Genomic DNA, 72,089 nt, shown 5'->3' on the forward strand with positions numbered 1-72,089 from the left:
GTGCTCCGTGATTAAGGACCATGTAGCACAGTTAAAAAGTTGCACGATAAGGATATAGCCGATCAGGCTAGGAATGGCTTGAAGGATTATTAAATTCATAAGCAACGAAAATTACTTAGAGTTATTGAATCGAAGTGTGGAATCGATTCACTTATCGGTGTTCTTGAGTGAAATAGCTCAGAACCCAGGGGAATTCTGAAATCGGTGAGAAGCAATACTAGATGAAGACTCATAGGAAGCAACAATTTTTTTTGATATTCTCGAGGTACTGGAGGGTATTACTCGAAGGAAGATTGACGTAGAGGTTGCGAAGATGTATTGATCTGGAGAAGACAAGTGTTTTCACTTGCTTGAGAAATGGAATTGAAGGAGAAAATATGGTCGGAACCACGATTGCAAAGGATCAATTCATAGATACGAGATGATATTATATCAACGAAATAGTTAATATTACAAGAAGCTTCTACGGTAGGATCTACATCGTGTCCATGGGCATGAAAACTAAGTTCAAGGTTGACTCCCACTTCTTCAATGTATAACCTTCCATTCACTTCTCATTTTCGAAGAAGTTGTAGTGTTGAAATTTTATCTGGCAAAATAGCAGAAGAGTATGACTCGTGCAAACTTTCAAGTTCACACATATCAAGGAAGGCATAGGTTCAACCCATCGGGGTATTGTAGGGACATATAACACAACCTTCAGGAGTAATAAACACAGGCTCGAAAGTAGAGCATGGTTGAAAAAGCAGAGGATACAATTACCAAAGGCATTATATATCCGTGGAAAGGCTCACAAGGATATTGAATATGAAAGACATTGTCGGATAAAATCCAACAAAGGAACCCATGGTCCACAAGGGATCTGATGTGAGCATCGGTACTCAACCAGAGGAAGAAGAATGCAAGGAGATCTAATTATAGAAACAAATGACTAATTCAAAGTTCAAATGCAAAAGAATTATGATTTCCAAATCAGGGGATCAGGAGCAACGCTCTGATCAAGGATGGATAAGTTCAATAGACATAGGGGCAAAATCGACGACAATTTGATTGGCGAGAACCATCTCACGTTTCAAATGACGTTTGAGCCGGAAGGATGAATTCTAGGCTCTGATTGAGGATTGCGAGCATTCGCAACAGATTGAATCAACGGACTCAAAATGATAATGACAAGAGATGCCAATAAGATTACGAGACTTAAGATTAATCATAATGTAGGTAAGCAAGAATTTCAAGAGCAAAAGGCTCCTGAGGATTTTCGGAAGATCGAATGGTATTTTGAACACTTTTGTGAAATACTTGAATCAACTGGGGATGAGCGGATACTCGGTAAGTGCGAGAATTATCCGTAAGGGTATTCAGGTGACAAAGAACAGCAAGGCAGTAAGCTCAAAGGATTCTCGGAACAACAGAGAGAATTTCGGGGTATCTTGTAATAACAAGGTCAACTGGGAAACATTGTATGAATGGCGAGTATACGTGGTTATCCATAGGAGTTCATCGATGAAAGGGAATTGTAAAAGCGATGAACACAAGTTCTCGGGTTATCAGCGGAGAGTATCTTCAGGGTCTTCACGTGCAGCAGACGATCATCAGTAATAAGGGGCTCTTCGGGTGAAAGTGATAACGAGATCCTAATGTTATATTTAGTAAAATCGTTTAACCCGAATAGAAGAGATGTCAGAGTCCCAGAGTATAGGTTGAGGAATAAAAGATCCTACTACCACCCAATGGCGACGTGGGCCCGTAAGCCAGACAGCCATGTTAGTAAAACAATTTTCACTGACTAGACTCAACTTCGGCCAAGGAGTTGGAAAGGGGGATTCCTACAGGCAGTCGGCTCAGATACCAACTTGTGACACCCCCGATTTGACCGGGCACTAATCATGCACGCAAACGTGTACGATCAAGATCAGGGACTCATGGGAAGATATCACAACACAACTCTAAAACATAAATAAGTCATACAAGCATCATAATACAAGCCAGAGGGCTCGAATACAATTGCTCGATCATAGACGAGTCAGCGGAAGCAACAATATCTGAGTACAGACATAAGTTCAACAAGTTTGCCTTAAGAAGGCTAGCACAAAAGTAGCAACGATCGAAAAGGCAAGGCCTCCTGCCTGGGACCTCCTAACTACTCCTCGAAGCCGAACTCCATGTAGAATCATCCTCGGGATCTCTAGCTCCTGGACTCCAGCATCTGGTTGCGACAACCAGGTATAGAAAGGGGAAAAGAGGGAGAAAAGCAACCGTGAGTACTCATCCAAAGTACTCGCAAGCAAGGAGCTACACTACATATGCATGGGTATATGTGTAAAGGGCCATATCAGTGGACTGAACTGCAGAATGCCAGAATAAGAGGGGGATAGCTAATCCTGTCGAAGACTACGCTTCTGGCCACCTCCATCTTGCAGCATGTAGAAGAGAGTAGATGGTAAGTTCACCAAGTAGCATCGCATAGCATAATCCTACCCGGCGATCCCCTCCTCGTCGCCCTGTTAGAGAGCGATCACCGGGTTATATCTGGCACTTGGAAGGGTGTGTTTTATTAAGTATCCAGTTCTAGTTGTCATAAGGTCAAGGTACAACTCCGGGTCGTCCTTTTACCGAGGGACACGGCTATTCGAATAGATAAACTTCCCTGCAGGGGTGCACCACATAACCCAACACGCTCGATCCCATTTGGCCGGACACACTTTCCTGGGTCATGCCCGGCCTCGGAAGATCAACACGTCGCAGCCCCACCTAGGCTCAACAGAGAGGTCAGCACGCCGGTCTAAATCCTATGGCGCAGGGGTCTGGGCCCATCGCCCATTGCACACCTGCACGTTGCGAGGGCGGCCGGAAGCAGACCTAGCCTAGCAGGCGTTCCAGTCCAATCCGGCGCGCGCCGCTCCGTCGCTGACGTCAAAAGAGCTTCGGCTGATACCACGACGTCGAGTGCCCATAACTGTTCCCGCGTAGTTGGTTAGTGCGTATAGACCAAATGGCCAGACTCAGATCAAATACCAAGATCTCGTTAAGCGTGTTAAGTATCCGCGAACGCCGACCAGGGCCAGGCCCACCTCTCTCCTAGGTGGTCTCAACCTGCCCTGTCGCTCCGCCATAAAGTAACAGTCGGGGGCCGTCAGGAACCCAGGCCCACCTCTACCGGGATGGAGCCACCTGTCCTTTCAGCCCCCTCATCAGAATCACTTGCGGGTACTCAACGAGCCGACCCGACTTTAGTCACCACATGTGTCATGTATATAAAGTATATAGTATATACCCGTGATCACCTCCCGAAGTGATCACGGCCCAGTAGTATAGCATGGCAGACGGACAAGAGTGTAGGGCCACTGATGGAACACTAGCATCCTATACTAAGCAGTAGGATAGCAGGTAAGGGTAACAACTGTAGCAACAATGACAGGCTATGCATCAGATAGGATTAACCGAAAGCAGTAACATGCTACACTACTCTAATGCAAGCAGTATAGAGAGAATAGGCGATATCTGGTGATCAAGGGGGGGGGCTTGCCTGGTTGCTCTGGCAAGAAGGAGGGGGTCGTCAACTCTGTAGTCGAACTGGGCAGCAGCAGCGTCGGTCTCGTAGTCTACCGGAGAGAAGAGGGGGAAGAACAGTAAATGCAATGCAAACATAAGCATGACGATGCATGACATGACAATGAGCGGTGGTAGGTGTGCCCTAACGCGGTAGTAGGTGATACCGGCGAAAGGGGGAAACATCCGGGAAAGTATCCTCGTGTTTCACGTTTTCGGACAGATGAGCCGAAGGTGAAATGTTGCAGGTTCGCTATGCTAGGGGCATGTGACAAATGAACGGACCGCGTATTCGGATTCGTTGGATTTTTCTAAGCAATTTTCATATAGAAAACATTTTCATCCGAGCTACGTTTTATTTTATATGATTTTTCTAAGTTTTAAACATTTTCTGAAATTATTTGATTTAATAGAATTATACAGCAAAAAGAGAAATGACGTCAGCATGATGCGAGGACGACATCAGCAGCTAGCTGGTCGGCTGACCAGGTCAAACTTGACATGTGGGTCCTGTGGGACCCGCATGTCAGCCTCCGCTAGTATAACAGTGGATTAAACTAATCTAGCAGGGTTAATTAGGGGTGTGGGCCCCGGGTGTCAGTGAGTGATTAGTTAATCTAATTACTTTTATTTATAAAACATTTGTTAGACTAATTAACAGAGGGGGGCCCGCATGTCAGTGGCTGGGGGCCGCCCAGTCAGCACGTTGACCGCGGTCAACAAGTCAAGGGGGCCCTGGGTCCACCAGTCAGTGGCCCAGGCGGTGCCACGCGGGTGCCACGTCGGTGACGTCGCCGGAATCACGCCGGCGACCATTCCAGCGGCGGAAGTTCGCCGGAGTTGCTCGGATTTCCAGCACAGTGCACCATTCCGCGCGTTTTCGGTGGCGTTCGATCAAGTAGATCGTCCCGCGTCGATCTAGAGTGATCCCAGGAGCGGGGGTGGCCGGAGTGGAGCTCAACGACGACCGCGGGCGGCGCCGGAATACGGGCATCTCCGAAAACCACGCTACGGGCTGCGTTCTAGCTAACAAACGACGCTAGCGGGCTCTACGGACCTCCGGCAACTCGACGGAGGCCACGGCTTGGCTCGGAGATGGACGGGGTGAGCGCAACGAGCTCGCGGACGAGGCCGCATGCGGCAATGGCGACGGCGGCACCGCGAGCCATCTACGGTGCATGAGGAGGAACCAGAGGAAGGAGGAGGGGGCGGAGGCTTACGGCGCGGCACATGGAGGCCCTCGAGTGAACGGGGGCGCAGAGGGGAGGCGGGATGAATCTCGGCGGGCGGCGGCGACCGAGGTTGGGGAAAATCTTGACCCGGCCGCTGCAGGGCACTCCAGCTCGTCCTGAAGCGCGGGGTCGACGAGGACGACATAGAGGGAGCTCGGGGACTCGGCGGCTCGACGAACGGTGGTCGGGGCCACGCCTACGGCGAGGCTTCGGCGGCGATCTCGCTCGGGCGAGGGGGGAGCAGAGAGAGAGAGAGCGGCCGAGATGGAGAGGGGAGTGGGTGGAGGTAGGTGGGGAGGAGGCCGAGGCGTCGAGGGGAGGGGTCGGCCTTATCCTCTCTGGGTAGTCGCCGTCGAGGCGGTCCGGCGGGACTCGCCTCTGTTGCGATCCCGGTCGGGGGAACAGGGGGGAAGGCGACCCGGGGAGGGGCTGGGCCGGACCAGCTGGAGTGGGCCGAGGCTCGGGCCAGGCACTGTGCACTTGGCCCAGTGCACAGTGGCCTGTGCTTTTACACTTTTGTTTTGTTTTCTATTTTTATTTTTTTATTTTATTTTCTGTTTTATTTATTTTAGTTAGCAAAACAGTTTTACAAAAATACAACCCCTACTCCTAAATTAGCATAATAACATAGGCCACCTACTCCAAAAAGTTTGGTGATTATATAAACTAGATTAACATCTGTTTAGTATTTAAAAGCATTTAAATAATTGTTTTGCTGCTGTTTTTACTTACTATAGTGCAATTAAATACTTTACAAAAGTGTGGTTTCTTCACCAATATTTAATATAGACTATTTGGCTCACTCCGAACATTTTAGTTTTAATATTTGTAATCTTTTATTATTTGCTTTTATTTAAATTTTGAATTTGTTTCGGTTCTGAACTATCGAGAGTTTATCAACAGTAAACTGGGTGACGTGGCATCGTTTACGTGGGATTACTGTAGCTTAATTATCCGGGCGTCACAGCGTGGTAGCTCACAGAGGCTCTTGGTGCGGACGCCTCGGCCTGCCGTGCTGCCTCCACTGCTGTGTTGTGAGCTCGGGCCTCACTCTCAAGAACAAAATATCTTCCCTTGCTGTGATAGTCAAAAAGAGCAGGCACATGCAAATATGTGTGCACAACAGATGTTTGGTTAAACAAAAGACTATAAGTGAAGTTATCAACCTTTCCCTTAGAATCTTATGATCTTTTAGGGTGCTAAAATCTAAATACTGCGTGGGTAGGACAGGATCAAAGGGAAATTGTGAAACACCCAGCCCTCGTGCTAAACGTGTGGCATAAATTCCACCATAGAACCAGCCACTGTTAGCGTTGTGCCGAAGTCTGCGTGCAACAATTGCTCCAAGGTTATAATTCCTTTCACCGGTGAGAGCAATACCTATGAGGCTCTAGTCTGGAGCACAAAGCCTGCTACAGTCTTTCTTGCCTACTATGCGTTTCCCGTTAAATAATGCAAAGTACTGAATCACAGCAAAATGAATGCTCTTTATTTTACCTTGTGTCACTCCCCTCCTTTCACCGTAACATAGACTAGTCAAGAATGTTTCGAACTCAGCCTTTGGTGGTTCGTCAAGCGAACCCCAAAATGGAAGCTTGCAGTGGTAAGCAAAATTCTCTAGTGAGATGGTAAATGGACTATCATAAAGCATAAACGACACCCTAGACTCACGGGGAAAGAATTTAAACTCTTTGACAAATGATTCAGTGAGAAGTTGGCGTTGTTCGCACTTATCTGAAAGGCAGGGTCCGAGACCAGTATTGTGAACATATTGCTCAAATTCCTCCTTAATGCCCACACGCACCATATACTCATCGCAAGGCCATAAGCATGTTTTAGTGACAGCATCTCGCGTGGAACTTTCACTTGGTTCAACATAAGACCGGCGAGCAGAACTGTCACTAGAAGATGCCCCCGAGGATCGCCTCCTCGTAGAACTCCTTCCAAAAAGGTTCATCATGTTCGCGTTCAATTTTTCTGAAAATAAAAAAAATTGGGATGACAAAATTTGTCAACAAAACTTTATAAAATTGATAGCAACTACTCATAGGGATACATAGAGGCCATAGCAAGCATTCAAACTACTTAGAACACTAAGAATTCAACATGCAAGCTCATCTACAGCAGCACCAAGAGTAGCTAATTATTCAATATATAAATCACTAAAACAAAAACTAATTGGACAAACGGTGGAGTCACATACCAAGCAACAATCCCCCGAAACAGTTTCGGAAACGGAACTTCGAGCAAAGAGATTGAAGTCCGCGGGTTTGAGAGCAAGAACACGGGAAAGAGAGCAATGGAGATTTTTTCCGGAGGTAGGTGATGATGTGGGATGAAGAGGTAAGTGAGGGGGCCCACGTGGGGACCACAACCCACCAGGGCGCGCCTGGGGGGTCCTGGCGCACCCAGGTGGGTTGTGCCCACCTGGTGCACCTCCCTCTAGTATTATTTGCACAAGAAATTCAGAAATATTCAGAAAAAATCGTATTAAATTTTCTGGGCATTCTGAGAAGTTTTATTTTTGGGTCATTTTTTTATTGCATGGGAAATTCAGAAAACAGACAAAACATGGCATTTTATTTTATTTAACTAATAAAAAACATAAAACTAAAAGTAGGGACAGAAGGTAGTGCTTACTAAATTCATCAACTTCATACCGTTCAAAAATGATCCATTAATAAGGTTGATCAGGTCTTATTAACAACCACTTTCGATTAGCATGAAACCGAAGAACTTTCGTAAATCACTAAGCTACCTCAATGGGGATATGCATTTCCCCAACAATAAGCATTTAATATTTCTTTTTGACAGTAGGTAGAGGTATTTGAAAAACTTCCAATAGTGATTGTCGGAGATTTTTCAATAACATTAATACCATTCACTTGGAATTGTTTCTTCGGAAAGTGAACCGTATGCTCATTGCCATTAATATGAAAAGTGAGCTTGCTTTTATTGCAATCAATAACAGCCCCTGCAGTATTCAAGAAGGGTCTACCAAGGATAATCGACATGTTGTCGTCCTCGGGCATCTCAAGTATAACAAAGTCAGTCAAAATAGTAACATTAGCTACAACAATAGGCACATCCTCACAGATACTGATAGGTATGGCAGTTGATTCATCAGCCATTTGCAAAGATATTTCAGTAGGTGTGAGTTTGTTCAAGTCAAGTCTTTTATATAAAGAGAAAGGCATAACACTAACACCAGCTCCTAAACCACACAAAGCAGTTTTCACATAATTCTTTTTGATAGATCAAGGTATAGCTGGTATTCCCGGATCTCCAAGTTTTTTAGGTACTCCATCTTTGAAAGTGTAATTAGCAAACATAGTGGAGATTTCATCTTTCGGTATTTTTCTCTTATTTGTGATGATTTCTTTCATATACTTTGCATAAGGAGGCATTTTAAGGATATCAGTCAAGCGAGTACGCAAAAAGACTGGCCTCAGCATTTCAGCAAAGTGTTCAAATTTTTCATCATCTTTATTTTTAGTTGACTTGGGTGGAAAAGGCATAGGTTTTTGAACCCACGGTTCTCTTTCTTTACAGTGTTTTCTAGCAATGAAGTCTCTTTTGTCATATCTTTTATTCTTAGGTTGTGGGTTATCAAGATCAATAGGTGGTTCTATCTCAACATCATTGTCTGGTTCTTTATTATTATTTGTTTGAGTGTCTTCATGGACCTCATCATTATCTTTTCCATTATCACTAGGTGAGTGTTCATTACCAGATTGAGTTTCAGCATCTAAGATAGAAGTTTCATTATCATTATCAGGAGGTTTCTCTATTTCAGGTTCACTAGAAGTATGCAAAGTCCTATCATTTTTCTTTTTCTTTTTCTTTTTAGAAGAACTAGGTGCACTAGTGTTAGCTCTTTGTGAATCTTGTTCAATTCTTTTTGGGTGTCCCTCAGGATAAAGTGGTTCCCGAGTCATTTTACCTCCTCTAGTTGCAACTCTAACAACAAAGTCATGCATATTATGATTCATTTCATCAAGCAATTATCTTTGTGATTTAGCAACTTGTTCTAATTGAGTTTGAACCATAGAAGCATGTTTTCCAACACCTCTAACAGCATTTGATATTCTAAATAACAAGTCACTCAAGCGAGCAATCATATTAGAATCATATTTCAATTGTTTCATAACATTGGCATTGAAGTGATCTTGTTTTCTTATGTAGTTTTCAAACTCATAAAGGCATTGACTAGGATGCATATTGTGAGGATTATCATTATCATTGAACTTCATAAGAGAATTTTACCTCTACCACCTTAGGCAGTGGTGGTGTATTAAGCCCATGTATTTCTTCAATAGGAGGTAAATTTTGAACATCCTCACCTTTAATACTTTTTTTCCTTCATAGATTTCTTTGCCTCTTGCATATCTTCAGGATTGAGATATAATATACCCCTCTTCTTCGGAGTGGGTTTAACCGATGGTTCAGGAATAGTCCAATCATTATAATTTTTCAATATGTGATTCAATAATTTTTCTGCTTGTCCAATGTTCCCTGAAAACACAACCAGCACAACTATCTAGGAAGTCCCTAGAAGCATCGGTTAGTCCATTATAGAAGATATCAAGTATTTCATTTTTCTTAAGAGGATGATTAGGCAAAGCATTAAGTAATTGGCAAAGCCTCCCCAAGCTTGTGGGATACTCTCTTCTTTAATTTGAACAAAGTTAAATATTTCTTGTAAGGTAGCTTGTTTCTTATGAGCAGGAAAATATTTTTCAGAGAAGTAATAAATCATATCCTGGGGACTACACACACAACCAGGGGCAAGAGTATTGTACCAAGCTTTATCATCACCCTTTAATGAGAAAGGAAATAATTTGAGAATAAAGTAATAGCGAGTTTTCACATCACGAGTAAAAAGGGTGGCTATATCATTCAACTTAGTAAGATGTGCCACAACAGTTTTAGTTTCATAACCATGGAAAGGATCAGATTCATCCAAAGTAATTAACTCTGGGTCGACAGAGAATTCATAGTCCTTATCATCAATAAATATAGGTGAAGAGCAAACTTAGGATCACATTTCATTCTAGCATTCAGATATTTTTCTTTATACTTGCTTAATAATTTCTCTAGATCATCTCTATCTCTGCAAGGAAGAATATCTCTAGTTGTTTCTTGACTCATAACATAACCTTTCGGTACCTTAGGCAATTCATATCTTGGAGGGCTAGTTCTAGCAGGTGTTTCGGGAGATTCAGTTTCAAGCTCATCATCAGATTCAACAACATCATGTTGTATTACTCTAGCAATTTGTTTATCAAGAAATTCACCAAGTGGAAAATCATCATTACCAAGCAAGGTACTAGCATCATCATAAGCATTATCCATAGCAGAAGTAGCATCATCAATAACTTGCGACATATCAGAATTAATAGCATGTGGTGGTGTTGCAAGTTTACTTATAACAGAAGGTGAATCTAAAGCAGAACTGGATGGCAGTTCCTTACTTCCCATCGTCTTTGAGGGAAATATCTTAGTCTTAGCATCCTTCAGATTCTTCATAGTGATAATATGATAATAATCCCAAGTGACTCAACAAATATAGCTATGCTCCCCGGCAACGGCGCCAGAAAAAGGTCTTGATAACCCACAAGTATAGGGGATCCCAACAGTTTTCGAGGGTAGAGTATTCAACCCAAATTTATAAATTCGACACAAGGGGAGCCAAAGAATATTTGAAGGTATTAGCAGCTGAGTTGTCAATTCAACCACACCTGGAGATTAATTATCTGCAGCAAAGTGATCAGTAGCAAAGTAGTATGATAGTTTTGATAGTAGTGGCAGCAGCAATAGTAACGGTAACAGTGATAGCAGTAATTTTGTAGCAAGTGTGATAGTGATGATAGTAGTAGTAACTTAGCAGAAACAATATAAGATAAATTCGTAGGCATTGGATGAGTGACTTGTTGGATGATATTCATCATGTGACAGTTATAACCTAGGGCGATACGGCACTAACTCCAGTTCATCGATATAATGTAGGCATGTATTCCGTAAATAGTCATACGTGCTTTATTAAAAGCACTTGCATAAAATACTTTGTCCTACCCTCCCATGGCAGCGGGGTCCATATTGGAAACTAAGGGATATTAAGGCCTCCTTTTAATAGAGAACCGGAACAAAGCATTAACACATAGTGAATACATGAACTCCTCAAACTACGGTCATCACCGGGAGTGGGCCCGGTTGTTGTCACTCTGGGGTTGCCGGATCATAACATGTAGCCGGTGACTATAACTTGCAAGATTGGATCAAGAAAATGGATATAATGGTGATAACATAAACGGTTCAGATCTGAGTTCATGGCACCCGGCCCCAAAGTGACAAGCATTAAGCATAGCAAAGTCATAGCAACATCAATCTAGGAACATAGTGGATACTAGGGATCAAGCCCTAACGAAACTAACTCGATTACATGATGAATCTCCAACTCCTCACCAACCAGTGAGCCTACGAAGGAATTACTCACTCCCGGTGGGGAGCATCATGGAATTAGCGATGGAGAACGGTTGGTGATGATGAAGAACAAAGATCCCCCTCACCGGAGCCCCAAACGGACTCCAGATCTGCCCTCCCAAGGAAGAACAGGGCTTGGCGGCGGCTCCGTCTCGTGGATCATGATAATTCTCCCTCCCTGATTTTTTTAGAAAAATAGGATTTTATAGCGTCGGAATCAGGGTCTAGGGGCCACCAGGTGGGGACAACCCACCTGGGCGCGCCAGGAGAGGGGGCGTGCCCTGGTGGGTTGTGCCCACCTAGGTGCCCCTCTCCGGCAGGTCTTGGCTCCAGAAATTCGTATTATTGATATAAAAAATCCTCGCAAAGTTTCGTTCCATTCCGAGAACTTTTATTTCTGCACAAAAACAACTCCATGGTAGTTCTGCTAAAAACAGCGTCAGTCGGGGGCTAGTTTCATTCAAATCATGCAAATTAGAGTCCAAAACAAGAGGAAAAGCATTAGGAAAAGTAGATACGTTGGAGACGTATCAATCATGTAGTTGACATCGTATTTGTGGCAAAGCCACTATTCATGATTCTTTCATACATGTCACTCTTGATTCATTGCACATCGCGGTACATCGCCGGAGGATTCATATGGAGTGATATCTTGTTCTAGTATCGAGTTGTAATTCTTGAGTTGTAAGTAAATAAAAGTGTGATGATGAGCATTATTAGAGCATTGTCCCATGTGAGGAAAGGATGATGGAGACTATGATTCCCCCACAAGTCGGGATGAGACTCCGGACGAAAAAAAACAAAAAAAGAGCCCAAAAAAAGGAGAGAGCCCAAAAAATGAGAGAAAAGGAGAGAAGGGGCAATGCTACTATCCTTTTACCACACTTGTGCTTCGAAGTAGCACCATGATCTTCATGATATAGAGTCTCCTATGTTGTCACTTTCATATACTAGCGGGATTTTTTCATTATAGAACTTGGCTTGTATATTCCAATGATGGGCTTCCTCAAATTGCCCTAGGTCTTTGTGAGCAAGCGAGTTGGTTTCACACCCACTTAGTTTCTTTTTTGAGCTTTCATAAACTTATAGCTCTGGTGCATCCGTTGCATGGCAATCCCTACTCACTCACATTGATATCTATTGATGGGCATCTCCATAGCCCGTTGATACGCCTAGTTGATGTGAGACTATCTCCTTCTTTTTGTCTTCTCAACAACCACCATATTCTATTCCACCTATAGTGTTATGTCCATGGCTCACGCTCATGTATTACGTGAAAGTTGAAAAGGTTTGAGAACATCAAAAGTATGAAAAAATTGCTTGGCTTGTCATCGGGGTTGTGCATGATTTGAATATTTTGTGTGATGAAGATGGAGCATAGCCAGACTATATGATTTTGTAGGGATAACTTTCTTTGTCCATGTTATTTTGAGAAGACATAATTCTCTTGTTAGTATGCTTGAAGTATTATTGTTTTTATGTCAGTATTAAACTTTTGTTTTGAATCTTATGGATCTGAACATTCATGCCACAATAAAAAAAATTACACGAATGAATATGTTAGGTAGCATTCCACATAAAAAATTCTGTTTTTATCATTTACCTACTCGAGGACGAGCAGGAATTAAGCTTGGGGATGCTTGATACGTCTCAAACGTATCTATATTTTTTTATTGTTCCGTGCTATTATATTATCTATCTTGGATATTTTATATGCATTTGTATGCTATTATATATGATTTTTGGGACTAACCTAATAACCTAGAGCACAGTGCCAGTTTCTGTTTTTTCCTTGTTTTTGAGTGTCGCAGAAAAGGAATATCAAACGGAGTCCAAATGAGCTGAAAATTTACGGTGATTTTTTATGGACCAGAAGAAGCCCCCGAAGCAAAAGTGTTGGGCCAGAAGAGCCACGAGGCCACCACAAGGGTGGAGGGAGAGCCCTACCCCCATGGGAGCGCCCTCCGTCCTTGTGGGCTCCTCGTGGACCCCCCTGACGTGAAACCGACGTAAAAATTCCTATAAATACAGAAACCCCCAAAAAGAAACCTAGATCGGGAGTTCCGCCGCCGCAAGCCTCTGTATCCACCAAAAACCAATTGGGACCCTATTCCGGCACCCTGCCGGAGGGGGAAATCATCACCGGTGGCCATCTTCATCATCTCGGCGCTCTCCATGACGAGGAGGGGAGTAGTTCACCCTCGGGGCTGACGGTATGTACCGGTAGCTATGTGTTTGATCTCTCTCTCTCTCTCTCGTGTTCTTGATTTGGCATGATCTTGATGTACCGCGAGCTTTGCTATTATAGTTGGATCTGATGATATTTCTCCCCCTCTACCTTCTTGTAATGGATTGAGTTTTCCCTTTGAAATTATCTTATCGGATCTAGTCTCTAAGGATTTGAGAACACTTGATGTATGTCTTGCATGTGCTTATCTGTGGTGACAATGGGGTATTCACGTGATCCACTTGATGTATGTTTTGGTGATCCACTTGCGGGTTCTGTGACCTTGTGAACTTATACATAGGGGTTGGCACACATTTTTGTCTTGACTCTCCGATAGAAACTTTGGGGCACTCTTTGAAGTTCTTTGTGTTGATTTGAATAGATGAATCTGAGATTGTGTGATGCATACTGTATAATCAAACTCGCTAATACTTGTGGTGACATTGGAGTATCTAGGTGACATTAGGGTTTTGGTTGATGTGTATCTTAAGGTGTTATTTTAGTACGAACTCTAGGGCTGTTTGTGACACTTATAGGAATAGCCCAATAGATCGATCTGAAGGAATAACTTTGAGGTGGTTTCGTACCCTACAATAATCTCTTCGTTTGTTCTCCGCTATTAGTGACTTTGGAGTGACTCTTTGTTGCATGTTGAGGGATTGTTATATGATCTAATTATGTTATCATTGTTGAGAGAACTTGCACTAGTGAAAGTATGAGCCCTAGGCCTTGTTTTCAAGCATTGCAGTACTGTTTTTGCTCACTTTTGTTACTTGCTACCTTGATGTTTTTACATTTTTAGATTACAAAAACCTATATCTACTATACATATTACACGTATCACCATATCTTCGCCGAACTAGTGCACCTTCATGAACGTTGCAGCCCGAAAACGGGTCAACACATGGAATATGCTGGCAAAGTAACACATAGAGAGTAATGAGCAGAATAATGCTAACACTACATGCATATTTGGCTGGTGGAAAACTCTATGGTTACCATTTTGCGAAAAGCCAATTTTTCCCTACAACAAAGGAAGAAATTTTATTTAACTATTATGGTGGTTGTTAAACATTGAGAAGGTACCTCCAACTCAATCCCAATTAAGAACGTGATTAACCCAATCGAATTAAATTAAGTAGCATGATGAGATTCACATGATAATCCAAGAACTAGATACTCAAGATGTCCATAACCGTGGACACGGCTAACCCTGATTAGTTTGTAGACTCTGCAGAGGTTTGCGCACTTTTCCCCACAAGACTCGATCTCCTCCGTTTGATTTCTCGCACTACATGGTGTTTGAGAAACGGATGACCGAGACACAGTCTTTCAGAAACAATAACTCTTTACTCCGGGTGGACAGTTACACCTACTTTCCCCTACATCTGCTAGCCCACCTCTTCAAGAGATCATGTAACCTACTCAACTATGCTAGATCCATAATAGCTTGTGGCTGCACACGGAAGTTTCTAGCATGAATAATCTCATGATCCCTTTGAGCCCGGGTGGCGGTCCATAGGATAATCACACGGGTACTCCGGGATATCCAGAAATACAGGCAACACTGGTTTCTCCAGGTGCCTCAATCCACCCAGATGTGAATTAAAGTAGCCACCTTAAGTTGAACCATTAATTAACATCCTCACATCTGTCATGGAAATTCACTCAAACCCAATCCACGTCTACTAGCATAGCATAGCAATATAAGCAACGTAGAAGTAACCCCCAAAGGTTTGATAATAAACAGGGCAATAGGTACTACCTCATCTACTTCCCAAAACCCACATATTAAACAGTTCCTAACCATGCAATAGTTTGAGGGTTGATCTAACGTAGTAAAAATGGGTGGTAAAGAGGTATGATCAAAGTGATACTTGCCTTGCTGATGATCCGTGAAACCTAGAGACTCGTAGTAGCACGCTTTGCACTCCGGGTACTCTATCGCAAACAAACAATAACATACATAAGAAATCAAGCAAGGGTGCATGGGTAAAATTCAAATAAGAGATCTAACCAGAAAGTTCAACTTAAGAACTCCGGTTTGCAAAAAGAATCAAATCGAATGAAGCAACGAAACTCAAACTGCGAAAGAAACAAGCTCCGTTTACTAATCTGGACTTAAGTCAAATTTTACAGTAGCAAAATCTTGTTCAAGTTGGTTAAACAGAAAGAGGGTTTCGAGACGAAACTCTAGGCGCTTAAGTCGCCTGATTCCGATAAACGAGCGAAAAGTTATACAAAAACGAAAAACAGATCGGAAATCGTGATCGAAAATATTCGCGAAAATTCCGAGAAAAATAAAAACTGACGAACAGGCTAACGAACGAACGTTCGTTGTCTGCGGCTAAACGACGAAAACCGTTCGTTAAAACGAACGTACGGACGAACGTCCGCTAAATAACTAAACCAAAAAAAACATAAAACCGAACCGATCTAAAAAAAGGATCTAGGTTTGAAAAAAAACCGAACGATTTTATAAAAAACCGGCGGCGGCTACCTCGAGTCCGGCAAGATCTCCCGCGAGGCGGCGAGGTGGCGGCGGGGTCCGGCAGGGTCGGCTAGGTCCGGCGGGGCGGACGGCGGCTCCGGCGGGCGGCGGCGGCGGCTAGGGTTATGGTTGGCGGCGGGGCGGCTCGGGTGGGCTGGGGGCGCCGGGGTCGCGGCTTATAAAGGCCGGCCCGAGGAGTTCCGCTCGGGTATGGCCCGGAGTCGGTTGACTTTTTTTTAAACAATTCGGACATGCATAAAAAGAAAGAAAAGGAATACTAAACGGACTCCAAAAATCCCGAAATAAATTTTCCCCGTCCTCTAAAAATAAGCCGGACAGGATGAACATTTATTTGGGCCTAAAATGCAATTTTGAAAAACATATATTTTTCCTAGGCAAATAAAATAGAAATAAAATCCGAATAAAATCAAATATTTGTTTTTAATATTTTTCCTCCAATATTTCATTATTTTTGGAGAAGTAATATTATCCCCTCTCATATATTTTAAATATGAAACATTTTCGGAGAGAAAAATAATTAAAACAAATGATCCTCGTTTCGATATTTGATAAAATTCAAATACGAAAATCGTGAAATCCCCAACTATCTCCATGGGTCCTTGAGTTGCTTAGAATTTCGAGGATCGCAAATCGAAATGCAATAAAATATGATATGCATGATGATCTAATGTATAACATTCCAATTGAAAATTTGGGATGTTAGAAAGCTACCCCCCTTAAGATGAATCTCGCCGTCGAGATTCGGGTTGGCTAGAAAATAGGTGACGGTGGTCCTTTCGTAGGTCTTCCTCTCGCTCCCAAGTGGCTTCATCTTCAGTATGGTGGCTCCATTGAACTTTGCAAAACTTGATAACCTTGCTGCGGGTGACTCGGCTGGCAAACTCGAGAATCTTAACTGGTTTCTCCTCATAGGTCAAATCACTATCCAGCTGAATCGCTTCCAGTGGAACTGTATCTCTCAGTGGAATATCAGCCATCTCCGCGTGGCACTTCTTCAGCTGGGATACGTGGAACACATCGTGAACTCCCGACAATCCTTCGGGCAATTCCAACTTGTAAGCAACTTCTCCCATACGCTCCAATACTTTGTATGGTCCTACAAAACGTGGCGCTAACTTTCCCTTAACTCCAAAATGCTTAACTCCTCGAAGCGGGGACACCTGAAGATAAACTCGGTCTCCGACTTCGTAAACTGTCTCCTTGCGTTTAGAATCTGCATAGCTCTTCTGCCTGGACTGGGCTACCTTGAGCCTATCACGAATCAACTTCACCTTCTGTTCAGACTCTTTAATCAAATCTGGTCCAAACAACTGGCGGTCTCCAACTTCATCCCACAACAACGGTGTCCTGCACCTCCTTCTGTACAGAGCTTCGAAAGGGGACATCTTCAAACTAGATTGATAACTGTTGTTGTAAGAGAACTGTGCATAAGGCAAATTATCGTCCCAGCTAGATCCGTAGTCTAGCGCACAAGCTCTCAACATGTCCTCTAGAATCTGATTTACTCTTTCAGTCTGTCCATCTGTTTGCGGGTGAAAAGCTATACTGAACTCTAGTCTGGTTCCCAAAGTTTCATGCAACTGATTCCAAAACTTTGAAGTAAACTGGGTTCCTCTATCTGATACAATGGTCCTCAGAACTCCATGCAGACATACGATCCTGGTCATGTATATCTTTGCCAACTTAGCACTGGTGTAAGTGGTCTTCACGGGGATGAAATGAGCTACTTCCGTCAAACGATCGACTACAATCCATATCGAGTCATAGCCTGAACGAGTCCTGGGCAATCTCATGATAAAATCCATGCCTGGCTTATCCCACTTCCATTCGGGTATCGGCAATGGTTGTAGCAATCCTGCTGGCTTCTGATGCTCTGCCTTCACTCTTTGACATACATCACAAACTGCTACATACTCCGCAATATCCTTCTTCATTCCGGTCCACCAGAAACTGTCCTTTAAATCCAGGTACATCTTGGTATTTCTTGGGTGAATCGAATATGGTGAATAATGGGCCTCTTGCAGAATCAACTTCCTGATCTCCTGATCATTGGGCACATATACGCGGTCCTCAAACCATAAGGTATCGTGCTCATCCTCATGAAATCCCTTCGCTTTTCCTTTGCTCATCCTTTCCTTTATCTCGGCAATCTCCTTGTCTGTCTTCTGAGCTTCTCTGATCTTATCCATCAAAGTAGACTGAATTTCCAAGGCTGCTACATAACCTCTTGGAACTATCTCCAAACGCAGCTCGCAAAGGTCTTCTGCTAACTCCTTGGGTAACTCTCCGGTCATGAGTGTGTTGACATGGCTCTTGCGGCTCAACGCATCAGCTACTACGTCAGCCTTCCCTGGGTGATAATGCAATCTCATATCATAATCCTTAATGAGCTCTAGCCATCTCCTCTGTCTGAGATTCAGCTCCTTCTACGTGAAAATGTACTTCAAACTCTTGTGATCCGTGTACACCTCACAATGGTTTCCGATGAGAAAATGTCTCCATGTCTTCAACGCATGCACTACGGCAGCTAACTCCAAATCATGTGTAGCATAATTCAACTCATGGGGTTTAAGCTGTCGTGAGGCATATGAAACAACTCTTCGCTCCTGCATAAGCACTGCTCCAAGTCCTCGACGAGAAGCGTCGCAATACACTTCATAATCTTTGCGTTGATATGGTAGAATCAACACTGGTGATGTAACCAAGCGTCTTTTCAACTCCTGAAAACTGGCCTCACATTCCTCGGTCCAATTGAATTTGGTGTCCTTCTTCAACAATTCCGTCATAGGCTTTGCAATCTTTGAGAAATTCTCAATGAATCTTCGGTAGTATCCTGCGAGTCCAAGAAAACTCCGGATCTCTCCAACTGACGTGGGTGATTCCCAATTTGTCACAGTGTTAACCCTGGTGGGATCTTCTGCTATTCCTTCTCCGGATATAACATGTCCAAGGAATCCAACTTCCTTTAACCAAAACTCGCACTTGCTGAACTTGGCATATAACTGATGTTCTCTGAGCTTTCCAAGTACCAAACACAAATGCTCCTTATGCTCTTCTTCATTCTTCGAATAGACCAGAATATCATCAATGAACACCACGACGAACTTATCCAAAAACTCCATAAATACCTTGTTCATCATGTTCATAAAGTAGGCAAGTGCGTTAGTCAGACCGAATGACATAACGGTGTACTCATATAGCCCATACCTTGTGGTAAAAGCTGTCTTAGGTATATCCTGCTCTCAAATCTTCAACTGGTGGTATCCTGATCGCAAATCGATCTTGGAAAATACTTTAGCTCCTTGTAGTCGGTCAAACAAATCATTGATCATCGGCAGTGGGTACTTGTTCTTGATGGTCACTTCATTCAATCCACGATAATCAACAACCATCCTCAACGATCCATCTTTCTTCTCCACTAGAAGTACTGGTGATCCCCAAGGTGACGAACTTGGGCGAATATATCCTTTATCCAGTAACTCCTTAATTTGCTTCTTAATTTCCTTCAAATCCTTTGCGGGCATTCTATACGGTCTCTTAGATATTGGCCCTGTGCCTATCAAAAGCTCAATCAAAAACTCAATGTCTCTATCCGGTGGCATGCCTGGCAACTCCTCTGGAAATACGTCAGGGAAATCCTTCACCACTGGTACTTCCTCCTGTACAACTCCTGATAAGGAATTCACTTGAGTCCTCTTCGGCACATGCCAGGATACATACTTAATCCTTCTTCCTTCTGGGATAGTAAGCAAGATCGTCTTACTGGCGCAATCGATGTTTCCTCCATACATCGATAGCCAATCCATTCCCAAAATCACATCCAAACCTTGCGACTCCAAAACTATTAGGTCTGAGGGAAAAACATGCCTACCTATGGCCAATGGCATCTGAAAACATCCTTGGCTTGCCATATACTCTGCTCCTGGCGAGCTTACTAACATAGGTGTTCTAAGAACTTTGGTGGGCAACTGGTGGTGGTGGTGTTGGGTTGTTGTTGTTGTTGTGTTTCCCCTGGTTCTGAACTAGCACTTGCATCAGGGCATTCTGCTGCTGAATCAACTGAGTGATCTCCGGTGGGAAAACACATCCGGTGTCGCGTCTCGGAGGCATCTGATGGGTTTAGAAAAGATGAGAAAATAGGATAGAATGAGATCTAGAGGGAAAACACTACCCATGTGCACATGAGACAAACACAATCATATCACTCCAATCAATTCAAACAAGGCCGACAATCGATCTAACTATCGTTACAAAGTGCTTGGACTATACTATATACATGGTGGAATACTACCATGTATATAGTGCGAACTGATATGGTGGTCGATTAGAAAAATTGATCGGTCGAAGACTCCATGATATCTGCTCCAGCTTCATCAACATAGTCATCATCGCTATCGTCAGGGTCCGAGTCGGTGTCGTCGATGATGATATAGTTCTCCGGGCAAGTGGAACTATGATCTTCTCCTCCTGGCGCAGGGTCTCCCATGAAAACTCCTAGCTTCTTTGTCAGGTCGCCATTCTTCTCTACTAGTGCGACAATTTCCTCCATATAATCCTCGCGTTTAGCCTTCAGTTCTTCCTCCAGCTCCGTGATCCTTGTCATCGCCTTCGTCGAATCCGCCATGCCTGCGCACTGTTGGGGAACGTAGTAATTTCAAAAAAATTCCTACGCACACGCAAGATCATGGTGATGCATAGCAACGAGAGGGGAGAGTGTTGTCCACGTATCCTCGTAGACCGACAGCGGAAGCGTTATCACAACGCGGTTGATGTAGTCGTACGTCTTCACGATCCGACTGATCAAGTACCGAACGCACGGCACCTCCGAGTTCTACACACGTTCAGCTCGATGACGTCCCTCGAACTCCGATCCAGCCGAGTGTTGAGGGAGAGTTTCGTCAGCACGACGGCATGGTGACGATAATGATGTTCCACCGACGCAGGGCTTCGCCTAAGCTCCGCAACGGTATTATCGAGGTGTAATATGGTGGAGGGGGGCACCGCACACGGCTAAAATATCGTATATCAAGTGTGTCCATGGGGTGCCCCCTGCCCCCGTATATAAAGGAGCAAGGGGGAGGCCGCCGGCCTAGGGAGGACAGGCGCGCCAGGAGGGGGAGTCCTACTCCCACCGGGAGTAGGACTCCTCCTTTCCTTGTTGGAATAGGAGAAGGGAAGGGGAAAGGAGAAAGAAGGAAGGGGGCGCCCCCCTCCCTAGTCCAATTCGGACTAGCCCATGGGGAGGGGTGCGGCCACCTTTTGGGGTCTTTCTCTCCTTTCCCGTATGGCCCATTAAGGCCCAATACGAATTCCCGTAACTCTCCGGTACTCCGAAAAATACCCGAATCACTCGGAACCTTTCCGAAGTCCGAATATAGTCGTCCAATATATCGATCTTTATGTCTCGGCCATTTCGAGACTCCTCGTTATGTCCCCGATCTCATCCGGGACTCCGAACTCCTTCGGTACATCAACATACATAAACTCATAATAAAACTGTCATCGTAACGTTAAGCGTGCGGACCCTACGGGTTCGAGAACTATGTAGACATGACCGAGACACCTCTCCGGTCAATAACCAATAGCGGGACCTGGATGCCCATATTGACTCCCACATATTCTACGAAGATCTTTATCGGTCAGACCGCATAACAACATACGTTGTTCCCTTTGTCATCGGTATGTCGCTTGCCCGAGACTCGATCGTCGGTATCTCGATACCTAGTTCAATCTCGTTACCGGCAAGTCTCTTTACTCGTTCCGTAATACATCATCCCGCAACTAACTCATTAGTCACAGTGCTTGCAAGGCTTATAGTGATGTGCATTACCGAGTGGGCCCAGAGATACCTCTCCGACAATCGGAGTGACAAATCCTAATCTCGAAATACGCCAACCCAACAAGTACCTTTGGAGACACCTGTAGAGCACATTTATAATCACGCATTTAGGTTGTGACGTTTGGTAGCACACAAAGTGTTCCTCCGGTAAACGGGAGTTGCATAATCTCATAGTCATAGGAACATGTATAAGTCATGAAGAAAGCAATAGCAACATACTAAACGATCGGGTGCTAAGCTAACGGAATGGGTAAGTCAATCACGTCATTCTCCTAATGAGGTGATCCCGTTAATCAAATGACAACTCATGTCTATGGCTAGGAAACATAACCATCTTTGATTAACGAGCTTGTCAAGTAGAGGCATACTAGTGACACTCTGTTTGTCTATGTATTCACACATGTGTTATGTTTCCGGTTAATACAATTCTAGCATGAATAATAAACATTTATAATGATATAAGGAAATATATAATACTTTATTATTGCCTCTAGGGCATATTTCCTTCAGTCTCCCACTTGCACTAGAGTCAATAATCTAGTTCACATCGCCATGTGATTTACCATCAATAATTCACATCACCATGTGATTAACACCCATAGTTCACATCTCTATGTGACCAATACTCAAAGGGTTTACTAGAGTCAATAATCTAGTTCACATCGCTATGTGATTAACACCCAAAGAGTACTAAGGTGTGATCATGTTTTGATTGTGAGATAATTTTAGTTCAACGGGTCTGTCACATTCAGATCCGTAAGTATTTTGCAAATTTCTATGTCTACAATGCTCTGCATGGAGCTACTCTAGCTAATTGGACCCACTTTCAATATGTATCTAGACCGAGACTTAGAGTCATCTAGATTAGTGTCAAAATTTGCATCGACGTAACCCTTTACGACGAACCTTTTGTCACTTCCATAATCGAGAAACATGTCCTTATTCCACTAAGGATAATTTTGACCGCTGTCCAGTGATCTACTCCTAGATCACTATTGTACTCCCTTGCCATAATCAGTGTAGGGTATACAATAGATTTGGTACACAACATGGCATACTTTATAGAACCTATGGCCAAGGCATAGGGAATGACTTTCATTCTCTTTCTATCTTCTGCCGTGGTCGGACAAGAACTCTTTCTTTGATTGTTCTATTTTGAACTACTTCAAAATCTTGTTAAGGTATGTACTCATTGAAAAAACTTATCAAGCGTCTTGATCTATCTCTATAGATCTTGATGCTCAATATTTAAGCAGCTTCACCGAGGTCTTTCTTTTGAAGAACTCCTTTCAAACACTCCTTTATGCTTTGCAGAATAATTCTACATTATTTTCGATCAACAATATGTCATTCACATATACTTATCAGAAATGCTGTAGTGCTCCCACTCACTTTCTTGTAAATACAGGCTTCACCGCAAGTCTGTATAACACTATATCCTTTGATCAACTTATCAAAGCGTATATTCCAACTCCGAGATGCTTGCACCAGTCGATAGATGGATCGCTGGAGCTTGCATATTTTGTTAGCACCTTTAGGATTGACAAAACCTTCTGGTTGCATCATATACAATAAATCCATTAAGGAATGCAGTTTTGTTTATCCATTTGCCAGATTTCATAAAATGCGGCAATTGCTAACATGATTCAGACAGACTTAAGCATAGATACGAGTGAGAAACTCTCATCGTAGTCAACACCTTAAACTTGTCGAAAACCTTTTACGACAATTCTAGCTTTGTAGATAGTAACACTACTATCAGCGTCCGTCTTCCTCTTGAAGATCCATTTAATCTCAATGGCTCGCCGATCATTGGGCAAGTCAATCAAAGTCCATACTTTGTTCTCATACATGGATCTCATCTCAGATTTCATGGCTTCAAGCCATTTTGCGGAATCTAGGCTCACCATCGCTTCTTCATAGTTCGTAGGTTCGTCATGGTCTAGTAACATAACCTCCAGAACAGGATTACCGTCCCACTCTGGTGTGGATCTTACTCTGGTTTACCTACGAGGTTTGGTAGTAACTTGATCTAAAGTTACATGATCATCATCATTAACTTCCTCACTAATTGGTGTAGGAGTCACAGGAACAGATTTCTGTGATGAACTACTTTCCAATAAGGGAGCAGGTACAGTTACCTCATCAAGTTCTTTGGTAGTAACTTGATCTGAAGTTACATGATCATCATCATTAACTTCCTCACTAATTGATGTAGGAGTCACAGGAACAGATTTCTGTGATGAACTACTTTCCAATAAGGGAGCAGGTACATTTACCTCATCAAGTTCTACTTTCCTCCCACTCACTTCTTTCGAGAGAAACTCCTTCTCTAGAAAGGATCCATACTAAGCAACGAATGTCTTGCCGTCGGATCTGTGATAGAAGGTGTACCCAATTGTCTCCTTTGGGTATCCTATGAAGACACATTTCTCCGATTTGGGTTTGAGCTTATCAGGATGAAACTTTTTCACATAAGCATCGCAACCCCAAACTTTAAGAAACGACAACTTTGGTTTCTTGCCAAACCACAGTTCATAAGGCGTCGTCTCATCGGATTTTGATGGTGCCCTATTTAACGTGATTGTAGCTGTCTCTAATGCATAACCCCAAAACGATAGTGGTAAATTGGTAAGAGACATCATAGATTGCACTATATCCAATAAAGTACGTTTATGACGTTCGGACACACCATTATGCTGTGGTGTTCCAGGTGGGGTGAGTAGTGAAACTATTTCACATTATTTTAACTGAAGGCCAAACTCGTAACTAAAATACTCTTCTCCACGATCAAATCGTAGAAACTTTATTTTCTTGTTACGATGATTTTCGCTTCACTCTGAAATTATATGAACTTTTCAAATGTTTCAGACTTCTGTTTCATTAAGTAGATATACCAATATCTGCTCAAATCATCTGTGAAGATCAGAAAATAATGATACCTGCTACGAGCCTCAATATTCATCGGACCACATACATCTGTATGTATGATTTCCAACAAATCTGTTGCTCTCTCCATAGTTTCGGAGAACGGCGTTTTAGTCATCTTGCCCATGAGGCACGGTTCGCAAGCATCAAGTGATTCATAATCAAGTGATTCCAAAATCCCATCAGTATGGAGTTTCTTCATGCGCTTTACACCAATATGACCTAAACGGCAGTGCCACAAATAAGTTGCACTATCATTATTAACTTTGCATATTTTGGCTTCATTATTATGAATATGCGTATCACTACGATCGAGATCCAACATACCATTTTCGTTGGTGTGTATGACCATAGAAGGTTTTTATTCATGTAAACAGAACAACAATTGTTCTCTAACTTAAATGAATAACCGTATTGCAATAAACATGATCAAATCATATTCATGCTCAACGGAAACACCAAATAACACTTATTTAGTTTCAACACTAATCCCGAAAGTATAGGGAGTGTGCGATGATGATCATATCAATCTTGGAACTACTTCCAACACACATCGTCACCTCGCCTTTTACTAGTCTCTGTTTATTCTGCAACTCCCGTTTTCGAGTTACTACTCTTTAGCAACTGAACCAGTATCAAATACTGAGGGGTTGCTATAAACACTAGTAAGTACACATCAATAACATGTATATCCAATATACCTTTGTTCACTTTGCCATCCTTCTTATCCACCAAATACTTGGGGCAGTTCCGCCTCCAGTGACCAGTTCCTTTGCAGTAGAAGCACTTAGTCTCAGGCTTAGGTACAGACTTGGGCTTCTTCACTTGAGTAGCAACTTGCTTGCCGTTCTTTTTGAAGTTCCCCTTCTTCCCTTTGCCCTTTTCTTGAAACTAGTGGTCTCGTCAACCATCAACACTTGAAGTGGTCTCGTCAACCATCAACACTTGATGTTTTTCTTGATTTCTACCTTCGTCGATTTCAGCATCACGAAGAGCTCGGGAATTACTTTCGTCATCCCTTGCATACTATAGTTCATCACGAAGTTCTACTAACTTGGTGATGGTGACTAGAGAATTCTGTCAATCACTATTTTATCTAGAAGATTAACTCCCACTTGATTCAAGCGATTGTAGTACCCAGACAATCTGAGCACATGCTCACTAGTTGAGCGATTCTCCTCCATCTTTTAGCTATAGAACTTGTTGGAGACTTCATATCTCTCAACTCGGGTATTTGCTTGAAATATTAACTTCAACTCCTGGAACATCTTATATGGTCCATGACGTTCAAAATGTCTTTGAAGTCCCGATTCTAAGCCGTTAAGCATGGTGCACTAAACTATCAAGTAGTCATCATATTGAGCTAGCCAAACGTTCATAACGTCTGCATCTGCTCCTGCAATAGGTCTGTCACCTAGCGGTGCATCAAGGATATAATTCTTCTGTGCAGCAATGAGGATAATCCTCAGATCACGGATCCAATCCGCATCTTTGCTACTAACATCTATCAACATAATTTTTCTCTAGGAACATATCAAAAATAAACACAGGGAAGCAACAACGCGAGCCATTGATCTACATAATTTGCAAAATACTATCAGGACTAAGTTCATGATAAATTCAAGTTCAATTAATCATATTACTTAAGAACTCCCACTTAGATAGACATCCCTCTAATCATCTAAGTGATTACGTGATCCAAATCAACTAAACCATGTCCGATTAACACGTGAGATGGAGTAGTTTCAATGGTGAACATCACTATGTTGATCATATCTACTATATGATTCACGCTCGACCTTTCGGTCTCTGTGTTCCGAGGCCATATCTGTATATGCTAGGCTCGTCAAGTTTAACCTGAGTATTCCGCGTGTGCAACTGTTTTGCACCCGTTGTATTTGAACGTAGAGCCTATCACACCCGATTAACACGTGGTGTCTCAGCACGAAGAACTTTCGCAACGGTGCATACTCAGGGAGAACACTTTATCTTGAAATTTTAGTAAGAGATCATCTTATAATGCTACCGTCAATCAAAGCAAGATAAGATGCATAAAGGATTAACATCACATGCAATCAATATAAGTGATATGATATGGCCATCATCATCTTGTGCTTGTGATCTCCATCTTCGAAGCACCGTGCTCGTGATCTCCATCTCCGAAGCACCGTCATGATCACCATCGTCACCGGCGCGACACCTTGATCTCCATCGTAGTATCGTTGTCGTCTCGCCAACTTATTGCTTTTACGACTATCGCTACCGCTTAGTGATAAAGTAAAACTATTACATGGCGATTGCATTTCATACAATAAAGCGACAACCATATGGCTCCTGCCAGTTGCCGATAACTCGGTTACAAAACATGATCATCTCATACAACAAATTGTATCACATCATGTCTTGACCATATCACATCACAACATGCCCTGCAAAAACAAGTTAGACGTCCTCTACTTTGTTCTTGCAAGTTTTACGTGGCTGCTACGGGCTTAGCAAGAACCGTTCTTACCTACGCATCAAAACCACAACGATAGTTTGTCAAGTTGGTGCTGTTTTAACCTTCGCAAGGACCGGGCGTAGCCACACTCGGTTCAACTAAAGTGAGAGAGACAGACACCCGCCGGTCACCTTTAAGCAACGAGTGCTCGCAACGGTGAAACCAGTCTCGCGTAAGCGTACGCGTAATGTCGGTCCGGGCCGCTTCATCTCACAATACCGCTGAACCAAAGTATGACATGCTGGTAAGCATTATGACTTATATCGCCCACAACTCACTTGTGTTCTACTCGTGCATAGCATCAACGCATAAAACCAGGCTCGGATGCCACTGTTGGGGAACGTAGTAATTTCAAAAAAATTCCTACGCACACGCAAGATCATGGTGATGCATAGCAACGAGAGGGGAGAGTGTTGTCCACGTAACCTCGTAGACCGACAGCGGAAGCGTTATCACAATGTGGTTGATGTAGTCGTACGTCTTCACGATCCGACTGATCAAGTACCGAATGCACGGCACCTCCGAGTTAGACACCCGTTCAGCTCGATGACGTCCCTCGAACTCCGATCCAGCCGAGTGTTGAGGGAGAGTTTCGTCAGCACGATGGCGTGGTGACGATGATGAGGTTCTACCGACGCAGGGCTTCGCCTAAGCTCCGCAACGGTATTATCGAGGTGTAATATGGTGGAGGGGGGCACCGCACACGGCTAAAATATCGTATATCAAGTGTGTCCATGGGGTGCCCCCTGCCCCCGTATATAAAGGAGCAAGGGGGAGGCCGCCGGCCTAGGGAGGACAGGCGCGCCAGGAGGGGGAGTCCTACTCCCACCGGGAGTAGGACTCCTCCTTTCCTTGTTGGAATAGGAGAAGGGAAGGGGAAAGGAGAAAGAAGGAAGGGGGCGCCCCCCTCCCTAGTCCAATTCGGACTAGCCCATGGGGAGGGGTGCGGCCACCTTTTGGGGTCTTTCTCTCCTTTCCCGTATGGCCCATTAAGGCCCAATACGAATTCCCATAACTCTCCGGTACTCCGAAAAATACCCGAATCACTCGGAACCTTTCCGAAGTCCGAATATAGTCGTCCAATATATCGATCTTTACGTCTCGGCCATTTCGAGACTCCTCGTTATGTCCCCGATCTCATCCGGGACTCCGAACTCCTTCGGTACATCAACATACATAAACTCATAATAAAACTGTCATCGTAACGTTAAGCGTGCGGACCCTACGGGTTCGAGAACTATGTAGACATGACCGAGACACCTCTCCAGTCAATAACCAATAGCGGGACCTGGATGCCCATATTGGCTCCCACATATTATACGAAGATCTTTATCGGTCAGACCGCATAACAACATACGTTGTTCCCTTTGTCATCGGTATGTCACTTGCTCGAGATTCGATCGTCGGTATCTCGATACCTAGTTCAATCTCGTTACCGGCAAGTCTCTTTACTCGTTCCGTAATACATCATCCCGCAACTAACTCATTAGTCACAATGCTTGCAAGGCTTATAGTGATGTGCATTATCGAGTGGGCCCAGAGATACCTCTCCGACAATCGGAGTGACAAATCCTAATCTCGAAATACGCCAACCCAACAAGTACCTTTGGAGACACCTGTAGAGCACCTTTATAATCACCCATTTACGTTGTGACGTTTGGTAGCACACAAAGTGTTCCTCCGGTAAACGGGAGTTGCATAATCTCATAGTCATAGGAACATGTATAAGTCATGAAGAAAGCAATAGCAACATACTAAACGATCGGGTGCTAAGCTAACGGAATGGGTCAAGTCAATCACGTCATTCTCCTAATGAGGTGATCCCGTTAATCAAATGAAAACTCATGTCTATGGCTAGGAAACATAACCATCTTTGATTAACGAGCTAGTCAAGTATAGGCATACTAGTGACACTCTGTTTGTCTATGTATTCACACATGTATTATGTTTCCGGTTAATACAGTTGTAGCATGAATAATAAACATTTATCATGATATAAGGAAATATATAATACTTTATTATTGCCTCTAGGGCATATTTCCTTCACGCACATCTGGTTTTCCTGGCGTCGAATGTGCTGGTTTAACTCCTGGATGAAAGCTGCGATAGATCTATCCTTCCTGGTACTGATCATCTCCCATTGCTCATCTCGGCGCCCACAAATCTGATAGATAGTATCCTTGAGATCATTGTGGTACACTTCTCCAATGCGTCCCATGGTGATGTGGGCTGCCATGCTCTTTCCTAGACTCCAGGTTGGTGCGTCGAAAGAAAACTCTATGGGCTCAGTGACTGGCGTGAACGTCCTTCCTGGAACTTGAACTTGAATCATCCAACGCTCCTCTTCTGGTAAAGTGGCGTTGTAGGTCCCGGTGAAGCTTGGTATTCCGATGTTCAGGTACCTAGTAACTTCCTTCAAGTGTCGTCCAAAAGGTGTATCCTCATCCGGTTGCGCGAACTTCTTCCTTGCATCCGCCATCCTAAAAGAGTGGAAGAAAGGAGAGGAGTCAGAAATGAGAAGAGAATAGTGATCTAGGGCTATAACTTAGTGGTCGTGTCCTACAGTCAGCGTGTGCTCTGATACCATCTTTGTAGCGACCAGAACTCAAACAGTCTAGTCTCTGTGCATCAGTGTCATCCCTGGATCGGTAATGCTGACACGCACAGTACTTGAAGGATTTATAACAGAGTAGCAATCACACACTTATTACATCGAATAGTCTCAAGAGACAACTTATTACAATAAATATGGCTTAAGGCCATCTAATACGATAATAGCGGAAGGCTTGGAAGATAAAGTGAGTCCATCAACTCCAACGACATCACTGAGTATAAGGCCACGACCTATGGCACCTTACTCATCGTCCGAAAAGTCTGCAACATGAACGTTGCAGCCCAAAAACGGGTCAGCACATGGAATATGCTGTCAAAGTAACACATCGAGAGTAATGAGCAGAATAATGCTAACACTACATGCATATTTGGCTGGTGGAAAACTCTATGGTTACAATTTTGCGAAAAGCCAATTTTCCCTACAACAAAGGAATAAATTTTATTTAACTAGTATGGTGGTTGTTAAACATTGAGAAGGTACCTCCAACTCAATCCCAATTAAGAACGTGATTAACCCAATCAAATTAAATTAAGTAACATGATGAGATTCACATGATAATCCAAGAACCAGATACTCAAGATGTCCATAACCGGGGACACGGCTAGCCATGATTAGTTTGTACACTCTGTAGAGGTTTGCGCACTTTTCCCCACAAGACTCGATCTCCTCCGTTTGATATCTCACACTACATGGTGTTTGAGAAACGGATGGCCGAGACACAGTCTTTCAGAAACAATAACTCTTTACTCCGGGTGGACAGTTACACCTACTTTCCCCTACATCTGCTAGCCCACCTCTTCAAGAGATCATGTAACCTACTCAACTATGCTAGAGCCCATAATAGCTTGTGGCTGCACACGGAAGTTTCTAGCATGAATAATCTCATGATCCCTTTGAGCCTGGGTGGCGGTCCATAGGATAATCACATGGGTACTCCGGGATATCCAGAAATACAGGCAACACTGGGTTCTCTAGGTGCCTCAATCCACCCAGATGTGAATTAAAGTAGCCACCTTAAGTTGAACCATTAATTAACATCCTCACATCTGTCATGGAAATTCACTCAAACCCAATCCACGTCTACTAGCATAGCATAGCAATATAAGCAACGTAGAAGTAACTCCCAAAGGTTTGATAATAAACAGGGCAATAGGTACTACCTCATCTACTTCCCAAAACCCACATATTAAACAGTTTCTAACCATGCAATAGTTTGAGGGTTGATCTAATGCAGTAAAAATGGGTGGTAAAGAGGTATGATCAAAGTGTTACTTGCCTTGCTGATGATCCGTGAAACCTAGAGACTCGTAGTAGCACGCTTTGCACTCCGGGTACTCTATCGCAAACAAACAAAAACATACATAAGCAATCAAGCAAGGGTGCATGGGTAAAACTCAAATAAGAGATCTAACGAAAAAGTTCAACTTAAGAACTCCGGTTTGCAAAAAGAATCAAATCGAACGAAGCAACAAAACTCAAACTGCGAAAGAAACAAGCTCCGTTTACTAATCTGGACTTAAGTCAAATTTTACAGTAGCAAAACCTTGTTCAAGTTGGTTAAACAGAAAGAGGGTTTCGAGACGAAACTCTAGGCACTTGAATCGCCTGATTCCGATAAACGAGCGAAAAGTTATACTAAAACGAAAAACAGATCGGAAATCGCGATTGAAAATATTCGCGCAAATTCTGAGAAAAAGAAAAACTGACGAACAGGCTAACGAACGAACGTTCGTTGTCTGCGGCTAAACGACGAAAACCATTCGTTAAAACGAACGTACGGACGAACGTCCGCTAAATAACTAAACCGAAAAAACATAAAACCGACCGATCTAAAAAAACGGATCTAGGTTTAAAAAAATCGAACGGTTTTATAAAAAAACCGGCGGTGCCTACGTCGAGTCCGGCGAGATCTCCGGCGAGACGGCGAGGTGGTGGCGGGGTCCGGCAGGGTCGGCTAGGGGCGGCAGGGCGGACGGCGGCTCCGGCGGACGGCGGCTCCGGCGGGCGGCGGCGGCGGCTAGGGTTAGGGTTGTTGGTGGGGCGGCTCGGGTGGGCTGGGGGCGCCGGGGTCGCAGCTTTTAAAGGCCGGCCCGAGGAGTCCCGCTCGGGTACGGCCCGAAGTCGATTGACTTAAAAAAACAATTCGGACATGCAAAAAAAGAAAGAAAAGGAATACTAAACGGAGTCCAAAAATCCCGAAACAAATTTTCCCCGTCCTCTAAAAATAAGCCTGAGAAGATGAACATTTATTTGGGCCTAAAATGCAATCTTGAAAAACGCATATTTTTCCTAGGCAAATAAAATAGAAATAAAATCCGAATAAAATCAAATATTTGTTTTTAATATTTTCCTCCAATATTTCATTATTTTTGGAGAAGTCATATTATCCCCTCTCATATATTTTAAATATGAAACATTTTTCAGAGAGAAAAATAATTAAAACAAATGATCCTCGTTTCGATATTTGATAAAATTCAAATATGAAAATCGTGAAATCCCCAACTCTCTCCGTGGGTCCCTGAGTTTCTTAGAATTTTGAGTATCGCAAACCGAAATGCAATAAAATATGATATGCATGATGATCTAATGTATAACATTCCAAATTGAAAATTTGGGATGTTACAAAGTATGAGCCCTAGGCCTTGTTTTCAAGCATTGCAATACCGTATTTGCTCACTTTTGTTACTTGCTACCTTGCTGTTTTTATATTTTCAGATTACAAAAACCTATATCTACTGTACGTATTACACTTGTATCACCATCTCTTCGCCGAACTAGTGCACCTATACAATTTACCATTGTATTGGTTGTGTTGGGGACACAAGAGACTCTTTGTTATTTGTTTGCAGGGTTGTTTGAGAGAGGCCATCTTCACCCTATGCCTCCCATGGATAGATAAACCTTAGGTCATCCACTAGGAGGCCCAACAATGTCTACAAGGAGAAAGGCTGCGTAGTAGACATCAGCCACCCTAACCCTAAAACCCCACCCAGCGAACCATATCTCACTGGCGTCGAGCCATCCGCCGAAGCACCACCACCCTACCACAACAAAGAACAAACTAAAAGGCAGGGGAATAGAAAGATAGCTTGCCAGCATGAGGCCAATACGATGGATGATGGAAGCACAATGTCATAGTGAACCAAGGCGGGCGATGAACTCCCCCAATGCCAATGACCATGGTGTGTAAGGAGCTCCTCCAATTGCAACAAGCAAGCCAAGTCATACCGGCCATACCACCACAAGTGCTCCCTTTGACCAATCCAGCCACTCCCAAATCACCACCCTCCTATCTCCACAGCCGCGAAGAATACCCAGTTAAGGCATGTCTAATGCAAACCCCTAAAACAGACATGTTAGGCCCTTTTAACCTAGTCTAAATGATTGCTGGCCACAACGCTGTCCATGTCCCATGACATATCTTCTCCATGTCCTTTGCTATGAAGGAGGACCTGGCAGATCAACATGAAGAGCCTGAAGCTATCAGGGGGTGCGTAGCATATCAACATGAAGAGGTTGAACCTACCAAGGAGACCCTAGCAGAGCTTCATGATAAGGTAGGAACAAGCAAGGAGGCCATGGCCGAGCAGCATGAAGATTCTGAACCTGGCTAGGAGGCCCCGCCAGAGCAGCAGGAAGACCTTGAAGTTGTCAACAAGGCCGTTGCCGAGCAGCATGAAGAGCCTAAATGTTGCAAGGGTGAAATGCCTGGGCAACAGGGAGACCTTAAAGTTGTTAAGAAGGCCCTAGCAAAGCAGCAAGAAGAACTTGAAGTTATCAAGACGACCCTCACAGAGCAACAACAAGAACCTGAATCTGCCAAGAAGGCCCTGCCAGTGCACAAGGATGAATTTGAAGGTTTGGAACTGGCCCTGGTAGACTACAATGAAGAAATTCTAATGCCCTATTAGACCTGTAGGAAGAACTAAAGTTGTCATCGAGTCAATTTGGGAGCAGCAGGATGCAGTTGAAGCTGACAAATCTCATATTTTGTTGTGTGATACTTTGTACCATGGTGCTTAATTTTAATGTCACCAATTATGAATCAAAGCTGTTAGAGCAAATAATGAAAATTATTCCATTTTGGCAGCAATTTTAAATATAAGAAAATTATCGGAGCCTACAAACTATGACAGATATGAATACCGTCACTAGCGTCACCCACCTCTGGTCCCAGATGTAAGCAGCCATTCAGCAATTATGGGCCCATATGTCAGTGGTGTTGGCCGGCCAAAACTGACGCCCGTCTTATTACTGACGGGCACTGTAGGTTATAAAACCTCGGCAGGGCGCAGCTATATGTGCCACGTTAGTAGATTATCGGCCTGTATGTCAAAACGTTGACTGATCAAACGTGGTTGGCCCGTCGTTAGTGTCGGATATATCGTCACCAAAACTACGATGAAGGACGGTTGTTAGTATACGGTGATAGTTCTAGTGACATATTTTTGGGCGTCGCATAAGATAGTTTTGGCGACAAATTTTGGTTCGTCACCTAAGATGTGATCTTGCCCAATGATAAAAGTGGTACCATCATGTAACAGCCTAGTTTTTGGTCCTTTTATTTTTCTTTTGATTTATTTGATTTTGATCTGTTTTTCTTTTTGGAGTGGTTCTGTGGCCTTGAAACCTAGGAGATCATCATTTCTTCTTCTCCCAAGGGGTTCATCCTCCTCCAACTCATCCCAAGATCATGCCATTTCCATTCTAGGCCAACTCCATAATTCTTTTTCTTGGGGAAAATTTCCTTTTCTATTAAAGGAATAACCAAGTGCCCTAGGTTGTGAAGCAACCTATATTTCTGTCCATCCAAAAATTCCCAAATAACTCTCATAATTTCTTTGGGTCATATGTTGCTCAAATATGCCCAAACTTTCCTATCCTAGCCCAATAATAATTCCCAAATAATTATTCTTCATTTCTGTCCAGTGTGGCTTTCTTTGAAGGAAGTGCCACCTATCCTTTCTTGATCGCTCCCAAACTTTTTGGTCATGCTTCTACATCCAAATCATTGCATCATGCAAAAATTCAGCTTCATTTTCCAAGCCAAATTCCCTCAGTGGTTTTTGAAAGTTTCTGTTAGACAGAAGGCATTGTGAAGGAAGTACTAGCTAGGAGTTCCCAAATGAGTTGAAATTTTGCACACTCCTTCATGTGCTCATATCTTCACACTACTCCATTTTTCAGCCCCATCCAATCATCTATGTGAGCATAGGACCAAATCTTTGCTTCTGTCATTATTTTCAGGTTGTAAAGCAAGTATATTTTATGTTGCTTAATTTTGGCTGAAAATTTACCAGAGCATTCACATGACCATGCAACCTCTCTCCACCAATTTTGGGATCAATTAATCCAGCCCATATTTCTCCAGAATTATTTCTAGTTTCTGGACAGAGAGCATCTTCATATGGCCAGATAACCCTGCCTTGCCAAATTTTAGCTCAAGTTGATACTCCATGCGAGTGCACCTTCCTGATCAAGCTTCTGGACCAATAATGGTAGTTACAAAGCAACTCTATTGTTTTGTGCTCCATTTCCCCTCAAAACCTCCAGGATCATAGTCCTTTCTTAGTTAATCATCCCATACAACTTATTTGGCTTCAATCAATTCTATGTTGATCACCAGTGCACAGCCAAGTTTGCTACAACAAACTTCAGAGCTTAGTTCCAACCCAACCACTATTCCCCAGATCAAGCCATAGCCTCATTAATGGTCTATGTTGGAAGGACTATCAGCTAGACAAAATTTTGGGTGCAAGAGTGTAGGGGAATGTAGTATTTCAAAATTTTCCTATGATCACGCAAGATCTATCTAGGAGAAGCATAGCAACGAGCGGGGAGAGTGTTGTCGGTGTCAAAACCGGCGGATCTCGGGCAGGGGGTCCCGAACTGTGCGTCTAAGGTCGATGGTAACATGAGACGAGGGACACAATGTTTACCCAGGTTCGGGCCCTCTCTATGGAGGTAATACCCTACTTCCTGCTTGATTGATCTTGATGAATATGAGTATTACAAAAGTTGATCTACCACGAGATCGTAATGGCTAAAACCCGAGAAGTCTGGCATGTATGTCTGTCTTCCTTTCCGGACTAAGCCCTTCGGTTTATATAGACACCGGAGGGGACTAGGGTTGTACAAAGTTGGTTACTGATGACCTACAAGTATAGGGGATCGCAACAGTTTTCGAGGGTAGAGTATTCAACCCAAATTTATTGAGTCGACACAAGGGGAGCCAAAGAATATTCTCAAGTATTAGCAGTTGAGTTGTCAATTCAACCACACCTGGATAACTTAATATCTGCAACAAAGTATTTAGTAGCAAAGTAATATGGAAGTAACAGTAACGATAGCAAAAGTAATATTTTTGGGTTTTGTAGTTATTGTAACAGTAGCAACGGAAAAGTAAATAAGCGAAGAACAATATGTGAAAAGCTCGTAGGCATTGGATCGGTGATGGAGAATTATGCCGGATGTGGTTCATCATGTAACAGTCATAACATGGGGTGACACAGAACTAGCTCCAATTCATCAATGTAATGTAGGCATGTATTCCGAATATAGTCATACGTGCTTACGGAAAAGAACTTGCATGACATCTTTTGTCCTACCCTCCCGTGGCAGCGGGGTCCTAACGGAAACTAAGGGATATTAAGGCCTCCTTTTAATAGAGTACCGGACCAAAGTATTAACACATAGTGAATACATGAACTCCTCAAACTATGGTCATCCCCGGGAGTGGTCCCGATTATTGTCACTTCGGGGTTGCCGGATCATAACACATAGTAGGTGACTATAGACTTGCAAGATAGGATCAAGAACTCACATATATTCATGAAAACATAATAGGTTCAGATCTGAAATCATGGCACTCGGGCCCTAGTGACAAGCATTAAGCATAGCAAAGTCATAGCAACATCAATCTCAGAACATAGTGGATACTAGGGATCAAACCCTAACAAAACTAACTCGATTACATGATAAATCTCATCCAACCCATCACCGTCCAGCAAGCGTACGATGGAATTACTCACACACGGCGGTGAGCATCATGAAATTGGTGATGGAGGATGGTTGATGATGACGATGGCGATGGATTCCCCTCTGCAGAGCCCCGAGGGCCCATGAGGCAGGGGGCGCGCCCAGGGGGGCAGGCGCGCCCCCACCCTCGTGGAAAGGGTGTGGGCCTTCTGGCCTTGATTATTTCTCCAATATTTTTATATTTTCCAAAAATAATCTGCGTTGATTTTCAGGTCATTCCGAGAACTTTTGTTTCTGCACAAAAATAACACCATGGGCAATTCTGCTGAAAACAGCGTCAGTCCAGGTTAGTTCCATTCAAATCATGCAAGTTAGAGTCCAAAACAAGGGCAAAAGTGTTTGGAAAAGTAGATAAGACGGAGACGTATCAACTCCCCCAAGCTTAAACCTTTGCTTGTCCTCAAGCAATTCAGTTGATAAACTGAAAGTGATAAAGAAAAACTTTTACAAACTCTGTTTGCTCTTGTTGTTGTAAATATGAAAAGCCAGCATTAAGTTTTCAGCAAAGATTATGACTAACCATATTCAGAATAACACTTAGGTCTCATGTTTACTCATGTCAATGGCATAATCAACTAGCGAGCAATAATAATAAATCTCGGATGACAACACTTTCTCAAAACAATCATGATATGATATAACAAGATGGTATCTCGCTAGCCCTTTCTGAGACCGCAAAACAAAAATGCAGAGCACCTTTAAAGATCAAGGACAGACTAAACATTGTAATTCATGGTAAAAGAGATCCAATCATAGTCATACCCAATATAAATTAATAGTAATGGATGCAAATGACAGCCGTGCTCTCCAGCTGGTGCTTTTTATAAGAGGGTGATGACTCAACATAAAAGTAAATAGATAGGCCCTTCGTAGAGGGAAGCAGGGATTTGTAGAGGTGCCAGAGCTCGATTTTGAAATAGAGATAAATAATATTTTGAGCGGCATACTTTCATTGTCAACATAACAACCAAGAGATGGCGATATCTTCCATGCTACACACATTATAGGCGGTTCCCAAATAGAATGGTAAAGTTTATACTCCCCCACCACCAACAAGCACATTCCACGGCCATACGAAACAACGGGGTACCATCCAACTAGCAACAGCCCTGGGGGAGTTTTGTTTGCAATTATTTTGATTTGATTTGCATAAAGCATGGGACTGGGCATCCCGTTGACCAGCCATTTTTTTGTGAGTGAGGAGCGAAGTCCACTCGTCTTGAGAATAACCCGCCTAACATGGAAGATACAGACATCACTAGTTGATACATGAGCTATTCGAGCATACAAAACGGAATTTCATTTGAAGGTTTAGAGTTTGGCACATACAAATTTACTTGGAACGGCAGGTAGATACCGCATATAGGAAGGTATGGTGGACTCATATGGAATAACTTTGGGGTTTAAGGGATTGGATGCACAAGCAGTATTCCCGCTTAGTACAATTGAAGGCTAGCAAAAGACTGGGAAGCGACTAACTAGAGAGCGACAACAGTCATGAACATGCATTAAAATTAATAGACATTGAGTGCAAGCATGAGTAGGATATAATCCACCATGAACATAAATATCGTGAAGGCTATGTTGATTTGTTTCAACTACATGCGTGAACATGTGCCAAGTCGAGTCACTTAAATCATTCAAAGGAGGATACCACCCCACTATACCACATCACAACCATTTTAATAGCATGTTGGCACGCAAGGTAAACCATTATAACTCATAGCTAATCAAGCATGGCATAAGAAACTATGATATCTAATTGTCATTGCAGACATGTTTATTCATAATAGGCTGAATCAGGAACGATGAACTAATCATATTTACAAAAACAAGAGAGGTCGAGTTCATACCAGCTTCCCTCATCTCAATCAGTCCATCTTATATCGTCATAATTAACTTTCACTTGCACGACAGAACGATGTGAAAATAATAAGAGTGCACGTGCATTGGACTAAGCTGGAATCTGCGAGCATTCAATAAACAGGAGAAGACAAGGCAATATGGGCTCTTGGTTAAATCAACAATAATGCATATAAGAGCCACTTCAACAATTTAATCATGGTCTTCTACTAGCGACCCCCAAAGAAAAGAAAAGAAATAAAACTATTTACACGGGAAAGCTCCCAACAAGCAAAAGAAGAACAGGAAATCTTTTTGGGTTTTCTTTTAATTATTACTACTACAGCAAGAGAGGTAAACTAGCTAAAGGCTACAACTATTTTTTTTGTTTTCTTAAGGTTTTTCAAACACACAAGAAGAAAGCATAAAAAGGAAAATAAACTAGCATGGATAGTACAATGAAAGAGTATGCGCACCGACATCTAGCAATGAGTGTGTGAACATAAGTGTAATGTCGATGAGAAATACGTACTCCCCCAAGCTTAGGCTTTTGGCCTAAGTTGGTCTATGGCCACGGCTGGCCTGGCGGATATCCATAGTTGTAGTTCGGGTCGTACTGAGAAGAAGCCTTGAATTGCCACTGGTTGGCAATTGCCTTCGGATCCCACTGGTAATTGGACTGTCGTGGAGGATCAAATTGTGGTTCCGGCTCTGGCTCTGTAGCTGATGTAGGGTTCCGGTAGGCATGGATGGCCGCCAGCGGAACGAGATACTTGCCTGCAGACAAATCAAACAAGGAAGGAGCAGGCAAGGTAATAGTCTCAGGGTGATTTTTATCAAATAACAGTTTGTATTTAAGCTCCCTTTCCCTATTCTTAATAGTAAACTCATGTGCTACCATACTCTTATAATCTAAATAAACAGTAGGCGGCAATTTTTCTTCTTTCTCATAGTGCCTAATAGGTATGTTATAATATGCAGCGAGGCGCGAGGCGAAGATGCCTCCCAAAATGGGGCCCTTAGTACGGTTAAGATTTAACCGCTTTGCAACAATAGCGCCCATACTAAATGTGTCATCACGAAACAAGGCGTGGAACAAAATAATAATATCAGGGACACTCAGGTTTCCATAGTTTCCGCGACAAATTAAGCATCTACTAGCAAATATAGCAAAGTAACGTAGAACAGGAAAATGTATGCTAGTGACTCGTGCATCAGAAATTTTCCTTGTTTCCCCTACAGCAATTGTATCAATAAACCCCTCCACATCGTTACTATGTGGTTCCTCTATGATACCCGGAAAAGGTAACTTGCAAACCTGACAGAATTCACGAAGGGTCATCTCCTTATACTCATCATATAAATAGAAATCCATCGTAGGTGGTGTCCTCCTAGAATGGAAATGAAAATTTTGCACAAAGGTATTGGTGAGTAAGAGATACTGTTCGCGTTGGTCGCGGAGGAAGTCGGTGAGGACTTCATTCTCAGCCAACTCATAAAAATCATCATAAATCCCGGCTGCTCTCAAGAAATCATCGCAAGGCCATTCACACGGCCGAACCTCCGCGGTGCGAGGCAGATTATATTTGGGCCTCTCTGCTTCTTCACTTTGTTTTTCCTTCGAGCTACGGCTCGATGAGCCCCTCAAAAATATCTTCATTATTTTCTGAAAATTTCTGAAATTTTTAGTAACTTTAAATAAATGTGAACCAAGCTCAACAAAATTGATAGCAACTACTCCTACAAGTGCCTAGAGCCTATACCATGCATTAGAACTACTTGGAACCATATAAATTTGACATGCAAGCTCAAGAACATGGTCACCTAGGCAGCACAAATTTGCAATGAATAAAGCACTAGAACAAAAACTAATTGGACCAATGGAGGAGTCACATACCAAGGAACAATCCCCCAAAGCAGTTTTGTGAGAGGGGCTTTGAGCAAGGAGATCGAAAATCGCAGCAAAATGAGCTAGAACTCGTGCTTGAGCTGGATGGTGATTTTTTTGGGAGGAAGAAGTGTGTGGGTGCAGGAATAAGTGGAGGGGAGCCACCATGGGCCCACGAGGCAGGGGAGCGCGCCCAGGGGGTGGGCGCGCCCTGGACCCTCGTGCCCAGGTGCTTGCTCCCCCTGCTGTGTTCTCAGTGCCAAATATTCTCAAATATTCCAGAAAAAATCATATTTCAATTTCAGGGCATTTGGAGAACTTTTGTTTTCGGGGTATTTTTATATTGCACGGATAATTCAGAAAACAGACATAAAAAATACTCTTTTTACTTTAATTCAACTAAATAACAGAAAGTAAAGAGTGGGTACAGAAGGTTGTGCCTTCTAACTTCATCCATCACATGCTCATCAAAAGGAATCCACTAACAAGGTTGATCAAGTCTTGTTAACAAACTCATTCCGAATAACATGGAATCAGAGAAATTTCGAATAACACTATGTTACCTCAACGGGGATATGCACGTCCCCAATAATAAGAATATCATATCTCTTTTTGACAGTAGGAAGAGGAAATTTCAAACCTCCAAAAATAATCGATGGAATTTTTCCAATAGAATTGATACTGTGGACTTGAGGTTGTTTCCTCGGAAAGTGTACCGTATGCTCATTACCATTAACATGAAAAGTGACATTGCCTTTGTTGCAATCAATAACAGCCCCTGCAGTATTCAAAAAGGGTCTTCCAAGAATAATAGACATACTATCATCCTCGGGAATATCAAGAATAACAAAGTCCGTTAGAATAGTAACGTTTGCAACCAGAACAGGCACATCCTCACAAATACCGATAGGTATAGCAGTTGATTTATTAGCCATTTGCAAAATATATTTCAGTAGGTGTCAACTTATTTAAATCAAGTCTACGACATAAAGAGAGAGGCATAACACTAACACCGGCTCCAAGATCGCATAAAGCAGTTCTAACATAATTTCTTTTAATGGAGCATGGTATAGTAGGTACTCCTGGATCTCCAAGTTTCTTTGGTATTCCACCCTTAAAAGTATAACTAGCAAGCATGGTGGAAATTTCAGCTTCCGGTATCTTTCTTTTATTAGTAACAATTTCTTTCATGTACTTAGCATAAGGATTCATTTTGAGCATATCAGTTAATCGCATACGCAAAAAGATAGGTCTAATCATTTCAGCAAAGCGCTCAAAATCCTCATCATCCTTTTTCTTGGATGGTTTAGGAGGAAAAGGCATGGGTTTCTGAACCCATGGCTCCCTTTCTTTACCATGTTTCCTAGCAACAAAGTCTCTTTTATCATAACGTTGATTCTTTGATTGTGGGTTATCAAGATCAACAGCAGGTTCAATTTCTACATCATTATCATTACTAGGTTGAGCACCAACATGAACATCATCATTAACATTATCACTAGGTTCATGTTCATTACCAGATTGTGTTTCAGCATCAGAAATAGAAATATCATTAGGATTCTCAGGTGTGTCAGCAACAGGTTCACTAGAAGCATGCAAAGTCCTATCATTTTTCTTTTTCTTCTTTTTAGAAGGACTAGGTGCATCTATATTATTTCTCTGAGAATCTTGCTCAATTCTCTTAGGGTGGCCTTCAGGATACAAAGGTTCCTGAGTCATTTTACCAGTTCTAGTAGCCACTCTAACAGCATAGTCATTATTCTTACTATTCAATTCATTGAGCAAATCATTCTGAGCTTTAAGTACTTGTTCTACTTGAGTGGTGACCATTAACTCTGGACATATAATCACCCAAGTGTTCAATCATATAAGTATTTTGTTTTAATTGTCTACGAAAATAAGCATTGAAGTCTTCTTGCTTAATCATAAAGTTATAAACTCATCCAAACATTGGCTAGCAAACTTAGTAGGAGGGATTTCAGCTTTATCATATCTATAGAGAGAATTTACCTTTACCACCTGTGTCGGGTTATCAAGATCATGTGTTTCTTCAATAGGTGATGAATTAAGACCATGTATTTCTTCAATAGGCGGTAAATTAAGACCATGTATTTCTTCAATAGGAGGTAAATTCTTAACATCTTCAGCTTTAATACCCTTTTCTTTCATAGATTTCTTTGTCTCTTGCATATCTTCAGGACTGAGAAATAGAATGCCCCTCTTCTTCGGAGTTGGCTTAGGAGTTGGTTCGGGAAGTGTCCAATTATTTTCATTTGTCAACATATTATTCAATAGAATTTCAGCTTCATCTGGTGTTATTTCCCTGAAAACAGAACCAGCACAACTATCCAGGTGGTCTCTGGAAGAATCGGTTAGTCCATTATAAAAGATATCAAGTATTTCATTTTTCTTGAGAGGATGATGAGGCAAAGCATTAAGTAATTGGAGAAGCCTCCCCAAGCTTGTGGGAGACTCTCTTCTTCAATTTGCACAAAATTATATATTTCCCTTAAAGCAGCTTGTTTCTTATGAGCAGGGAAATATTTACCAGAGAAGTAATAAATCATATCCTGGGGAGTACGTACACAACCAGGATCAAGAGAATTAAACCATATCTTAGCATCACCCTTTAATGAGAACGGAAATATTTTAAGGATATAAAAGTAGCGAGTTCTCTCATCATTAGTGAACAGGGTGGCTATATCATTTAATTTATTAAGATGTGCCACAACAGTTTCAGATTCACAGCCATAGAAAGGATCAGATTCAACCAAAGTAATTATATCAGGATCAATAGAGAATTCATAATCCTTATCAATAACAAAGATAGGCGAAGTAGCATAAGCAGGGTCATATTTCATTCTAGCATTCAGAGTTTTTTGTTTAAGCTTAGCTAATAATTTCTTAAGATCACTTCTATCATTGCAAGCAAGAAAGTCTCTAGCAGTTTCTTCAACCATAACATAGCCCTCAGGCACAACAGGCAATTCATATTTATTGGGAGAATCTTCATCATCACTTTCATCAATATTATCAGTTTCAATAATTTCATTCTCTCTAGCCCTAGCAAGTTGTTCATCCAGAAATTCACCAAGTGGCACAGTAGTATCAAGCATAGAAGTAGTTTCATCATAAGTATCATGCATAGCAGAAGTGGCATCATCAATAACATGCGACATATCAGGATTAATAGCAGAAGCAGGTTTAGGTGTCGCAAGCTTACTCAAAACAGAAGGTGAATCAAGTGCAGAGCTAGATGGCAGTTCCTTACCTCCCCTCGTAGTTGAGGGATAAATTTTTGTTTTCTCGTCTTTCAAGTTCTTCATAGTGACCAGCAGATATAAATCCCAAGTGACTCAAAGAACAGAGCTATGCTCCCCGGCAATGGCGCCAGAAAAATAGTCTTGATGACCCACAAGTATAGGGGATTGCAACAGTTTTCGAGGGTAGAGTATTCAACCCAAATTTATTGATTCGACACAAGGGGAGCCAAAGAATATTCTCAAGTATTAGCAGTTGAGTTGTCAATTCAACCACACCTGGATAACTTAGTATCTGCAGCAAAGTATTTAGTAGCAAAGTAGTATGGAAGTAACAGTAACGATAGCAAAAGTAATATTTTTGGGTTTTGTAGTGATTGTAACAGTAGCAACGGAAAAGTAAATAAGCGAAGAACAATATGTGAAAAGCTCGTAGGCATTGGATCGGTGATGGAGAATTATGCCGGATGTGGTTCATCATGTAACAGTCATAACATAGGGTGACACAGAACTAGCTCCAATTCATCAATGTAATGTAGGCATGTATTCCGAATATAGTCATACGTGCTTATGGAAAAGAACTTGCATGACATCTTTTGTCCTACCCTCCCGTGGCAGCGGGGTCCTAACGGAAACTAAGGGATATTAAGGCCTCCTTTTAATAGAGTACCGGACCAAAGCATTAACACATAGTGAATACATGAACTCCTCAAACTATGGTCATCACCGGGAGTGGTCCCGATTATTGTCACTTCGGGGTTGCCGGATCATAACACATAGTAGGTGACTATAGACTTGCAAGATAGGATCAAGAACTCACATATATTCATGGAAACATAATAGGTTCAGATCTGAAATCATGGCACTCGGGCCCTAGTGACAAGCATTAAGCATAGCAAAGTCATAGCAACATCAATCTCAGAACATAGTGGTCACTAGGGATCAAACCTAACAAAACTAACTCGATTACATGAAATCTCATCCAACCATCACCGTCCAGCAAACCTACGATGGAATTACTCACGCACGGCGGTGAGCATCATGAAATTGGTGATGGAGGATGGTTGATGATGACAATGGTGACGGATTCCCCTCTTCGGAGCCGCCGAATGGACTCCAGATCAGCCCTCCCGAGAGAGTTTGGGCTTGCGTCTCCGTATCGTAAAACGCGATGAATCTTTCTCTCTGATTTTTTCTCCCCGAACAGAATATATGGATGGAGTTGAGGTCGGTGGAGCTCCAGGGGGCCCACGAGGCAGGGGGGGGCGCGCCCCCACCTCGTGGAAAGGGTGTGGGCCCCTGGCCTTGATTCTTTCACGAGTATTTTTTATATTTCCAAAATAATATCCGTGAGTTTTCAGGTCATTCCGAGAACTTTTGTTTCTGCACATAAATAACACCATGGAAATTCTGCTGAAAACAGCGTCAGTCTGGGTTAGTTCCATTCAAATCATGCAAGTTAGAGTCCAAAACAAGGGCAAAAGTGTTTGGAAAAGTAGATACGACGGAGACGTATCAGTTACAGAGAAAGGAATCTTCATATTTGGTCGCCAATCTTGCCTTCCACGCCAAGGAGAGTCCTATCCGGACACGGGAGAGAGTCTTCGGTCTTGTATCTTCACAGCCCATTAGTCCGGCCCATGTCCAACAGGCCGGACGTCCGAGGACCCCTTAGTCCAGGACTCCCTCGGTAGCCCCTAAACCAGGCTTCAATGACGAGGTGTCCAGCGCGCAGATTGTCTTCGGCATTGCAAGGCGGGTTCCCCTTTCCGAATACTCCAAGATAGTCTTCGGATGAACGTGTCCGGATCTGCAACACAAGTACCACAAGAGAATATAATACTTCACGAGTCCAATCTGCCAACGACTTTTCGTAACATGAGATCACGCTCGCCCAGTCATTATTTTCAACCGTTTCCTGTCCTGTCGTTCCATGTTTCGAGGCGAGGTTTTTATTGGCACGTCTTGTCGAAGCAGTGATCGTGTCCCCCTATCGTGGGATTTTTATTAATACGAGCGTGGGTAACCCAACCGTTCCCTTGGAAAGATTCCCTGGGAATGGGCAGGTTTTCAGGCTTAGGAGGAGGCGTTCGATACCCATTGCCTTTATAAAGGAGCCAAGGGCCGTCTTTATTTACGCCAAACCTCTCCTCAGTCTTTCCGCCCTCGAGTTCTAGCACCCAAGGTTCGACTCCATTGCTTCAGGCTTCCCAGTCATGTCTGGACCCAGCTCTCAGGGCCGATGGGTGGCTTCCTCTGTTACAGAGGAGGACATTGTGAAGCTTCAGGCGGCCAGATACCTGACCGCGGAGATCCCCCACAGGCTTCCTGCTCAAGGACAGGTTATTCTGACCCCCAGATCTGGTGAGAGGGTCGTATTCATCTCGCACTTCCTCCGAGGGCTAGGGTTCGCTCTTCACCCCTTCGTCCGGGGGCTTATGTTTTATTATGGACTAGATTTTCATGATCTAGCCCCAGATTCTTTCCTCCATGTCTCAGCATTCATCATCACGTGCGAGGCCTTCCTCCGGATTCCACCACACTTCGGCTTATGGCTCAAGACCTTTAGTGTGAGGCCGAAGGTGGTCGACGGGAAACAAGCGGAGTGCGGCGGTGCTGTAGTGAACAAGCTTACCAATACTCTCTGGCCAAAAGGCTCTTTCACTGAAACTTCCAACCAATGGCAGCGGGAGTGGTTCTACGTCACAGAACCCCGCGGCACCAAGTGGGCGGCTATACCTGCGTTCCGTTCTGGCCCTCCGTTACAGCTTGCATCATGGATTAATAAGGGGCTGGACTGGGGATTAGTTGACGAAGTGCAGACTCTACAGCGCCGCATCTGAACCCTCCTTGAGAAGGACATCGATCTTGTCAACGTGATTCAAGTAATGCTAGTCTGCCGAGTCCTGCCATGCCAGCGTAGGCCTCTTCGCATGTGGGAGTTTAATCTGGAAGGACCACGAACCCTCCAACACTTCTTCGGCACTACGCACAAAGGGATGTGGAAGTCGTTTTTTGGAAAACGGAAACAGTGGCCGGACACCACCGAGGACATCGGCCTCGACTGCAACCATCCGGATACCTCGGTAAGCGCTCAATGCTCGAACACTTTGTAGTTAAGCATGTCATAATACGTTACTGAGCAAACTATCTTCTTCCAGGGCTGGGTAAATAAAGCAGAGCGAATTTGGTGTTTGGCCCCCCTCCCCGAAGACTCAGCAGATCCCGTACTAACAAGGATGCTGGCCCGGCACCATACAAGATGCCTCTGGAGGAAGACAAGGCAGAAAGCGGGAGGACCAAAGGCATCCTCCATTCCGAAGGTATACCAAACATTGTGTCCTGGGGAATCAAAATTCCCTCGTCCGAAGACAAAAGTAAAGGAGGAGTTAACGTCTCTTCGCCCCATGGTAAGAAAAGGGCTGCCTCCGAAGAATGGGAGAAAGAGGCTCCTAACGAGGCAAGGTGCCCCGGTCGGGCGGCTCGGAGGATGGCGTCTTCGCACAGTCCCGCGATGAGGGCAAGTCTCTAGCCGAATCGTGAGTGAACAAGGATGTTTTTTAAACATATCCTGTTCCTTTCCTGTTACCAGGGTAACTTCTAAAATATATGTTTTCGCAGCTCGGCAAATAGTCTTCTTCACCAATCCTCTTCCTTGGGAGATCTTCTTCCAGAGATGATGGAAAGCGAGACACCTCGCTCGGTCTCCTCGCCTAATAAGGCGGACGACTTTGAGGTGTCGTCCCGGAGGACCTCTCCTGATCAACAAGTGGTGCGAGGGGTGATGAAGACACCGCCCGAAGGTGATAGTTTGGTAGCCCAGGATCCAGGGGCCAACAATAAAGGCCCCGGACTGTCCGGTTTACAGCTGGAGACGACTATGGGGACAGATAAGCGGATCCCTTTGATGGGAGGCCGTACTCCTAGAGAAGCTTCCGGAGGTCCAGAAGCGGATATATTGACGAACATGCTGCGACAGGCGTCCATCTCGAAGGAACATCGTACCTTGATGGGTATGATGGTTGAAAAGGTTCTGTCCGCGAAAAGCGGATTGAATGAAGCCTGTGCGAGCATGTTAAGAGGCTTCGAGGTTTGTACTGAAAAAATAATTGAGTGTGTTTTATTCACGAACTGCACCTGTGTATAGGTAGTAGCCCCTGAGACTCTGATTGGCCTCCCAAGGAGGGTGGTCAGAGGATCAAAAAGATATGCCCAGGAAATAATCTGATGAATTGGAACACAGGCTGTTACCCCCTGGCGACTGCGCGGACTACGGAGGTTGCAGAGCTGCAGCGGAAGCTTGATGTAGCGGATGATGAAATTACGCTTATCAACAGGCGGCTTGACGAGGTGCAAGGTATGTCTCGGGGGTGGTCATTACATGCATGTGCCTGTATTTGATCATGACACTAAGAATTGTATACTGAAATATGCATGAATGCAGATGGTGCTGCCGCGGTCGAGATCCTTCGGGCTGAGCTGGCCCAGGCCAAGGAGAAGGCCAGGATTAATAATGCGGCTGCCGAGAAGGCATCTGCCGAGCTAAAGGCCGAACAGGCTGCTCGGCGCTAATGCGAGGAGAGAATATTCACGATGGCGCGTGAGCTAAAGGATGCCGCTAGGCGCCGTGAGATCCTCGAGAAGGATAATAAAGCAAAAATGGTTGATCTTGACAAGGCCTTGCGAGAGGCGAAAGAAGCGCGGTCCGAATCTAGAGCGGCCCGGGAGGAGATCCGACAAGCTGGGGAGATCGCGGCTGGGAAGCCCTTTTTATTGCAAACTAAGTTCGGCGATCCGAATTATGCTCCACATAATAAAGTGTGGAGTTCTCCAGACGTGTTATTGGACTTGCCGAAGAGTGCTTCCGATGCGGCACAGTTTTACCAAGCGCAAGAGGGGTATGCAACGGAGAAGCTTTTCTGGTCGCAGTTCGGTGCGTCAAAACGCCCACTATTGCTGAACGAACAGATGGCCCAATGGGCCGAGCTCCATAGACTATCCGGTTCTTCTATGAAGGACGCCGTGACCGGGCTGTGGCCGAACGAGCCAATTCTGGATAGTTATTTTGGTTTGGTGCGGCGACTTGCTGATGCGGTGTCGCGTATCAACGTCATTAAGCGGTCAGCATGCATTGAAGGTGCACGGATGGCTTTTGCCCACGTCAAGACATACTGGGCGAAGATGAAGGCCACTGATGTTGCAGCGAAGGGTCCACCCAAGGGCAAGGACCATCACGCACCAGAGCATTATTTCAAGGATGTCCTGGAGCGTGCCCGCTTGATAGAGGGTCAATGCTTGAAAAACATGATATTTGAGTGAAATGTATGGGAATTTATAAAAGACAATATTATGATAAGGCTATATATTTTTTAGTTTTGCCTAAAACTTTTGTTCCTCCTGTGCGGCCGTTTTTGTTTTTGTATTAATCTGAAAGTTTTCAGTCGTTGGCTTCAGCCCCCTCGCATAAAGTACGGGGGTGTTCGGAAAAGCATTTGATCACTCTTAACCCAACGTCTTGGTCCATTAAGGAGGTGTCAATGCGGTGAACTAGGCAATCGGACTATAGGGCGTTAACACTTTCACTTAGGCATAGGAGTTTTATGGGGGACTACGATATAGCCCCTGGTATGTACACGGCTTATTCCAATATGGTGCGTTACATATATGACCTGAAGAAAAAGGTCCTTCATATAATACGGAGGGAATCGCGAAAGATTCCGATAAATCATCGAGTGGTTGACCAGCTCTCGCCGCATCATGACAGTCTGTTTTCAGCTTTCTCTACTGAGGTGCTTGACCAGATGAACCGGAAGCACAATCGCAGTAGTTGTCCCTTTACTACCCTAGCCGATAGAGCGGAATGTAAGGTAGCAAGCACAGGAGCCGGGCAACCCAACTATTGACCGAAGACATGATTCGGAGCTGATGCATATAAGGCCAAACTCGCGATGCCGAAGTATGCTATAAAGCTGTTCGGACTTGTCGGCAACTCATTTGTTCCCATACCGAGCCCATGGCAAGTTATGCCGAGGTATATGTGTGAAACAACCATAGGCGCCAAATTCAGTTATTTTTAAAAAGCGAATGCTGGATGCGGATTATGTTTACTGGAACCTGAGTGATATGCCAATATTTATTTTGTAGATAACAAAGCCACAGCCCCAGCTATTTGACATGCCCGGGGTCGAAGGCGGAGGAAAAAGGCACATTACAGGCTCAAAATAAAGAGTGCGGTCTACAAAAAGTTGTTTTGGACCTCCTGTCGCACGTCTGCACCGCCTGTCCTCGGTGAGGGGACTCCTTGACGGAAATAGCCCTTAGGTGAGTGTACCAATCCGAACTCCGATAGAGTCCATGAGATGATTAGCCTTTGCGTCACCTGTGGTAAAGGATAATGAAAGGGAAAGAGCAACTAGAAAAGAAACAAAGGTTATGGGAGTGCTTGCAGGCTCGTCCGTATTGTGCTTCCGCCGATGCCCATGGTATCTTAAGTGCATAGTTATGTATGCGCGGTACAGATTTCGCAGGTATATGAGGTGGGCGGCGGAAGCCGAACTGCTAGTTCTGCTCCGGAATTGGTCGATCCTGTTGAATGGAGACCGGTGGCTTAAGGGCCGACAAGGTATGCAGTTTAATAAGACCGCTTTGTGCTTCGGCTGAGGTCGCTGTAGTATGATCTTCAGTCCGGAGGGAGTGCTTCTCCTGCTCCCTTGTAGCGTTGTGTGTCATGTATACCATGTTCACTGTTTTTACTTTGGGGGGAAATTGCTTCTGACCCCCGGTATTTGGTTGGTAAGTCTCTTCGTCGTCGCTATCACCGGGCGGCCTCCTCCCCTTGTATTCGGCGTTGAGCTTGCCGGCCTGCTTGATGACGCAACAGCTTCTGTTGGTATGATTAGCTGGCTTATTGGGGTGGCCATGAATCTTGCAGGGCCGGTCCAATATCTTGTCTAAATTGGATGGTCCGTCTCTGTTTTCCTTGAATGGCTTTTTCCGTTGACCGGGTTTGGGACCGCTGAATCCGGTGTTGACCGCTGTGTCACGCGTTCGTTCCTTATCATTGTGACGTTTGTGCTTGCTGCGTCGTGGCTTGCCGTTGCCGTCTCGGACTTCGGAAGTGCCCGGATCACTGGCACTGTTGCTTCTACGAGCGAGCCAGCTGTCTTCTCCCGCACAAAAGCGGGTCATCAGAGCGGTAAGGGCTGACATGGATTTTGGTTTTTCTTGACCGAGGTGGCGGGCGAGCCACTCGTCCCGGACGCTGTGTTTGAAGGCCGCTAGGGCTTCCGCGTCCAGATAGTCAACGATTATGTTCTTTTTGACTAAGAACCTAGTCCAGAGCTTCCTGGCTGACTCTCCGGGCTGCTGGACAATGTGACTTAAGTCATCGGCATCTGGTGGCCGGACGTATGTACCTTGGAAGTTGTCGCGGAAGGCGTCTTCCAAGTCCTCCCAGCTGCCAATAGAGTTTTCCGGCGGACTGTTTAACCAGTACCGAGCTGGTCCTTTGAGTTTTAACGGCAGGTACTTGATGGCATGAAGGTCATCTCCGTGGGCCATGTGGATATGTAGGAGGAAATCCTCGATCCATACCGCGGGATCAGTTGTTCCGTCGTATGATTCTATATTCATGGGTTTAAACCCATCTGGGAATTCGTGCTCCATTACTTCGTCTGTGAAGCAAAGAGGATGTGTGGCGCCTCTGTATTGGGCCACACTGCGACGTAGCTCCGATGGAGTCCGTCTGTGGTTTTCAGCCCGGGCATGATTAGGCTTGTCGCGTCCGAGTAGATAGTCGTAGCCGCGCGTCGGGGCACGTCCTCGTGATCCGTAGATCGATCTAGTATGTCTTGCTCTGATGTCCAGGCCCTGCCGGAGGTCATATGTATGACCTTGAGCTATTTTATCTCTGCCTTTACAGTGAGATGGGGCGTGCTGGTGTTCAGCTTGAGTTGCCGTTCTGTCCTGGCCGCGTTGCGGTCGATTAGCCGTATTGTGTGATGATGGTATGGGCTCCGGCGCCTCATCACCGAACTGAGGTAGCAATTTGCGCTTCGGGTAATTTTTGGCTGGGCCGCTAAGGCCATACTCCTCGGCGGCTAGGACTTCGGTCCATCTATCATTGAGCAAATCTTGGTCAGCTTGAAGCTGCTGCTGCTTCTTTTTCAGGCTCCTTGCAGTGGCTATTAGCCGGCGTTTAAAGCGCTCCTGCTCGAGAGGCTCCTCAGGCACGATGAAATCCTCGTTGCCGAGGCTCTCTTCATCTTCAGAGAGCAGAAGATAATTACTGTCCTTCGAGTCTTCATTTATGGCATGTTCATCAGGGCTAACGTGCCCGTCTTCCCATTCATCCTGTTCGGAGGTTGCCCCAATAGGGTCTTCGTTGTCTTCGGCCTCGTACGGAGTATTGTTTTCTCTGGTGTCGGTATTGCTGTCTTTTGCATGACATGACTTAGAGCGGTGCCGCTGGTGCCGGCGTCTGGGTTGTGTCTTAGGAGGTTTATCCTCAACTGGACCCTCTTTGTCATCGTTGTTAGTTTCTTTAGGTGTATCCACCATGTATACGTCGTACGAAGAAGTGGTCGTCCAGCTTCCGGTAAACGGCGGGTTTTGACCATGTTCCTCATTGGCATCGTCGTCCATGCCGTCGATGTCTTCAGAGGCATAATCGAGCATGTCGGTTAAGTCCTTGACAGTGGCTATGTAGTGGGTGGCGGGTGGGAAGCGAAATTCCCCGTCATCAGCCTCCAGTTCGAACCGGATATAGTTCAGCTGTGAGTCCCCCTCTAAGGACAGATTTTTTAATGAGTTTAACACATTGCCTAAAGGCGAGTGCCGAAAGATGTCCGCGGTGCTGAATTCGACGATCGATGACTGATCCAGCTCGACATGCACGGTCACACATGGTTCAGAACTTTATGGCTGAAAACGAGTCCGAGGCTCCGGAGACACATATATCATCCGGGGTTAGGTCTGTGTGCGGCTCCAACGCCGCAGAGTCTGCGGCCTCCGTGGCGGGGTTGAGCTTCCCGTCCTCGGATGTCGCGATCTGCTCCGGATCTAAGGCTGGAGTAGTTACAGGTGTAATTTCCTGAGTATGGACCGATGACAGATGTAAGTCATGTTCATCATGGGGACAGGGAGGGGCTGCCGTGGTCTCAAAGCCGTCGAAGATCAAGTCTCCATGGATATCCGCGACGTAGTTCAAGCTCCCAAATCTGACCTGATGGCCAGGGGCGTAGCTGTCGATCTGCTCCAGATGGCCAAGCGAGTTGGCCCGCAGTGCGAAGCCGCCGAACATGAAGATCTGTCTGGGGAGAAAGGTTTCCCCTTAGATAGCATCGTTGTTGACGATTGAAGGGGCCATCGAACCTTTTAGGGAAGGCATAGTGGGACTCTCAATGAGAGCACCAATGCCGGTGTCAAAACCGGCGGATCTTGGGTAGGGGGTCCCGAACTGTGCATCTAAGGTCGATGGTAACAGGAGCCGGGGGACACAATGTTTACCCAGGTTCGGGCCCTCTCTCTAGAGGTAATACCCTACTTCCTGCTTGATTGGTCTTGATGAATATGAGTATTACAAGATTTGATCTACCACGAGATCGTAATGGCTAAAACCCTAGAAGTCTGGCCTGTATGTCTGTCTTCTTTTCCGGACTAAGCCCTCCGGTTTATATAGACACCGGCGGGAACTAGGGTTGTACAAAGTCGGTTACACAGAAAGGAATCTTCATATTTGGTCGCCAATCTTGCCTTCCACGCCGAGGAGAGTCCTATCCGGACACGGGAGAGAGTCTTCGGTCTTGTATCTTCACAGCCCATTCGTCCGGCCCATGTCCAATAGGCCGGACGCCCGAGGACCCCTTAGTCCAGGACTCCCTCAAGTGTGTCCATGTACCCTCGTAGACCGAAAGCGGAAGCGTTAAGTAATGCGGTTGATGTAGTCGAACGTCTTCACGATCCAACCGATCAAGTACCAAACACACGGCACCTCCGTGATCTGCACACGTTCAGCTCGGTGACATCCCTCGAACTCTAGATCCAGCTGAGGCCGAGGGAGAGTTTTGTCAGCACGACGGCGTGGTGACGGTGATGATGAAGTTACCGAAGCATGGCTTCGCCTAAGCACTACGACAATATGATCGAGGTGGAAAACTGTGGAGGGGGGCACCGCACACGGCTAAAAGATCAGCTTGTGTGTCTATGGGGTGCCCCGTCCCCCGTATATAAAGGAGGGGAGGAGGAGGCCGGCCGGCCACAAGGGGCGCGCCAAGGGGGGAGGAATCCTACTCCTAGTAGGAGTAGGTTTCCCCCTTTCCTAGTCCAAGTAGGAGAACGGGGGAAGGAGGAGGAGGAGAGAAGGAAGGAGGGGGGCGCCCTCCCTCCCTTTGTCCAATCCGGATTGGGGCAAGGGGGCGCCACCTCCTGGCCAGCCCTCTCTTCTCCACTAAGGCCCATAAGGCTCAATAGCTTCCGGGGGGGTTGGGTAACCCCCGGTACTCCAAAACTTATCCGATACGACCCGAACCATTCGGGTGTACGAATATAACCTTCCAATATATGAATCTTTATGTCTAGGCCATTTCGAGACTCCACGTCATGTCTGTGATCTCATCCGGGACTACGAAGAACCTTAGGTACATCAAATCACATAAACTCATATACGAATCGTAATCAAGCGTTAAGCGTGCGGACCCTACGGATTAGAGAACTATGTAGACATGACCGTGACACATCTCCGGTCAATAACCAATAGCGGAACCTGGATGCTCATATTGGCTCCTAGATATTCTTCGAAGATCTTTATTGGCCAAACCGCACAACAACATACGTTGTTCCCTTTGTCATAGGTATGTTACTTGCCCGAGATTCGATCGTCGGTATCATCATACCTAGTTCAATCTCGTTACCGGCAAGTCTCTTTACTCGTTCCGTAATGCATCATCCCGCAACTAACTCATTAGTCACATTGCTTGCAAGGCTTATAGTGATGTGCATTACCGAGAGGGCCCAGAGATACCTCTGCGACAATCGGAGTGACAAATCCTAATCTCGATCTATGCCAACTCAACAAACACGATCGGAGAAAACTGTAGAGCATCTTTATAATCACCCAGTTACGTTGTGACGTTTGATAGCACACTAAGCGTTCCTCCGGTATACGGGAGTTGCATAATCTCATAGTCATAGGAACATGTATAAGTCATGAAGAAAGCAATAAACTAAACGATCATAGTGCTAAGCTAACGGATGGGTCTTGTCCATCACATCATTCTCTAATGATGTGATCCCGTTCATCAAACGACAACACATGTCTATGGCTAGGAAACTTAACCATCTTTGATTAACGAGCTAGCCAGTAAGGCATACTAGGGACACTCTGTTTTGTCTATGTATTCACACATGTACTAAGTTTCCGGTTAATACAATTCTAGCATGAATAATAAAAATTTATCATGATATGAGGAAATATAAATAACAACTTTATTATTGCCTCTAGGGCATATTTCCTTCAGTCTCTGTCGGGGGGATGAACCCCAGGCAGGCAACGAAACCCGGATCCTTTTCAAAAACAACGGGGCCAGCATTGCCCCTCAGTCCGGCTCGCACTTGGCCGGGTTGCTCAACCCGGCCAAGTCCTTTGACCCGGCCGAACTCCTCGACTCGGCCCAACAACCAACTCAAGACTTCCCCAATAAGCCAGCTCCACCCTTGGCGTGTTCTCCAACCCGGCCAGGGGTCAGCGGCCGTCCCATCCCGGTCGTACGATGGGACGAGTCTCCACCAACTGATGACCGAAGCCACAGTGCCTCGCCTATGCCTCTGGTCAGCCGGGCGTGGCAATAGTGCCACCCACCTACTCGCTGACCGGGGCCGGCATGGCAACAGTGCGACCGTCATCACCCATGACGCCAGCAAGCGGCGACCTGACGGAGCGCCCCCGTAACCGACTCGACCTGGCCTCACCCTGACGATCGACAAGACGGCGCACAGTGCCCCTAGGCGCATGGGGGCCGCCCCGAGGAACCCGGCGAGACCTGGCACCCGGCGGGTCCCAGCGCCGGGCTCCCTGGAAACGGACAACCCGGCCCTACGGCCTTGTAACATTACCATTGTACCCCTGGGGGGTTGACCTATAAAACCCCCCAGGAGCCCTCATGCATACGGGCAATGCTCTCACCCATCCACCCACACACACACCTAGCAAGTAACACCTGAGGAGAGGGAACTGCCTAAGCCTTGGCCAGCCTCCCTTTCTTCCTCCATACAGCTCCAGGAGCAACTCTGTACTGTGACTTATAAACCACACTCGGCAGGACTAGGGGTGTTATCTCTCCGGAGAGCCCCGAACCTGGGTATGTCTTGCGTCCCGCGCTCGCTCATGCTAACCTCGCCTCCGGAGCCCACCAGCGCCCTCGAGCCTCCTCCTATCTTTAGCCATCCTAGGGCATCTGCCGTGCGCCCAACACGATAGTTGGCACCCACCATGGGGCAGCTTGAGGTCCTGGCCGGGAGCATGCTCCAGACGGGACTCCTCTCCGACTCCGACGAGCCCGTCACGCTGGCGGACGACGTCATCGACGCACTCACCGCCTCTTTCGCCGCGCTGCGCATCTCTGACGCGCCTGCGACCGACGAGTACCCCAGCGAGGTACTTAGCTTTTCCGACTCCCCGCTCTCCATCAACAACGGCGCTCCCGCCGGAGCGATGGTCCTCCGCATGGAGGTTTTCGTCACTGAGACCGGCGCCTCCTCCTCGTCGAGCGCGGCGTGGAAGGCCGCCGAAGCTAAGGCCGGAGCGGACAGGACCGGCTCGCCCAACCCGCTGCGCACCATGATGTAGAGCCTCCGCGTTCCCATCGGCACCGACATCGACGCCTCCAACATCGCCGAAGCCCGGACTCGTCTCAACGAGGACCGTCAGCGCCTGCTGGACGTCACCGAGACGCTCGCCGCCACGCAGCGCCGCCTCGACTCCGTTCAGCTGGAGCGCAACGCCGCCTACGGCTTCACGCCGGACGCGCCCAAGCCGAGCCGGGTCACCGACGTGCGGGCCTGGGGCGGTGCGATCGGGCGCGCTTTCAACACTCTCCCTCCCATCTACGAGACTCCCGTGAAGAACATGCGCGCTGCCTAGGCGGCCGCAGTCGGCCTAGACCAGCTCTCGGGCGAAGAACTGCAGGACCGCCTCAAGAGGGTAAACGACCTCCTCGCTGCGGCCAAAGCGCAGCAGGACCGCCTCAACCAGCTCGCCAGAATGGCCAGATCCGGCTCCGTCCGCGTCACTGGACCCGGCGACAACCAGCACACGGCATCCTCGCCACCCGGCGAGGCGCACTCCGGTCGCACACGGACTCGGCGCAACCCCGCTCCAACGACCGCCGGCGTCCTGGGCGACGAGCCGGCCTCGGAGGTCCGACGCCGCCTCGACCCTCTACTCCAACCCAGCCGACGTCTGACTAGAGGTGACCCGGCCCCCCGCGGCGCGGTCACCGACCGGCTGGGCCCGCGCGCCATCGACGACACCGACGCCCGTCACCGCCTCGACCTCTCCCAGGAGCTGGAAGAGACCGGCCCCGTCGGACCGGCGTGCTTCGGGCCACGCATCCAGGGTGAGCCCTTTACCAAAGGGTTCATGCTCCCCCGCGACACCCCCAAGTATAACGGCACCGTGAAGCCGGAGGACTGGCTCACCGACTACACCACCGCCATCGGCATCGCCGGTGGTAACCATCGCCACGCCGTGCGCTACGCACCTCTCATGCTCCAGGGGTCGGCCCGCACCTGGTTGAACAGTCTGCCAGCTGGCAGCATCAACGCGTGGGTCGACTTCGAGCAAGCCTTCGTGCGCAACTTCACCGGCACCTACAAGCGACCCAGCCGCCCCAGTCAGCTCGCCATGTGCATGCAGGGGTCGGCGGAAACCGGCCGCGAGTACCTCGCACGCTGGACCGAGCTCCGGAACGGCTGCGAGGGCGTCCAGGAAGTCCAGACGATCCAGTACTTCGTCAACGGGTGCCGAGACGCCACCCTCCTCAAGCACAAGCTCTTGCGCTCCGAGCCGGCCACCATGGCTGCGCTCATGATGACGGCGGACAAGTACGCCAACACCGACTTCGCCATGAAGATCCAGGTGGCACTGGATGAAGCCGGCAGAGCAAAGCCGGTGCCCCCCGAAGCCGGCCGGCGAAAGCAGCCGGCAGCAGCACAACCAACAAAACAACAAGCGCAAGGCCGATCAGTCGGCCCTGCGCTACGACAACCGGCTCATTGCGGCCGCCGAGCAGGAGCCCGCGGCCGAGCCGGCCGCCAAACGCCGGCAGACCGGCACGACAACATGGAAGCCCGCCATGAGCTTCGAAGAGATGCTCGACGCTCCCTGCAAGCACCATAGCGGCGCGAGGCCGTCGACACACACGCTCCGACAGTGCGCCATCACCAAGCGCATCGCGAGGGGCGACATCCCACCGCCCCCGGCCCCGGCTCCGGGAGCGGGGCAGCCGCGTCCGCCTCCACCGCCGCCTCCGGCCGGTGGCGCAATGCGCGACGACCCCTACCCAGCCCAGAACGCGACCTGCGTCATCTTCACCAGCCTCGGCGACGACAAACGCAGCGAGCGCCTCCTTCGGCAGGAGGTAAACACCATCATCCCGGCCAAGACGGAGTACATGCACTAGTCGGAACGCCCGGTCACCTGGACCCGGGACGACCACCCGGCCGTCATGCCCAACACGGGTGGTTACGCCCTCGTCCTCGACCCCACCATCGTCGTGCCTCGGCGCACGTGCAAGTTCTCCCGGGTTCTCGTCGACGACGGTAGCAGCATAAACATCCTGTACCGTGACACCATGACCAAGCTCGGACTCGAGGCCAAGGACTTGGAGCCAACCCTGACGATCTTCCACGACATCGTACCCGGCCTCTCCTGCTCCCCGATCGGCCAGATCCGGCTCGACGTCCTGTTCGGCGACAGTAGCCACTTCTGACGCGAGTCGATCTGGTTCGAGGTGGTGGACCTGTCCAGTGCGTACCACGCACTGCTGGGCCGACCAGCGCTCGCCAAGTTCATGGCGGTCCCCCACTACCCTTACCTGAAGATGAAGCTGCCGGGTCCGAAGGGCCTCAGCACCATCGCCGGCGACTACCACAAGTCCCTGGAGTGCGCCCGAGACAGCGCCAAACTAGCCGAGTCGCTGGTCGTAGCCGAGGAGCGGCACCAACTCGACCGGATCGTCGCCTTGGCCCAAGAGGCGTCGGCCGCACAGGTCCCGGCTGAGGAGCCGGCCGATGAGTCCCCGTTCAAGCCCTCCAAGGAGACCAAGAAGTTGAAGCTGAACCCAGAAGACACCAGCTGCAGCAAGTACGTTGTCGTGGGCACCCGCCTCGACAGCAAATAGGAAGGTGAGCTCGTCGACTTCCTCCGTGAGAATCGGGATATTTTCGCATGGACCCCAAAGGACATGCCGGGTATCCCGAGGAAGTACGCTGAGCACAAACTCCACGTCCGCAAGGACGCCAAGCCTGCCCGTCAACCCCGACGACATTTTCCCGAAGAGAAGAGAAGGACCATCAGTGAAGAGGTCCTCGAGCTTTTGGCGGCCGGCTTCATCATGGAAGTATTTCACCCCGAGTGGCTGGCCAACCCAGTCCTCGTCCTGAAGAAGAACAAGACCTGGCGCATGTGTATCGACTACACCAGCCTGAACAAGGCCTGCCCCAAAGACCCGTTCGCCCTCCCGCGGATCGACCAAGTCATCGACTCCACTGCTGGGTGTGAGCTCGTGTCCTTCCTGGATGCTTACTCCGGCTCCACCAGATCAAGCTGGACCCAGCCGACGCCCTGAAGACATCCTTCATCACGCCCTTTGGGGCGTATTGCTACATCACCATGTCGTTCGGCTTGAAGAATGCCGGCGCCACCTTCCAGCGCTGCATGCAAAAATGCTTGCTGCCACAACTCGGCCGCAATATCCATGTCTACGTGGACGACATCGTGGTGAAGACCAAGCAGCACCTCATGCTCCTCGATGACCTGAAGGAGACCTTCGCCAACCTGCGCGAGTACAAGGTCAAGCTCAACCCAGAAAAGTGTGTTTTCGGCGTCCCGGCCGGAAAGCTACTCGGCTTCCTCGTCTCGGAACGCGGCATTGAGGCAAACCCGGAGAAGATCAAGGCCATCGAGCGCATGCGCAAGCCGGCTCGGCTGCGCGATGTCCAGAAGTTCACCGTCTGCTTGGCCTCGGTCAGCCGGTTTCTCAGCCGGCTGGGCGAGAGGGCCTTGCCCCTGTATCAGCTGATGAAGAAGACGATGCCGTTCGAATGGAACGACCAGGCGGACGAAGCCTTCCGGGATCTCAAGCGCATGCTCTCCACCGCACCAGTCCTGGCCGCACCGGCCGAGAAGGAGCCGTTGTTGCTCTATATCGCCGTGACCTCGCGGTCGGTCAGCACGGTGATGGTGGTTGAGCGACCAAAGAAGGACAAGGTCCAAGCCGTCCAGCGCCCCATCTACTACCTAAGCGAGGTGCTCTCCGCCTCGAAGCTGAACTACCTGCACTACCAGAAGATGTGTTACGGCGTATACTTCACCGCCAAGAAATTAAAGCAGTACTTCCAAGAGCATGTCGTCACCGTGGTCAGCATGACCCCTCTCGGCAAAATCATCGGGTGCCGGGATGCCTCTGGCCGGGTCACCAAGTGGGCGCTCGAGCTAGCCGGCCACACCATCCTCTACGAGCCCCGCACTACGATCAAGTCCCAAGCTTTGACCGACTTCCTCCTCGGCTGGACCGAGACCCAGTACCTGCCGCCGCCACCGGACTCGACGCACTGGCGCATGCACTTCAACGGCTCGAAGATGCGACTCGGCCTAGGGGCCGACATCGTGCTGTCCTCCCCCAAGGGCGACCGACTCAAGTACGCGCTGCAGATCCACTTCGCCGCCTCCCACAACGTCGCCGAGTATGAAGCCCTTGTGCACGGCCTCCGGCTTGCAAAGGAACTCGGCATCCGGCGCATCCTGTGCTACGGCGACTCGGACCTGGTGGTGCAGCAGAGCTCCGGCGAGTGGGACGCCCATGACTCCAACATGGCAAGCTACCACTTCCTCGTCCAGAAGCTATCCGGATTCTTCGTGGGCTGTGAGTTCCTCCACGTCCCGCGCGCAGAAAATGAGGCGTCCGACACGCTCGCGAAGATCGTCTCGTCCCGGCAGTCCATTCCGTCCGGCGTCTCCCTCGAGCATCTGCACAAGCCGTCCATCAAGCCGTCTCCGGACTCTGAGTCCATCCACGTTCTAGCCGACCCGGCCAAACCATGTTAGAGTAATTGGCCATGGATACCCTGAAGACGGCGAGACAATAATTCAAGACATCGGGGCTAGCAAAGCCCCTCAGTCCGACTGCCCGGCTGCTACTGCCGGCTCCCCGTCCGACTGCTCTGCCCGGCCGGCTGCCGGCTGCCGACTGCGCCGACCAGCCGGCTGCCGACTGCAGCCCGAACCGACACCGACAAGACCCCGACGTGGCGGCCATACCGCGGACGAGACAGTTGTACCGCGGCACCATCATGTACAGTGTCACTTGTCCCTAGGCACTATTTATGGAGTGACCCAGGGGACAAGTGTGACACCCCACCATGCCTAGCTACCATACCTACCTAGCTTACATCCTAAGCTACCCCTCAGGCCTATAAATATGAGCATCCATCCATCCATCCAGGATGGACTCACACTCACGCATGCATGCTCATGCACTTGCGGCCATGCACACACTTGTGCTCATATGCATATACAAAGCCAGATGCCTATGGCACTGAGCTCAGATACAGCTCCAGGAGCAACTCTGTACCAGATATACTACAGATACTCAGACATTCAGGAGTAGGGGTATTATCTCTTCGGAGAGCCCCGAACCTGGGTAAACTAGCGCATGCTACTCGCATACCCGCTCCCGGTCCTATCAGCAGCAGTCTTACCCTCACACTAAGCCCTTCTGGCATCTGTCGACTCGCAAGCCCCCCGTGAGAATACCACGACAGTTGGCGCCCACCGTGGTGTGGTACTACTACTATGCTACCATGCTGCTGCTGGTTTCGCAGTCCGGGGGGACCATCTTCGCCATCACCGCCGCGGCGTTGCGCCGTCTCTCCGGTAGCGCTCGGGGGCTCGACTTCGACCCGCCCCCGGAGCGGCCGCGTGGGACGGCGCGTCCTCGTTGTCGGCCTCGCCGCCTTCGTCATCACCACCGTTGCGACGCCGGCCACCCGTCCACGCGCGCACCGCTCGCGGGGCCTCGCTTCGGTCGGCCGTGTCCATCCACGCGGCGTTCGCGTCTGCTTTCCTCCACGCTGCGCCTTGCTCCGGCTGACACGCGCATTCGCTCCTCCACATACCATCTTCGCAAGCTAGCTAGATGCAAGTCAACAATGGTCAAACTTTGGTCATACACCATCCATAAACCACCCAAAAAATCTTTCGGATGAAAGTCAGATACGCCCCAGACGTCGGTCAGATGCTAGATGGGCAATGGTCAGATAATGGCTATTCTCTGCTCAGATGCAAGTCAAACCATGGTTGTACTCATACGCCAGCTCGCCTGCCTTCTTCTCCGTCCGCGCGAGCCCGCTCCACCAGCGGCAGCGGCGGGCCTCGCCTCCTCCGACCACGGCGGCCTCCGACGAGCCGGCCAATCTCTCCACCTCCTCGCCTGCGGCTCCGCCTGCTCCGCCCGTCGTCGCCTCCCGCATGCCGCTTGGCCGCACCCCATCGCCGGCTCCAGTTGTCAGCCCCTCGCGTGCGCCGAGTCACCGCTCCCTCGCCGCTTGCTGTCCCCACTGGGCCTCCCCACCTTCAGCCTGGCCACAGGCCGGCCTCGCTGCTAGCCGGCTCCCAGCCGGGTCCGCCTACGCGCGCCGCCCCCGCCGGGTCTGCCTATGACCGACTGCTCCCCGGCCGCCTCCCACGTCCCCGTCCCCGGACTCGCCTCCCGCGCCCGAGCTCAAGCAGGAGCTCCAGGAGCTCGAGCTCCTCCTCCACCAACACAGCCGACTGCCGCCCGTCGCCGCTCTCATTGCTGGGCCTCGCGCGCCGCTCCGCCTGGCCGCGTTGCCCTCGCCCCATGCACCCCCAGCCGGCTCCGCCTCGCCAGGCCGGCTCCCCTAGTGCCGTGTCCTCCCCGCCTCGCCGCCTCCCGCTGGCCCAAGCCGGCTCCTGCCCGTGCCCGCGCGCCTTCCGCGTGCGTCGGCCGCCCTTCTCCCACTCCGACCACGCTGCCGCATCGCCGGCTCGGCCACGCGCGTCCGCGTCCGACTCCGCCCTAGGCCGCCCGCGCCTCCGCGCGGCGTGCCGGCTCCCCTGTCGCGCCTCTGGCCGGCCGGGTCACGCGCCTCCGCTGCTGGCTCCTAGGTCCAGCGCCGTGTCTGGCTGTGCCACGCGCGCCCCCGCCGGGTCCCGCTCCAGCCGCCTGTTGTGGCCGGTGCCTGAAGAAAAGAAGCAAAGGCCGGCTAAAAAAGAGAAGAAAAGTCAAGGGCTTTGTACCCAGCCGGCAGGTAAAAAAAAGTGGTCGGGTGGTGCCGTTCGGCTGCTCGCATGGAGTCGGACAAAGAAAGAAAAAAAGAGTGGGAAGCTGACTGCCCACAGCCGACTGGCAGAAAAAATATATAGAGAAAAAGAAATGGGGTCGGGTGGAGAGATGCTGGCTGCCCAAGCCGGCAGAGGAAAGAAGGGTCCGGCTCCCCGCGTGGAGTCGGACAGAAAGAGGAAAAAATATAAAAATAAAATAAATGAGAAAGAAATGTGCGTCCGACTGCCAGATGTGCGTGCGACCGATGGCTGCCTGGCCGGCTGTAAAGAGCCCGACTGCTGTGTTGGGGTCCGCCCGCCCAGCCGGCTGAAGAAGAAAAAGAAGAAGACAAAGTAGTCGCCGGGAGATCCGGCCCGACTGCTCAGCAGTCGGCCCGAATCTCGGGGGCTACACCCAGCGGGTGCGCTGACGCGCCTCCGCAAAGAAGAAGACAAAGTAGTCGCCGGGAGATCCGGCCCGACTGCTCAGCAGTCGGCCCGAATCTCGGGGGCTACAGCCAGCGGGCGTGCTGATGCGCCCCTGCGAAGAAGAAGACAAAGTAGTTGCCGGGAGATCCGGCCCGACTGCTCAGCAGTCGGCCCGAATCTCGGGGGCTACACCCAGCGGGTGCGCTGACGCGCCCCCGCGAAGAAGAAGACAAAGTAGTTGCCGGGAGATCCGGCCCGACTGCTCAGCAGTCGGCCCAAATCTTGGGGGCTACACCCAGCGGGTGCGCTGACGCACCCCGCGAGGAGGAAGACAAAGTAGTTGCCGGGAGATCCGGCCCGACTGCTCAGCAGTCGGCCCGAATCTTGGGGGCTACACCCAGTGGGTGCGCTGGCGCGCCCCACGGAAGATTGCAAGAAACGAAAACAAGAGACAAAATAAGAGTTTTGTCCGGTTGCCAGCAGCCGACAGAAGAGAAAAGGGAAGAAAAGGGCGCTGCCAGACGCCTCGCCGCCTGGTCGGCTGTGCCAAGCCGGCTCGGCTGCGTTCTGCTTGCCGCCTGGCCGGTCAGGCCCGACCGGCTGGACCCTCCTTGAGCGCCTAGAGGATCGAGGGCTACACCCAGCTGGTGCGCCGGCGCACTCCATGAGTCGCTTATCCGTTCACCCGGTAGTTGGCTTGACGAGTTGCCAGCCGCCTCTGGACTCTCCGCACCATGCCAAACAGGTCGATCGGGTTCACCCCGTTCTTCCTCGTCTACGGAGCAGAAGCAGTCATCCCGACCAACGTCGAGTTTGACTCGCCGCACGTCACGATGTACACGGAAGCCGAAGCCAAGGAAGCCCGCGAAGACGGCGTCGACCTGCTCGAGGAAGCACGTCTCCTAGCGCTCGGCCGCTCAGCCATCTACCAGCAAGGCCTGAGGCATTACCACAGCAAGAAGATCAAGCCCCTCGCTTTCCGCGAGGGAGACCTCATCCTCCGGCTCGTCCAAGAGCAGACCGGCCAACACAAGCTGTCCTCCCCACGGGAGGGACCCTTCATCGTCAGCAAGGCCTTGTGTGACCGCAACGCGTACTACCTCATCGGCGCCCGCAAGTCAAACAAGCACAAGAGGGACACCGCCGGCGAAGAAACAACCTGGCCATGGAATGCAGAACTCCTCCGCCCGTTTTACAGTTAGCTGTGTGCACATATGTATCGCTGCCTTTTGTAATCATCTGAAAACTATGGGATCCCCGAACGAGTCTTGGGGGCTGCCCTTTTGCGACCAAGATATTTGTGTCTCCTACATTTGTGCATTACTTTGTTCTTGACCCAACCCGACCACCGAGTCGACTCGCTCGACCCGGGGGCTCAGGGGCTAGCCGGCTTGGCCACCCGCCATCTTCCTTAGCGGTTCTTAACGCATTGGATCATCACGGCCCCCTGCTTCGCCCTAAGCCGCAGAACCGGCTTCGGTTTTCGGCTGGCAAGCACATAGGACCAAAAGCACCAGCGCGCCACGGGCACTAAGCCAAGAACCGTCGAGTCGCCCAACCCTGCCCCGCCACTTTAAAGTTGCTGCATGACCGGTGCTCGCCAACCCAGGCCTGCCGGATTAGCGCCAGTCGGCCCAGTGGGTGTTTCGCTCGCGCTCAATGTTTCAAAAGCCTAAGTATTGTACGCTCCTCTCAGAGGACGAACCCCTTGTCATGGACCGGAGCCTCGGCCGTCAGACTCACGGGAGGGAAGCCCAAAGGGGGAGAGTTGCGAGAAAACGGCTCTAAAGATGAAAGGCAAAAGCGCAGGCATCCACGAAGTTTCTGCATACCGCCGGATCGCTCGACCCGGCCTCACCACTTTAAGTTGCCACACGACCGGCTGCTCGCCAACGCGGCCCCGCCGGACTGCCGCCAGCCGGCCCAGTGGGTGTTTCGCTTGCGCTCAATGTTGCGAAAGCCTAAGTACTGCACACTCTTCTCAAAGGCCGAACCCCTTGTAACGGACCGGAGCCTCGGCCGTCAAACTCGCGGGGGAGAAGCCCAGGAGGGGAGAGCGCAGGAAAACGACTCAAAAAAACGAAAAGCAAAAGCACAAACATCCACAAAGCTCATACATCTTAAGTCAAGAAATAGGCCCAAGGCCAGAGTTCATTACACCCAGTCAACCCCCAGTGGGTGGGTGGAGCTGCTACCTAACAGAAATTTTCTACTAAGTTAAAACTCAGGCATTCCCGCCGCTGGATCGGGCAACTCCCGGGTCCGCTGAGGTGCCGGTGTCCTCCTCCCCGGAGTCCGCGTCGCGGTAGACTTCTGTCTCCTTAGAGCTGCCCTCCGGGTCGTCCAGAAGCAGGCCGTAGTCGTCAGCAAGCAGGACTCCGCCATCCTCCGCCCGCTCTTGCTAGAACTCGTCATGGAAGGAGAACCGAGCAATTAGCTGGCCCGGGTGGCGATCCGTCCGGCCTCCGCCTGCAGCTGGCTCTCCGAGCCGGCTCGCTGGCCCATCAACGCATCCAGCACCAAGTCTGAATGCCATGACACCGCGAACCTGAGCGCCATCTCAGCGCCGGCACGAGCGGCGGAAACCCGCCACTCATGAAGATGGTCCGGGCCCGCCTCCAATCACCGCGCCAGCCGCGTTAAGCTTGTCGGCGCGACGGAACCCGGCCAGAGGGCCGCCGTCATCGCCGCTCTGGCCCCAGAGAGCCGCCCCATCTGCTCGCTCAAGACTTGCAGACGGGCCTCGGCAGTGGCCACGATCTACGCGAAGGTCCAGGCCACCCGCGGGTCGGTCCCGGAGCCGACGATCCCTTGCGGGTCGCGCTGAAAGTGGTCCGCCTCCTCCGCCAGCGGGCGCGTCTCCGGGAAGGCCCCTGTCGAAAAGAAAAGCAAGTGAGAAGAAAAGTCACCAAGAACAAGAAGCCGGAGTCCCAACCCGGCAACAACAAAACCAAAGGAAAGAACTTACTAGAAAAGGACTCTTCCAGGTGCTGCGCTTCGAGCAACGTACCGTGCCGCTCCCGGGCAATGGTGCAGTCACGCTGCTCCAGCGCCTTCTCCAGGTCGGCAAGCTTGGCAAGGGCCGCCTTTAGCTCGGCGTCCTTGTCCTCGGCCGCCTTCACGGCCTCCTCGCGGCGCCGGGTCTCCCCCTGCCGGGTCTCCTCCGCCGTGGCCACCAACGCCTTCAGGCGCTCCACCTCGGCCTGGAGCTGCCCCTTGTCGTCAGCCAGCTTGCCGCGTTGCTGGTCCACCTCAGCAAGGGCCTGCTGCGCCTCCATGACCTTGGCGGCCTCCGCCTTTAGGCGTCCATCTCGGCCTCGAGGCGGCCCTTGTCGCCCGCCAGCTGCTCCTGCAGTTGGCTGGCTTCGTCGAGCGCCCGCTGGGCTCCCGTCGCCTCCACCCTCGCCCGGTCCGCCTCGGCTCCAAGACGACCGACGTCATCAACAAGCCGGTCATAGTGGAAGACGACCCGGATCAGCCAGGTCCTCCAAGACAGCACCTCGGCTGCATAAGAGAGACTCAGAAGCGTACCACTTTAAGATTCGACCCAACTGCTACGCAGTTGGCCCGAATCTCGGGGGCTACACCCAGTGGGTGCGTTAGCGCGACCCCACTAAAAAAGAGCATGCAAGAAAAAGTACCTGCTGTGGCACGGAGCTCCTCCTCCTTGGCGGCGAGCCTTTCCTTGAGACACCGATGCGTCTCAAGGAGCCGGTTGAAGACGCTGACCCGGTAGGAATCCAGTTGCTGCAGAGAGCAATGATCAATACATGACGGCAAGATAAGATTCCACCCAACTGCTACGCAGTTGGCCTGAAGCTCGGGGGTTACACCAAGTGGGTGCGCTGGCGCGCCCCCACAAAGAAGAAGCAACGAAAGAAAAAAACAGAACGCAACGGAAAACTTACAAACATGGCGCACTCCAGCTCTTGCGTCGCCTCCACCTCGGCCTGGGCGAAGGCCTGGATCCTGTCCGTCCGCCCTCGTAGGCGTCGGGTCACGGCGGCCATCGCCGCCTCCTCCTAGGTCAGGGGCCCAAAGAAGACCTCGCTGGTCGACCCGGCGACCCCCGGGCCGGGGCACCAGGGCGTGCCCCTGCTGGCCGCCTCCCCTGAGGCCGGCGTCCCCTCCGGCGCCTTCTCCTGCGCCCTCTCCGGCTCCCGCGCCGTCCGTGAAGCCTCCCCCAAGACGGCGTCGCCGCCGCCTCCGTCGATCCCCGCTCGCTCGACCACGTCGGTCCGCAGTGGGGTGTCGTCACCAATGACCACTGTCGGAGTAAATAGCCACGGGTAGCCTAACCGACTCCCCCTTGCTTCTCAAGAAATTATCAGGCCATTTGAGCCTTCAAGCATTCGAGGCACAGGGCCGCCTTCCCCCGGCTGGCTATCACAGGGGCCGACTCTCAGAAGGCAACTCATTCCCAGAAACCTTCCCCAAGATAGCTACGAGATGGCCGACTCCAGGAAGCCGGCTCCAAAAGGACCGACTCCCAAAAGTCGGCCATGAAGAACACCGACTCCCAAAAGCCGGCCATGAAGAACGCCGACTCCAAGAAGCCGGCCAAGACCGCACCCACCAAAGCTATGCCCACATAACGGTGATAAGACGGGGTGTGGCCACAGTACAACCCACTACTCCCGAATCCCGAAGCAGGCATGGCCACAGGACGCCGTACGGGTCAGCCATCTCCCGTCTGGCGCGGCACTGTAGCCATGTTGGCCTCGATGTCATCCACGACAAACGCCAGTACGGCCCGCGGGCGGCGGGCCCCTTCAGCCAGAGAGACGCTCGAAGGCAGCCCGGCCTCCCCTAGTCGGCCAGGGGTGTAGCCGGCCCCCAGAAGCGGGCTACCCCCTCCCTCGAAACATGTGCCACATTAAGGGAGACAAGACGAGGTAAGGCTACAGTGAGAGCCCACAAGGCGGCACACTGTAGCCATGCTTACCTCGACAAAGCCCTCGTCATCAGGGGCGAGGCAACAGTAACCAGCCGCCGACAAGACCCCCAAGCGGTGGGTCCGGCCTGTCGACCAAGAGGCCGGCAGCCGGCGAGATGTGACGCCCCTGATTTGACCGTACACTAATCATGCACGCAAATGTGTACGATCAAGGTCAGGGACTCACGGGAAGATATCACAACACAACTCTACAACATAAATAAGTCATACAAGCATCATAATACAAGCCAGGGGCCTCGAGGGCTCGAATACAATTGCTCGATCACAGACGAGTCAGCGGAAGCAACAATATCTGAGTACAGACATAAGCTAAACAAGTTTGCCTTAAGAAGGCTAGCACAAACAGGGATACAGATCGAACGAGGCGCAGGCCTCCTGCCTGGGATCCTCCTAACTACTCCTGGTCGTCGTCAGCGGCCTGCACGTAGTAGTAGGCACCTCCAGTGTCGTAGGTGTCGTCGTCGACGGTGGCGTCTGGCTCCTGGACTCCAGCATCTGGTTGGACAACCAGATAGAAAGAAAAGGGGGAAAAGAGGGAGAGAAGCAACCGTGAGTACTCATCCAAAGTACTCGCAAGCAAGGAGCTATACTACATATGCATGGGTATATGTGTAAAGGGGCATATCAGTGGACTGAACTGCAGAATGCCAGAATAAAAGGGGGATAGCTAGTCCTGTCGAAGACTACGCTTCTGGTCATCTCCATCTTGCAGCATGTAGAAGAGAGTAGATTGAAGTCCTCCAAGTAGCATCGCATAGCATAATCCTACCCGGCGATCCCCTCCTCGTCGCCCTGTTAGAGAGCGATCACCGGGTTGTATCTGGCACTTGGAAGGGTGTATTTTATTCAGTATCCAGTTCTAGTTGTCATAAGGTCAAGGTACAACTCCGGGTCGTCCTTTTACCGAGGGACACGGCTATTCGAATAGATAAACTTCCCTGCAGGGGTGCACCACATAACCCAACACGCTCGATCCCATTTGGCCGGACACACTTTTCTGGGTCATGCCCGGCCTCGTAAGATCAACGCGTCGCAGCCCCACCTAAGCACAACAGAGCGGTCAGCACGCCGGTCTAACCCTATGCGCGCAGGGGTCTGGGCCCATCGCCCTATGCACACCTGCACGTTGCGTACGCGGCCGGAAGCAGACCTAGCCTAGTGGCGTTCCAGTCCAATCCGGCGCGCGCCACTCAGTCGCTGACGTCAAGAAGGCTTCGGCTGATACCACGACGCCGGGATACCCATAACTACTCCCGCGTAGATGGTTAGTGCGTATAGACCAAATGGCCAGACTCAGATCAAATACCAAGATCTCGTTAAGCGTGTTAAGTAACCGCGAACGCCGACCAGGGCCAGGCCCACCTCTCACCTAGGTGGTCTCAACCTGCCCTGTCGCTCCGCCACAAAGATCCACTTGCGGGTACTCCTACGAGCCGACCCGACTTTAGTCATCACATGTGTCATGTATGTAGTATATAAGTATATACCCGTGATCACCGCCCAGGTGATCACGGCCCGATAGTATAGCACAGCAGACGGACAAGAATGTAGGGCCACTGATGGAAATCTAGCATCCTATACTAAGCATGTAGGATTGCAGGTAAAGGTAACAACAGTAGTAGCAAGGATAGGCTATGCATCAGGATAGGATATCGGAAAACAGTAACATGCTACACTACTCTAATGCAAGCAGTATAGAGAAGAATAGGCGATATCTGGTGATCAAGGGGGGGGCTTGCCTGGTTGCTCTGGCAAGTAGGAGGGGTCGTCAACTCCGTAGTCGAACTGGGCAGCAGCAGTGTCGGTCTCGTAGTCTACCGGAGAGAAGAGGGGGAAGAAACAGTAAATACAATGCAAACATAAGCATGACGATGCGTGACATGACAATGAACGGTGCTAGGTGTGTCCTAACGCGACAGTAGGTGGTACCGGCGAAGGGGGGGAACATCCGGGAGGTATTCCCGATGTTTCGCGTTTTCGGACAGACGGACCGGAGGGGGAAAGTTGCTAGTTCGATAGGTTAGGGAGGTGTGGTGGACGAACGGACTGCGTATTCGGATTCGTCTCGTCGTTCTGAGCAACTTTCATATAGAAAACATTTTCATCCGAGTTACGGTTTAAAAGATATGAATTTTCAAAGATTATTTGAATTTCTGGAATTATTTAATTAACAGAAAAGGGATATGACGTCAGCATGACGTATGAGTGACGTCAGCGGTCAACAGTCCGGTTGACTGGTCAAAACTGACACGGGGGACCCACCTGTCATAGACAGTGGGTTAACAGAAGATTAAACTAATTAATTTTTAGTTAATTAACTACTGGGCCCACCTGTCAGTGAGTGATTAGATTAATTAATTATTTTTATTTATAAAACATTTTCCTTTTCTTTTTTTTTCTTTTTTTGCGGCGGGGCCCGCATATCAGTGGCTGGGCCTGCCCAGTCAGCACGTTGACTGGGTGGACCCAGTCAACGGGGCCCACGGGCCCACTGGCAGTGGCACTGGGGGGGGCCCAGGCCAGCCACGTCGGCGGCCGGCGCCGGAGCGACTCCGACGAGCCAAACGCGGCGGCGCGGCTCGGGAGGGGCGCGGGTTTCACGCACAGGGGGTCTGCGGGGTCGTGGCGGGGCGCGTTCGACGCGGCTCGGCGCCGCGCGTCCAACGGTGGTGGCCGGAGGGGCTGGAACGGGCGGGGGCGAGCGCTTCGAGCTCGCCGGCGGCGAGGTGCTTCGGGCGAGCAACGGCAACGTTGGTTCGGCGCGAGATCGGGCAAGCGGAGGAGCTGGGGAGCATCTACGTGCGGTGGGGAGTGCTGCGGGCTTGAGCCCGTGACCAAAAGGTCACCGGAGACCCGCCGGCGGCGAGCTCCGCGGCGCGGCGTTCGGGCGCGCGCGGGGAAGAAGCTAGGGGGCGCGCGAGAGAGAAAGGACAGGGGAGGAGGGGGGAGAGGCTCACCGCGCGGCACACGGAGGCCGGTGAGAGCTTAGGAGCAGCAGGTCGGCGCCGGGGAAGAAGGGGGTCGCCGGCGTCCGAAGTTGAAGACGAGCTCGGGGAGGCCGTTGCAGTGGCTCCGAGCTTCAACGGAGAGGCGGAGGTGGTGTAGTCGAGGGCGGCGACGGCGTATGACACGGCGAGGTGGCGATTGGGGCACGGTGGCCGTGTGAACGACGGGAACGGCGGCGAGCGCGTCGGGCGTGGGGAAGAAGAGAGCGGCGCGGATCTGGGGGG

Source organism: Triticum aestivum, chromosome 4D, assembly GCF_018294505.1.
Source record: "Triticum aestivum cultivar Chinese Spring chromosome 4D, IWGSC CS RefSeq v2.1, whole genome shotgun sequence".
Taxonomy (NCBI): Eukaryota; Viridiplantae; Streptophyta; class Magnoliopsida; order Poales; family Poaceae; genus Triticum; species Triticum aestivum.